The following is a 71,005-nucleotide window of genomic DNA, read 5'->3' as shown; positions in this document are numbered from 1 at the left end:
ACACCGCTATTGATAAAGGCTCAATACCCTTTTTACGGTCAAATCAAAGGGTCAAATTCCATGATTGAAGAAATTCTATTTTCATCATGAGCGAATGAAAATTTTTCTTTTTCTGATAGCTAGCTGAAGAAAACTTGATCCTACTTTTTCTTCTATAACCCAAAAAGAGGGGAAAAGAATTCCGAATCATCATTGCAAACATTACCTATAATATTTAACAGGCCATGTGTTCCTTATCTCGTAGAGGGCATGGTGAGACTAGCAACCAATATCTATTAAGTAGAGTTATCCAGTAAAGCAATAGATGATGTAGCAACGAAAAATGAAATGTAAAGGATATTCCATTGGTTTGGGATGCTTGTACTTCTACTTATGTGGATGTTATGGAAAATAATTTATTTAATTTTCCCACCACCCATCCAGATAATTATCAGATAAATTTTTCTATGAATTTTCTCGTCAGTGGATAAAGGTTGCTAACTGGCATGCAATAACGACCTGAAACAGGAGAGCAACGACTTTGTTCTTAAAATGGTACTACTCTAAACTTAGTGGTAACAGGTTGGAACTTCCTCAAAAAGGACTTTGGCCTTCTCTCCAAGGCAGCTGCCAGCAACTATATATTTGTGAAGGACAAATATATCATCTGAAGAACATGGCTGCTACCTCCCTGACGACCCTTCGGTTACTGCAACTACCGCTGCTAGCTGCTATGGGCTTGGTGGTGGTCGTGGTAGTCGTGGTGGATGCCCGTCCTCCTCCTCTAGTGGCTAACTTCGAAAAGGAAATGGTGGAGGAACACAATAAAGTCCGTAGCTCAATGGGGATAAGCCCATTGACATGGAATGCGACCGTGGCAGCATACGCAGTGGGATATGTGAAGCAGAGATCAAGAGATTGCGAACTCGTACACTCCAAAGGACCATACGGGGAGAACATCTACTGGGCCCAAGGCACTGAGCTAGAGAACGCCGCAGCTGCCGTGAAAATGTGGGTAGATGAAAAGAGAGACTACGACCACGCCACCAACTCCTGCATCAATGGGAAGCAATGCCTCCATTACACCCAGGTTGTTTCAAAGAGGTCTCAACAACTGGGCTGCGCCAACGTCAAATGCACCAATAACAATGCTTACTATGTCGTCTGTAGCTATGACCCTCCTGGCAACATAATTGGACAACTCCCTTACTAATTAATTAAAGAGATATTCCATATATGCTAATTATGTACATTCATGAATCAGAATACATGCCCATTGGTTATTTAGGTATGGTGATATCTTCTTTAATTACTCTTGAAAATACAAAACAATGCACATCTTTTCTCTTTTTAAGGTTATTTTGAGATGAGAAAGAAACCCAACAAGCAAATACAAATTGGGCTCCCAAGTAACTTCTATTAAAACTTAAGTCAAAGATTTTGGCAGTCAAAAAAAAAAAAAACCATATGTTTATTATCGATACCCAATCTGATACCATAAAAGATTTCAAGGTGATTGATACGCAATCCGATACCATGCACTAGATTCTTAGGAAGCTCTCATAATCCTTGGAGAGCTAAGTCTTCACAAAAAATTGCTGAAGTTGGATAAAGTGGGTCCATCACAACAAGAACCATATGTTTATGATCATCAAGGATAAGGCATTTCCCAGTCCCTTGCCTTCGGCTTAAACACATCATCTGAGCCTGTAGGGAAGTCATGGCGTGAGGGTTTTTATTTTTTTTTTGGCTTAATGTATAGTTTGAAATTGGTTCAACCCAACTCAAACCAGACTAAATCGATTGATTGTCATCCCTAGCTGTAGAGTTCGTAATCTCTGTACACTTATGCACATACATACATAAGCTAGGATTCTTGGCACTTGATAAGATAGACTGGCCATTCCATTATGCTTCACGCCTCTATGGTTCACAAGAAGTTAACTGGATTAAGGCAGTAGTGATTTTAAGATAGAAAAAGAAAATAATAGAAGAGAAATAAATTTTAGGTGATTCTGTCATGGAAAATGTCTAGGGGATCCTAAGGTCACCGATCCAAAGGAAGCATTCTGTCCCAGAGAGGCATTCGATGTTTGGACACTGATTGGGTCCTTCCAACCATCAAATGCTTCTCCGGATGACTCAATCACTGAAGAGGATCCAGATCCCTGAAAGGAAATCGCATTTGATTGGATTTTTTTAGAATTAAAATCTCTGAAAAGAAATATTTAGAGAATCCAACCCAAATGTTTAATGTTGAGAAAGCCATGATCGAAATAAGTAGATACCAAGTTATGTAGTACTGCATTCCAAGCATTGGTCATCTTCTATTAAGAGATCGCACTCACGCTAAAATAGCCACGCCTCTAATTTAGCTTTGGTCTATGTTGTTCATCATTATTTGCCAACCTCATTCTCATAATCACATATATAATCCTTATAATCTTTCCACTTGTTCACAAAATATATCCCATCCATTTTTCTATAAGTGTGTATTCTACCTCCTCATAATCATTATCTTCAATGCTAAGGCTGTATGGTTAAAATGGGAATGACAATAAATTTTTTTGTTTCAGCACATCATATTTAAAAAGGTTGAGAATATGAATGGGATGGTAAAAATACATCCAAATATTTCGAAAAAACGAAGAAGAAGAAGAAAAGAAAATGGATGATATAGGCTTTAAAATACGGAATCAAAGAAACTGGTGATATACATAATTAAATTTTGAGACATAAGCATAAATAATAATATTTTTATTTTAAAATGAATTAATTAAATATTAATATTTGACGTGGCAAATAAACATAAATAATTTTTTTCAAAATCAAGATTTAATTTTTTTTCTCTAATATATTTTTCACTGGAAAATAAAAACATAAACTCATGTTTAAATTTTAAAATGCTTGCTTTTATGTCTGTGTATTTTGTCGAATCATTAGATTCAAATCTGAAAAAAAAAAAGTTGTTTAAAATTAAACATGTGGCGCGCTATTTATATGGATCATTGGATTGGATAAAAAAAAAAAAATATTCCTTCACTTGAGAGTTGAAAGAATTCCTTCACCACAAGTGATGTGATCCTGTAACTAAATTCTTGTGTCATCGTTTAACTTCCAGCCCGCTTTTGGTACAAACTTGAAAATATCTATTAATCAATGGTGAGGAGATTCCAGTGGCGAACATAAATTGGGTTCATATAAATTTGGTTCCTTAACGAGGCAAAGTGCTAACTGGTTAATTTTTGTAAGACCCATCCACAAGGGATTAGAGATCATCTTCATTAGGGGTATCAATTTTAGGCCCGTATGCACCAACAGACCTAATCAGGGAAAACCAAAATCGGTGTGACTTGTTTATTGAATTTGTTTGGCTCAAGCCTAAAAGAAGAGAACATGTAATTAGAATTCATCTTTTGTAACTCTGTCAGAGTAAGATAGGCTTCTTCCAACTTACCCTTGATCACAAGAACCGTAGGATGGGCAGGTCAATCTGGCAAAGTGAGATTCTTTTGTCCAGCGGGACCCGACTAATATTAGCCAATACAAGCGTGCTACCCAATGGGCACCTGACTGATTAATAATAGCCTGGCTCACCCCAATATGTTTAAAGTCCGTTTACAGCCAACTTAAAGCTCTGTACTGACACATTTAAAGCCTGTTTATCATCCGTTTAGAAATAAATGTCTAATTAACATATTTATGGACCATTTAAGTCTCATTTATCCCGATTAAAGATTGGTACTTAACCAATTGTTCATAAATGGGACCATCCCTAGTCCATGACGATTGATTACTTAAACATGCCATGATCACCGTGTAGGATTCTAAAAGGAAAACCCCAATTATGCCCGACCCGACCGATTGACATTCCTCTCCATCGAGAAAATTGATGTATTGTCCCATAATGAAAGATAGAACATGATTACAGATTAGACCACCTACAACACTTCTTGGCCAGACTGCGCAAAGTTGCCAGGTTTATGATTGAATTTTGATTCGTAGTTCTGCAATTTGCAGACCCAAGATTCGTTTTAAAGTCTAGTCAATTCGTCTGATTATTGACATTAAATTCGATAGTTTAATTTGGAGATCATCCAGATTCACCAGGCTTTTGTTACATGTGTTTGTAAATCCTTACTTGTAACTAGGGTGTCAATGGGTCAATGGTTCAGTACTCCAGTTTTGAGCGGGTTGAACCAGTCTTGGTCACAATTGGGTCAAATCGAAGCCAACCCAATAAGGTGAGAATCGGTTTTGGAATCAGTCCAATTCAATTTCAGATTTGTATTGGGTTGAGCTAATGGCTCTTACCGGTTCATTATCAGGTCGATTCGTTTTTTCATATACTTATAAACACTATTTTTTTTTAGTATATTATTTTTCAATTTTTATGGAATTTGATTCTATTTTCTATTGGTTTAGATTTCAGTTATTCCAGTCAATTTTGTTTCTAACAGTTTCATAAACACCCAGACCAAAACCGGCCCACAAAGGATTCAGGTTCAGTTCTGTAAGGGCTGAATCGGTCGACTCCGGTCAAACCAACTGGTTTAGGATAAATTTACTTGGATGTAATTAACTTGTTTAACTGAACTAAGTGCATCCTATGAACATATTGCATGTACTTGATTCTTTTCTCTAGAGAGAGAGAGAGAGAGAGAGAGAGAGAGAGAGAGAGACCAAGTAAACCTAATGTAGAAGATGCTTCACCCATATATGTTTAAAGGAGAAAGATTTGAGGGCTTCATATTTACTATTGAGGTCGTGAATGAGCAGTACTTTGTGCAGTGCAGCTTGAGTCTTGAGCACGTTCTCTTACCATTGGGCATAGGCTTGGCTTGGATTCCTTTTAAAACGCTTATCTTTCAAGTTAAGCTAGCTTGACAAGATTTGCCAAGGCCTCCATCGGCTGGGTTCATCACCACAAAATGAACCTGTGGTGGCCCTGATTCATATGGAGCAATCGAGGTTGGGCCCCTAGTGCCCTAACTTTGTGCCACAGGTTAGCCGGCAACCCTTCCATATATTGCTCTATAGAGAGAGAGAGAGAGAGTCAAATATAGTCACCATAGTGGGGTGACATGGGCTCCCCCTCCCTTCACTACTTTCAAACTTGAGGATGATGCCTCCATATTAAAGCCCATCTCACAATTAGTCTGGAAAGAGTCTCAAGTGGGGTAACCCTAAGGGTTTAACTTTTAGAAAGTCGGTGCAATTGATGATGCTCTCTTATGAAATCAAAGAGGAGGATTAATTGTTATATTATTCTGACTACAGTCTAGACAAAGACTTTTCTTCTTCATGTCCAATGCCCTAAAATGATTCTTTTCCTCAACAATACCCAACAGAAAACCTTCCTCTTGCATTATTATTATACACTTTTGTTAATTAGTATCAAGATCATCATATCATTCCTCTCTATTACCTTTCTTGTGATAATAACTTCTCTTCCATAAACACAAATCTAGTAATAATGAAGATAGCGTAGACTAAAATGAAATGAACACAGAACCTTACTATGTAGACAAAAGTCTCTCTTGGTTTCCTTGATTTGGACGGTTGGTATGGAGAGGGACGAAGAAATTTATAAAAAGGGTTGGAAAAGAAAAGACTAAGGAAGGGTTGTGGGGGCTGATCATAAACAAAGTTGAGAGAAGTGAAGAGATCTGACTAGAGAAAGAGGAGCAACAACATCTTCAAAGATGGTCGGTTGGCTGTAAAGTCCTGAGCACATATCATTTAACCTTATCTCCAACTTCCACCTTCATCATTTGCCAACTTCTACGCTCCATAATCATCCCCCACGGAATCAAATACCCATCATACCAAATCATTGGTGGGTCCACGTGCCTAACCCTTGCCCCCTCCGTCTCTTCCCTATTTCACCCCTTTTTACATAGTCAGTATTTCCTTCTTGCTCGACACGTGGCTACCCTACACGTGTCGAGAATATATAAAGGTGATAGTGTTAGTGTGTGTGTGGGTGTCCGGAGAAGGGGGATTTGCTTTATCCATCCAATAATATATATATCCAAATGAGAGATCGGGGATGGCCATAGTGAGAGAACCACCCACTCACTAGCTACTAGCTACCATTGTTTTTAGTGTTGTTTAATAAAGTATAGTTTTCCTTGGCTTCATTGGATGAGGTTGCTAGAGATTAATTAATTAAATGATTAGTTTAAAGTGCACTATTATTAAATTGATCTTGCAATTATTCCCAATCATCCCCAAAAGAGAGTGAGTTGGGGTGAGAATCACCATTAGATAATTGCTGATTTCTTCAATCTACAAAAGTCAATGTCTATCTATTTCCTTTGCTTTCATACTTGTCGACAAAGATTAGGATCGATAATTCTTAAAAGTGCAATAAACAACTCTTTATGGCTATAGATCCTAAATTTCATCCAGAAAATAATATAATTTCACCAATAATTTTATTCTTCTTATCTCCCACATCAAACTTATGCATGCACCTATGTAAGTTACACATTGGTGGGTACTATTGTATTATTCTTCTACATACCATCCAAAAACATGCATGGATTGAATGCGTAAATCATGCTACATATCCCCTCTAATGGCTTATCTATGCTAGTCTCCCTAATTCATGGACTGCTACCTAATTAAAGGGGCATACACTAGAATAAAAAAAAATTATATACAAATATATATATATATATATATCCCCTGCCGCTTCATGTGCCAACACCTGTCTCATTTATTGTCATTTTAAGGATGAACAGGGGTATTTATAGAAATAAAAGAGATATTGTAGGCATATGAACTATACATTCAGGTGAATGTATATACAAAGGATTTAAATTCGAAACGAAAATTAAAAAAATCACACGATGCGAAGATTTGCGTGGTTTGACAAGATTACTTATTTCCACAATGAGATGAGATATGATTTACTATCAACAGAAGAATAGGTCTCACATCTCTCTCAATTATAGAGAATGAATTAACTATAAAATCATAACAACATTATATAGGTACAATTTATCGAAATACCCATATAAAGACCGGTAGCAAGACAACATGGAAGGTGGGAGGCTCTTCAAACCCTATAATCTCTTAACGGTCCTTCATAATCAACCCACAAATCCATGTGTTAAAATAAAATTAATACATCGTACCCAGCAGTTTGCAAGTGCATTTTTTTAAAGGAATATGGTATGCATGAGTCATGCATATATGGAATGGTGGTGATGGGACCAGATGGTCGGTAGATCAGATGTGTCATATGGACTGGCTGCAACTACCATTAATGCATCATCTGTTTTCTTCTAGAGGAAAGAATTGATGAAGAAGGATATCTATGTGTGTTCATTAAGTGTTATTACTTACTTATATGCATATAATAATGGTGAATTCTATTGTTAATTATAGGTGAGCTAGAAAACTGCCCATTAGCGTAGGGGACAAAACATTATTGAATGATGGATGCTTAGTAGATGGATTGAGCAATTTGTCCAAAACACTAGACATCAGCTTTCTACTTAAGCAAAGATCCGGATTCTCATTTATTTTGAATTATAATGCAGAACCATAATTACCCTTTGAAACTTGTATGGTGCCTTCTACCTACTTCCCTTTTTCACCATTTCTCTACAAACAACAACAACAAGAAGAACAAAGACACCATGGAAGCATTAATTCTTTAATCCTCTCAAGTGCACATCCCTTTCTAACCCTCCTCCCCTATAACAAAAAAGTAGGTATTGATCACACTAAGTAACTATGAACTTGTATCATCACTAGAGATTAGCTAGCAAGTAGAGAGAGAGAGAGAGAGAGAGAGAGAGAGAGGGTGTGCTTGATGAGGTGGGAAACATTTCGTGTGGTCTGGGACAAGGTGGACACAGATCAAATGGGGGGATCCAATCATGCTCTTTAGCAAGGTTGTTCCCTCTTGAATTGGCTGACATGAAATAATTTGAGAAAAATAACTAACCCATTAATCAACACCACACACATAGCACATTTCCTTTTGATCAAATGAATGACAAATACCATGAATACTGCATGATGTAAACGACATTATTGAGAAAGCAAATAGTGAAATATTTATGGACACAAAGTGGTTACAACGTAAGCCTAAACAAAGCTAATTAAAAGAGAGTTGCCTCATAATATATATGATAAAAATAACACATAAAGAGAGGTTATTGTTTAATAATGAAGATATAGTAACAAGTGAGGACGAGTCATTCTCTTGATGTGTTGTGTGTATACGCACTTCCATGTGAATCCACGCATTCATCTATCCATCCATTACTATTACACATAAGAGAGAGAGAAGAGAGAGAGAGATCTTTCTCCATGGTTGCTTGTCTAGGGCAATAGTCATAACAGTAGTGGGGTTCTCATGGTCAACCTATGTAGAGAAAGAGAGAACCCATATATAAATGGGTATTTGCTTAATTCATCCACCCTTCCAAGTCTTCCACCTCTCCTCCTCCTTCTTATTCACCATTCCCTGCAATCAGACTTGTTCCAATACCTCCAACATATCTCCTTCATCTCCAAGAGTAGGTGATAGGATTTAAGAAGAAATGGGTTTTGATGATCTGTGTAATACAGGCCTTGGCCTCGGGCTTTTGAGCTTTGAGGGGAATAATAATCTTCCCAAATCAGATCTTCAACAACGCCACAAACGGTCCCTAAACTTGTTCCCTCCTTCCCTTACTTTGGCCCTCTCGGACGACAACAATTATCAAGCGGTAGAAGCCCAGATTGACGTGAACAAAGCGTGTGAAGAGCCTACCGATCCATGCCAACACGCTTCTCCTCACAGTGGAGTCTCATCCTTCTCCAACGCAAGCATCAAGAGGGAGAGAGACCCAGGAAGCGAAGAGGTGGAGATTGAAAGGGTCTCTTCCAGAGCCAGCGATGAAGACGATGAGGGTAGTGCAAGAAAGAAACTAAGGCTCACCAAGGAACAATCTGCCCTCTTAGAGGACAGTTTCAGAGAGCACAGTACTCTCAATCCGGTATATACTTTACTTAGATGATCGTTTTCCTTTTTTCTCTTCTCTTGGACGAGTCTTTTCTAAAATGGGTTTTCTTGGATTCTTCTCAGAAGCAAAAACAAGCTTTGGCAAAGCAATTGAATCTGAGGCCCAGACAAGTAGAAGTGTGGTTTCAAAATAGGAGAGCAAGGACAAAGCTGAAGCAAACAGAAGTGGATTGTGAGTTCTTGAAGAAGTGTTGTGAGACACTAACGGATGAGAATAGAAGGTTACAGAAGGAGCTTCAAGAGCTTAAAGCATTGAAACTAGCTCATCATCCACCACTGTACATGCAACTCCCGGCGGCCACCCTTACTATGTGTCCTTCTTGTGAGAGGATCGGCGGTGGCATCGCAGGAGGAGATGGGTCATCTTCTAAGACAAACCCTTTTGGAATAGCACCAAAGACTCACTTCTATAACCCCTTCAGCCATCCTCCATCCGCTGCTTGCTAGATAGCTGAAACAACAAATTCACAATACGCTCTCTTTTTTGGTTCAGGGCTTTGTATTATCTTGTAGAAATTGGAAGTAATTACCTTAATTTTTCTGGTATCTGTAAATGAAATGTAATGGAATATTAATTAAATTAAAGAATATAGATATGTGAATTGAATGAAGTAATTTAATTTTTAGATTTGGAGATTTGATATATCTAGTTACTCTAATTTTATTTCAACATTAAATTTGGGTTTGGGTCCATTTCATGTTGAGAGGAGTAGAAATGAGTAAAGGAGGAGAGGGGTGAAAGAGTGGGAAAGGCCTCACTTGTGTGACCAAGTATATGGATACAATACAAGGAAGAGTTGGTTGTTTGTTGGTTGGGGTGGATTAGGGAGGTGATGAGTGAGATAGTGGGAAACATGATGAGGAGGAATTCAAGAAAAGAAAAAGATAATTTAAGGGGTTGAACCATGAAGATTAATATTGGAGTCGTGTGGGGCAAGGAAGGAATTGAGAGATTTGAGGGAGATGGCGTGATAGTGTCATAACCCACCCTATCTTTACTTGATTTTTACTGGGACCAGTGGGTCATGCCCCCACGTGAGATGTTTCTCTCTCTCTCTGGCTTCTAAACTACACTGTTCTCTCTCCTAGCTCACTCTTCAACGCTGTCGCACTCACAAGTTCAAACCACTAGTTTAGGGTAATGGGCTTATGGCTTCACCTCTTTCCAACTGGGATATATATACTGAACAGTTGGTAACCCTGTTGAGAGCTACAATACCTGGGGTTTGGGTGAAAAATTGAATTAAAAAAATGGGAAAATGAACACTACTTGGTCATGTTTCTATGTTCAGATACAAGGCAGTATGAAAAGATTGCCTTATCTCCTAATCTTGATATTTTTACACACTTTTTCATTGATCTATGCACTGATATAGTAGCCATGAGACCAGATGACGATCCCTCCCCTTAAAAACATAAAATACAAAAGAGATCTAAATGGGGTTAGGCCCACAACCCATAACCAAAGGTAATAGAGGTTGGACTTTGGAGAATGACCAACCACTGAAATTCATTCACTAAACTGAGTTTTTCTTTTCTTTTTCTTGGTAGAAGAAATTAAAGTGATCATTTGGATTTGGAATTTTCTTACCCACATGGAGAAAGGACCGGATTGGGTTGAGAGAGAGAGAGAGAGAGAGAGAGAGAGAGAGAGTATAGAGAGATGGGTGTCGGCTCTCCAAATTTATTTAACCCTGAATCAATGGTGATTGGTGATTGGTGACTGGTGAATGGTGGTGATGACCTCATTCAAGCCGCTAGAAAAAGGATCGAGAGGAAAAAAAGAACCATAAGTGAACCTTCCTGGAAATTACGTGGAATCTATCATCATCATCATCATGCACACAAATCTTTTGTGAAGAGACAGTAAATTGTAGTGAGGATCTAAAGATTGGGATGTATGTTAGGACCATTTCAGTCATTGAATCTTTACTATCACTCACAGCTCCCCACAGAGGATTTAAACCCCATCATCATCATCGTTGTCACCATCATCATCATCAACAACAAACAATATCTGTTCTTCCACTCCTTTCTAAGCCTTTTTAGTTTGGGGGAAAGCCCCCAATTGCTTTTACACCAAATGCCAAGGGCCAAAGCCCAAAGTCTGCAAATCTGTATCCCTTACCTGAGAGTTGGCAGATCTTTCTTTTAAGTAAAATGAGAAACGAAAGGTGATCTGATTCCTGCGTACTCGTGCAATCTCACGTAACTACCTAACTATTCTCATTTAGTTTCTATTATTTTCAAGACACTACAGAGACACAGTGTTTGACACTACTCACAGTGTCGGCTAGTCTGTCCCCTGATGAAGACAAAACTAATACACTAAATATATAAAAAAAGGAAAAAAATAACCCAATCTTTGGATCATTAACTAGATTAATTAATACTTTGTAGATGGATTAACAGTATTTAAATTTTGCTTAGAGCTTTAGATTTCTGAGGATTAATCACACACTACATAAAATATAGGCTCAACGTGACTGTAAATTAAAGATCTCAAAAATAATATAGATGACCTATTAGGTTTTGGGCGTGAACGGCGAGCGATACTTTTTATGTTAGAAGCTGTAGTTTTTGGAATTAAATTATAAGATCAATATGATGATTCATTGAACATGTGAACGCAATCTAGAATTCTAGATATTCAATAAGAAATTCATATTTGGATCCATATCGTTTGAAGGAGACGATCCTCAAATATTCTGATCTTCTATGTTAGTCTCACGGTTTAGAATTGGTCTCAGGATTAGCTTCATCGGATTCCGATCTATATTGGTTTAAAAGATAAAAATATCCCTCATTGTCATTAAAAAATGAACGGATTTTTTTTTTTTTACCCTTCATCTATATCGATCTAGTGATATGATATCGACATTAGGATCATACAAGGATGACATCGATCTGATTTGATTCCTCAAACCATGATTGATCTTGTCTACGTTTTTTTTCTATTCAATAGTTAGAGTTAGAAAATTGGACATTGCCACTGATTTATAAGCTGAGAGCATAGACCAACCCTATAATATAAAACAACTATCACTACTCCCAGAATATACACAGTTGCTAATAGGCCCATATGTTCCTTTACACATAAAGACAATTAATAGAAAAGCCCATTACCCTTTAATAAAATCATCTCATATTGGACTCCATCTAACCAAGCCCATTAATCAATATCATTATACAAATCTATCCCCATACAATGATTATTCTAGAGCCCGTTTGATTTTGTTTTCAAAAATGTGCTTTTTTCTATGCTTAGAAACGGAAAAACACCCTAAAAACTGTTTTATTTTTAAGTTTCATTTCACTTGTTTTTCGAAATAGAAATAGAAATTGATGTCTATTTCTATACCTAGAAACAAGAATGGAGAAACAAATCAGACTTATTTTTCTGTTTCTAGAAACAAGTGGGAGAAACAAAAATTGTGAAAAACCCCTATACTTCACTCGACCTACACCAATTTAACCCATTGTTGAAACTTCTCGTTATCTAGAAACAGTGACTCCAACCTGGTTGTGCAAAGCTCATAGTTTCAGACTGCCTTCATTCTTCTAAAACTCATCTGCACGAAGCATACTTGCAACTCCAACGTCGTGCCTTCACTCATGTTTTGAACCCGATTATACTGTTGAAAATGTTTTTGGAAATAGAAAAATCAAACACCTTTTTGCAATTCTAAAATTCGTTTCTTAGTACAGAAAGGGAAAAACCATTTCTATTGTTGACATAGAAACAACAGAAACAAAATTAGACGGACCCACCTATGTATGTTTACTATTCTAAGAACATCTCAATCATCCATGGATTTTTGTGGCCCATCGAGATCCCAGAAAGTTTTCTTATGTAGGTCATCGAATTGTGCAACGTGGAACAATGATTGTAGCTTCAATCACCAGTAAATAATGAATGGTTTAGATTGAACTAAATTCAATCATATTCCTCCTTCAATGTATTTGCATTTTCCTCTATGGTTTTTCTTTAATTAAGAAGCGGGCATTCTATATTGGTCAAATTTTGAATTTTGTGCCCAAAATCAATCAGATTGTCAATTGTGTATTGAATATTTTTCAGTTTTATGGCATGTCAAAATCTTTTAACCACATTACATTAATAATTTTTGTTCACTGAGGATGAGTTTCTAGCTCAATAACAGGAGCTAAACAATTGTGCTTTAGCTAAAGTCCAGGAAAGATTGCACCCTGATCGTTGAGATATTAAATTGTAATTTTCCACTAATGAGTGTATGGGAAATCAAATCGTCCAGGAAGAACTTTAATGAAGAGAGAGAGTGTGGGATCTAAGGATATATGAGAGGGAGTGTGCAAGTAAGATCTCTTGTATCATACATATTCACTATATCGAACCCAATCCAACATAGCATGTGACAGATATTAGAGCCGTACAAGAAAACAATTCACGGTGCACTATCACTCCAATCCCAGTGAGTTTGATATATTCATTTACATGTACATGTCAGAAGCCAACATTTATATCAATTCCTGTCATTTACATAATGAATAGGAGAGTGGATTAGGTTTACGTATGGAAAACGTACGATAACAACCTTGATCAATGGATTTAGAATTAATTTTTTCTCTCTTCATTTAATTGAATCTAAATGCACAGACCAGGGACGTACGAAAACATTCTCATACATGAACCTGATCCTTTCACAATGAATAGGAGGTATTCTATGGACATCAAATGGATCTTTGCTTTTTGTTTTTGTCTCAATCGTGGCCGTCTCTATCTGCTCCTAGAATACAAAGCCTTGAGCAGAACCAGCCCAATAATGCAGTGGGTGCCGCTTATAACATTCATCCCCTCGCAAGATTCAATAGAAGACAAGATGCATCAACTGAGTTCAACAAATTCTCTTACTTCTGGGCAAAATCAGATTTGAAATCAACTTGGAATCAAGATTAAGATCGGATTCAGTTGATTTCGATCTGATTCTATTTTGAATCAGTCAGAACCTATTGAAAATTGACCAAAATTGATTAGATTCTGCCAAAACCCTAGAAATGGAGTGTAAATCAGCTGTTCTAGAACAGAGGAAACATCATTAGCAAAAGTTAATTCAACCGATCTGATTCCATTCTTTGAAACGATGCCATACTCGTGGATAGCTGAGTGTGGGTCCATGTAATAGATAACCAAACGTCAATATCTTTTATTCTGAAACAAGCATAGGAATTGTATTTCTTTGAGCATAGTTTCCGCACAATGGTAAAGTTACTTCATTGTGAGTTAATAGTTAGAGGTTTGAGTTAGGAAACCAATTCTTCATGAAGTAATGGTAAAATTATGTATGTTCTGACCGTCTTTAGACCCGTAGTGGCGAGAGTTTCATGCTTATGCATTGGATATGGACAATTGCATCTATTTCGGTTTTCTGCAAGTTTTTTACAATTCTAGTGGAATACAGAATCGGTCTACAATTCCTACCAATCCCAATTCAAAATGTCTAAGAATCGGTCCCAATTGGCCGCATTCAGTCAGACCCAATCAGAACTCTGTTTTAAAGAATTGAGATTAATCAGAATCGGGTCAGTCAAATCGCTTGATTCTTCTGTTAATTTAAATCAACTTAAATTTTTTTTTTTTTCCTATAGAACTGCCTAAGGGTACTTTACTCACACACGAGAGAGAGGGGGAGGGGGGAATGAGTGTGACAGGAGTTGATCCCTAGATCACAAACCTAGTGCCTGCTCTACGAGGCTGCAACCAGTGCGCTATGTTAACTTCAAACTCAATTTTAAGGCTTTTTTCCCTTGTTTCAAGTTGAATCTTCACCATGAGATGGGCGTCAAACAGAATCCCTTCCCTTCTCCTTTCTTCTTTTCAAATTCATTCAAAATTACAGATCCAACTCCTCTCCTGAGCGTTGATCGCCCAGGTCGGCTCATAGCCACTTGAGCAATTGACATGTGTTCAAGCGTTGATCCAACTGTTTTGGGCGTATCGCCCCTGTTTTGATCGGTAGAAACACAACCGTTGAATCATCACTCTGACAAATATCAATCGCCTAAATAACTATGGGCAAAATTTGAAGGACAAGCGCTCAAGAGAGGATCACAATCCCAAAATTACCCATTTGGTGGCGGTAATTAAAATAGGTCCACCACCGGCTTCAACAAAAACAAAAAAAAACCGGCTTCAACAAACAAAAAAAAAAAAGCCACCGGCAAAACTCAACCATAATTGGATTTAAATCTTCTTAGCACAAATGATAGCATATATACTCAATAATCAATATTCTCCTTCTTTTCTTTTTGGTGAAATATTCTCCTTCCTTAATGCGATGGTATTGGATTTCCTATCGGCAAAATTTATATTGTAAGGGCATTGTACTAAATAGAAATAATAATTTCAAGAATAATTGTCCAACGCTCAAAACTTAGGTTAGTATATTTGTATATACTGATATAAAAATATATAAATTAACCTATGATTAGATAATGATACGAATATGTCGATTGAAGTTAAACTCTTGCATGTCCCATGCTGAAGTTTATAATAGAAGAAAAAAAAAGGCAAACCTAATACACGAGGCTCCCACTATTGTATGCAGGGTCTAGGGAGGGCACATTGGTATTAGGCTGCTTTCCATAGAGCCTAGGGACTAGAGAGTGATCCCATGGTTGGGAGGACCAGGGCATGCGTCCCAAGGTCACCTCAGCCATGGAATCACTCTCTGTTCCCTAGGCCCTACGGAGAGGAATCCTATCCTATATATGCAACCTTACTGTTACTTTTGTGTATAGACTGTTTCCTTGTTCTAACCCAAGACTAATTGCAACCTTACCAATGGGTTATCCCTCAAAATGCTTAATATCTTTCCTCTCCTTAACCATGCACATGTGCGGGTATTGGTTATGTGGCAGGAAATTGTTGGTTCCTAACCACAAGGGGGTTGCTTAGTTGGCAAAGACTGACACCTCATAATTAAGAGGTCATATGAGTTCAAATCTTCTTGGGCCTAAAAAAAAAAATCCTAGACTCATGACGGCAAGCCCTTGGTTATGCGATGGTTTTGTTTTGAAGTCACAGTTGATTCTGAGCTCCCAGATGAGTTTAGTTTTCTTTGACCTATTAATCGTGATCGAATACAAGACATCGTACCCCTAACAGAGAATGCAAAAAAAAAAAAGGGAAACACTTGTCACCTATGAGACCGTGAGTCATAATTAGTTCCATAGTTAGCAAATTCGGATTCGGGAATTATTCGGACGGAGAATTATTCGGAATAATTCGGACAATTAATTTAAGGATTCGGTCAAAAAAGCGGTCAAAAAATCTTATTGGGGTTTTTTTTTTTAAAAAAAATTGTTTTTTTATTTTTTTATTTTTTTTTTTTGGTTTTTTTTTTNCCCTTCCCTATGCTTTAAAAAAATGCATGCACACGTGCAGGTTAAATGTTAGTGGGGTACAAGATTGAAACACTACCCCACGTGCAATAGTAACCTAATATGGTTGTCTCAAATGTAAAGCTTTGTCAGGAGAATATATGAGACTTAACCTTGGATTCCATCCTTCTAATTATAATTTATACCTTATGGGTTCCATGGAAAATGTGATCTGCTTTGCTGTTCTGATGACTGAATGAAGAAATACTTAAACCTCTTATGAGAAGCAGAAAAAGAGGGTCTCCACTACTCTTTAAAAAATTGGAATCGGATTGATTAAATCGGCCGATTTGGATCAAAATCAGTCGTATTTGAATATTTTGATTTAATCAATTTTAGGATTTTTTTTCTCATCATATCGTTGGATTTTTAGATCTGAGGGGTCGATTCTAGGGTTTTTGAGACTGATTCAAACAGATATCTCTCCACTCTCTTCTGCTTTGTTCTAATTCTAATAAAAAAGAAAAGAACTAAACCTTGGAAATTCAGAGTTGCAAGTGGGCTTGTGGTATAGTGTTTTGTTTGTCTTGTGGTTTGTGTTTAATAAGATTAAGCCCTGTGGTAATGATGCTTCCACTTTTTTCTATTGATTAGTTCCACATGATATGTTAGGTTAAGCTTTGAAATAAGAGAAATGAAAGGTGATTAAAATAATTGTTTTAATTATTTGGAAATGAAGACATAATATATTTAAATAAAACCATAATTATAGCAATTGGGTTGCAAAGTATGGGATTCAGAGGAGTAAGCTGGTGTTAGGCAGGCCCTGTAACCAGATTCATTAAAAGTATTGCATGTGTGCATCTTCATTTACAATAAGTCTAGTACCTTCTCTGTAACTATGCCTAGTCTTTTCAGTTTTCACACTATTATTTGAAAGACTCTGAAGACCTTTACAACCAACAATTGGGTTCTTCTAAGTTTAGTAATTAGTACTTTGAAGTGATAATTTTACTATTATTAATAGAACATCTCCTCGATCATTAAAAAATGGGTAAATTACACCTGGGGTACTTAATGTTTCTCATATTATGTTTGGGATACTTAATTATTCAAAGCTTTTCAAAATTTCAACTCCGCCCATAGATTATTTAAGTTACAACAGTACTTAACTAAGGTACCTGACGTTTCATATATAATGTTTGGGTTACCTCCTTCCCTGTCGATGGCAATATGAAGTAATTCCAAACCCTAATGTGAAAGCTAACAAACAATTGACAAATATGAATCACTATTGAGTTGCTCTATACTGTTAATTACTCGAACATTCAGCTGAAAAAACAAGAAGGGTGCTTGAGGATGGGAAAGTTGAATAATTTCAATGGGAAAAACTTGGAAGTCTGAAAATTTATTATTCAATTAATGGGGATCCTTGTTTGGCACACCAAAAACAAAATGTGAAACATTAGGTATTTTAGCCGGAGTTTCTCAAAAAATTAGGTACCGCAACTATAATTTATCTAGGAAAAAAAGGGAGGGAAGGTAGCTGATTAGCCTACTCTACAACCATGTTTAATAGCATCTCTAATGGTTGAAACCCTTTCGAATCTTTACAATCGAATATTTTTTTTAATACTGTCTCTTTAAAGAAAGAATGAAAGCCTACATACGAATCACAACGTCACTACATACGCTCTTTTTGGTTGCAAGAGAAATAAAGGAAGGGGAAGTGAAATCAAATCAATAAATCTGCTCATTCTTTTTCTTTATTAGCACGACCTTTTCTAACCAATTGGATACTTCTCAGTTCGGATAAAGTTGATAGTCAATAATTGTTTAACTTATGCCTCAAGTGATAGGTTGTGCGGGTCTGAACTTCCCGGCGGCTTGTTTCACAGGAGTCAAGTTCGGTCCCCTATGGAGTGAGGGGTGTGGGTTGTGTCAATACATCAGAGAGAAAGAATACAGATGAGATCACCAACCCAAAATCCTCCCCGAGCTAATGACTGACATTAGAGTGCCTAGAAAGTAGGGGTAGAGGGAAAGGACTGCCCCCAAAAAATTCATCAACTTCCCTTGTTCGAGGGCTACCGGTTCAAGTCGAAAACACAAGGAGGACCAGAACCTAAAAACGTCAAATAAGGCACAAAAGAGGGCCCTTTACGTCTATGGGGGGATCTGGACCATAGTTAGCAAATTCGGATTCGGGAATTATTCGGACGGAGAATTATTCGGAATAATTCGGACGATTAATTTAAGGATTCGGTCAAAAAAGCGGTCAAAAAATCTTATTGGGGTTTTTTTTTTAAAAAAATTGATTTTTTTTTATTTTTTTATTTTTTATTTTTGGTTTTTTTTTTAAATAATGTTTAAATGGACCGAATAATTCGGTTTAATTCGGATTCGGTCCGAATTATTCGCGATTTATATTCATTTTCGAAAAAGTCGCGAATTTTAAAGAATTTTATTTTTAATTCGGATTCGGTCCGAATTTTTGATAAAATTCGGTTCGGCCGAATTGATAACTATGACTACAAATAAGCCGAGCCACTGGAAACCCTTTGGAAAAACTAGAACATCTCAAAATTCCTATGTCGCTTTGTCCCATCTCAATCTTTCAATAATTAGAATCATATTGGGAAATTTTGGAACTTAGTCCTTGAAAATCTGTCTCTGTTCCTATCATTCCAAATATATCCTGATACCATAGAGGATCTATATCCACAAAGCACATGTATTTGGGAAAAAATTCAACTTGGGCCGGTTTCAAAAAATCATTTTTTAACTCTAGGGAGGAATACATTTTATGTCAAACATGCCCACAAAGTACCTCCACATAAATCCAATAAATTCAGGGTGATTGGTGGTTTGTAATCTCGAAGTGATGCTACTTCTCTTCATTCAGTATTGCAGCTGGACTGTGGCATCATTTCGTTGGCTGTCCCTTTCTTCAGAAGTGAAAAGTTTGGTTCTTCTATCAAGTTCTGTTTCTAGGATATTTTTGAGGCTTGTAAGGGAAGACCTATACAAGTTCCTGTCCTTCTCATGTTATTAGTCATAGATTTAGCCCTTTCAGAGTAATTCACTCAGGCATCCTACCAAAGATTAAGTTCAAAGAGTTATTCTCAGATCAGATGCTCTCGGATGTTTGTCCAGAATGACAAGGCTATTTTAAGTCAATCCAAAGTTTAGAAATGTGAACAAAGAACATGAATTGACTCTAAATGTCAATATAGAAATTGAAGAAGCTGATGCTCATTTAAATGTAGAAAAGTCAAGATATAATTTCGTCAAGATCAATGAATGGAAATGAAACATAGATATGAGCAATGAATTATTAGGTAAGTAGTTATGTTTTCTTTTTTTAACAAGAAAAATGATATCTATCCCAAAAAAATTATTATTTTTTATAAAAAAAATCATGGACCTTATTAAAGAATTTTAAATTTAAAAGTTGTGTGACAAACTTAAGAGACTTACATACTCTATTTTAAATAATCTCTTTTTGTCTCTATAAATTTAACTGGTTACATTCTCTCTCTTTATCTCCATAAATTTATGTGGTTACAATCTCTCTCTCTCTCTCTCTATTCTTGATTTCCAAAAAAACCCATTAAAGTGTTAAAACTGAACTGGGCTATCCGTATTCATTTGTTGAAGCATCAATCGGTTCTATAATACCAACCCACCTATTCACTTTCTTCCTTCTTCTATCTCGATTAAATGACCAAATACACATCTGAAAAGACCCAAATCCAGAGAGAAACCAATTCTAATAATCTCAATCAGTTACTGTATTTTTTGAAAAAAAACAACCAAAATAGATGGAAATTGGAGAAGATGAGCTCTGATAAAAACTGAACATCATTATCTTAAGCTTTCTATACTTTAATTTATATAATTATCAATATTTTAAGATGGCAACCCACCAATCTTTGGAAGATTCATTGTAGACGAGCCAAATCCTAATAGAATCATCATCTTTGTTCATTGCTTGACCATAGTTTTCATACAAAGACTCATCATCATCTTCGTTAAATCATTACTTAAATCTTAATTTCGAATCATTATCCTACTTTTCCTAATTAAAAGGAAAGAAGTTGAAACGATTATGTCTAAGTGAGGTTGTCTCTCACACCCATGATGTAACCATCAGAGCAAGTTATAGATAAGAATGATCGGATTTCTCCACCCTAAAAATTGGGAATCAGTTACAATATAGTAAAAATAATTAATGATTTATATTAATTTTTAATAAATGAATGATTTATATTAAAGGAAAGTGAAAACAGGTTGCAATACATACGTACTGCAACCATTCGCCCATTATTAAATGAGTCATATCCAGTTCCTGAAACGAAAGAGTGTACGAAGATCAGAAGACCACGAAGACGATGTGCACGTTAGAGAAGCGCGGTAACATCTTCGTCCTAACCCTCATCGGCGAAGATGAGCACCGCTTAAACCCCAAACTCATCGAGCAGATCCTTTCGGCTCTCCGCCAAGTCCGCGTGGAATCAACCCGCGGCACCGCACTGGTCACCAAAAGCGAGGGCAAGTTCTTCTCCAACGGCTTCGATCTGGCATGGGCTGCAGCCGCCGGCAACGAATCCGCCTCCCGCATGGTCGATCTCTTCCAACAACTCGTTGCGGAACTGATTTCTTTTCCATTGCCGACCATAGCCGCCGTGATCGGCCACGCTGCCGCCGCCGGGTTCATACTGGCTCTGAGCCACGACTACGTGCTGATGAGGAGAGACAGGGGAGTGATCTACATGAGCGAGCTCGATATTGGACTCACCTTCGCTGATTACTTCATGGCGTTGATGAGGTCGAAGATCAATTCGCCGATCGCCCGACGAAAAGTGGCTTTGGCAGCTGCGAAGGTGAAGGCGGACGAGGCGGTGAAGATGGGGATGATCGATTCGGCGCACGATAGCGCGGAGGAGACGGTGGAGGCTGCGGTGCGCCTGGCGGAGCAGTTGATCGGGAGGAATTGGGATGGGGAGGTGTACGCCGATATAAGGAAGTCTTCGTTTCCGGAGTTGTGTGAGGTTTTAGGATTGATCGATAAAGCCAAAGCTTCCTCGAAGCTCTGAAATTTACTCTCATGAGGTAGAGAATCTAATAATTTCGCATTCCGTTTATCAATTATCACTTCGTAATGTCTTTACTCTGATCTATTAGAAAGGTTACTGTTTCTAATTTTCCTTTGAGATTTATCTCGGCGATGGCGAGTGGAGAGGGTTGAAATCGGCTGCAATTCCGATCTCGTGCAATTCCATGCAACACCACCTTCAGGTGGTGACACGTGTATTGATACCAATACAATGGTCCAAATCTGGTACAACTAATAAAACATTAAATCAGTGAAGAGGCATTTAAATCAGATCTGGACCATTGTATTGGTATCAATACACGTGTCACTGCCTGAAGGTGGTATTTCACGTAATTGTACGAGATCAGAATTACAGACGATTTTTTTCCGAGTGGAGATGGTGGGACTTGTGATTACAGTTTACAGATTATTGTTTTCTCTCTGTGTGTCAGTTACTCGGAGCAGAGGTGATCGGATCAAGGCAAGCGGTGCCGTCATCGTAACAGTTTTCTTTGGAAATTTGTGATAAAACCGTGATAAGGACAGTCACTTTGGCTCGATTCCTCTTCCAGTTCTTTAATAATGGTAAATTGGTAATGGATCTGTTAGGGGTGTTTGGTTCGGTAAATCAAATGGTGTATGTATCAGATATTAATGTTTATCTTTTGATAGATATTCTTCTGAATTATGTTTCTTTTTGAAAAATCGTTTAGTTGCCTCACGGCTAGTACATGTTTCTCGCAGGTTGAGATATTGGTTTTCTTAGAGAACGTCTTTCTTCCTTCTCCTTTTATACTAGGTGGTAAAAATGTTACTCAAATCTAAGTTTAAATGTTGAGGTAAACTCAGATTTGGAACACATCCTTTATAATGTGGTCATTCATGGGAAGTAGGATGCTCACTTATGAGGGTCATCCTAGTGGAACCAAACAACTCAAAAAAATAGGAATTATCATTTTAAAGAATGTCATCTCAAAGATTTACTGAACCAAACACCCCCTTATGTATTGGGCAAAAGATGCCACGTAGGCATGCCCCTATTATTAGTCCTAAGTAACTGTAGGTTTTAATTATCATGCCGTGTTTTAGTGAAGGTAGAAAATTATTTTAATTAATACAGTAACAATAGTGTTGTTTCCACAAATATATATATATATATATATATTTCATCATCTTTATTATTTTTTTAAATTTATTTTCTCCTTCCCTTTCACGCAAGTAACAAATGGCATCAAAGTTAGGAATGAGAGAAAGGGTGGAAAACTTGGAAAGCATTGTATGTTTACTTCAATTGAGGCAACAGGAAATCATGAGGAAACTTATCAATATCATGGAAAAGCTTACCATGATGGCTGAGAAAACCAAAGGCAAGGGAGAAGAATAAGAGTAAGAAGAAGAAGATGAAGAAAAAGATGATAAAGAAAAAGAAAAAGAAAAAGAAAAAGATGGAGAAAAAGATCATGAAAAAGAAAAAAGAAAAAAGAGAAGAAGGTGAAGGTATCATACACCACTTCCTTCAAGGAAATGCTCGTCTCTACAACTGGATTCTCTTGTCCTGACATGTCAATTTAAATTTTTTCTATCAAAATATAGGATCCAGGAGGACAATTATTGTTCTTATTTCCTTCAATTTATTTGTCCTCGAGGACAATGACATTTTTAAGGGGGATAGAATGTTATGTACTGAGCAAAAGATGCCACATAGGCATGCGGCAATCTCTCTGGGGTAGTTATCTTATTATTAGTTCTAAGTAATTGTAGGTTTTAATTATCATGTAGTGTTTAGTGGAGGTATGAAGTTATTTTAATTAATACAATAATAATTGGTCATCATGGGAAGGGAAGTTTTGTAATCATGGATGAGAATGGAAGTTATGTAACTGTGGATGTATGTTATAAATTAGTAGAAGTTTAATAGAAAAAAGACTTTTGAACCAAACCAAACTCTATGAGTTAAGGTAGGCTTCCTTATCAAAGCCAGATGTCAAGCTTCATTTGTAAAGCCATCACTTTTTCCTTAATTTCTCTCTTCATCCTTATTTTCTCTCCAATTTCATCATCTTTATTATTATTATTTTTTTCTCCCTCCCTTCCAGCACGATCCTTCAAATGCAAGTATGAAACTACTACCTCGAGTGTTCCAAGAGAATTGTTGGATTATGCAAATTGAAACCTTGTATTCGACCTCTCCAAAACATAATTACATCGTAAAATTTGGATTTTTAAGATCTGATAGGGTTGAAATTACAATTGTAAAACCAAACTGTTTCCATCTTTTCTAAATGTTTTCTTTTATTTTTCCTCATAGAAGGTTAATTTTGTTGGAAAAATTAATTCGAAGGATTGTTCCTCACGGTGATTAGAAATTTAGAACATGCACAAAAGCATTGAGAGTATGTGAACATTGTACCAGATGTGGAGCTCTGTCAGAAATGATAGATCATGTGATTCCTCATTGCCCCATTGCTGGTCCTGTTGGTTCAGCCTCCCACAGACTCTGACTTCTCAATTCTAGACTAGATGGGATAATGAGTAGTTAGGGAAAATTCAAGCTTCTGCGCTTTCATGGCCCGGTCAATATCGTTGGTGAGAAGCGATTTCATATTTGTGAGGAGGGACTGATCTCCTGTAGATGTGATTGCCTCATCAAGAGTTTTTTTAGGCCCAAGCACATGGACATCATCACCTCATCCACCCATTCTAATCAACAAGCCTTGGATGCGTCAGGGTAAAGAAGGATAGGATGTGTAGAATAGGTCTGATTAACCGAGATAGTTATGAGACCCCATTCTCGCTAAGTACATGAAGAGTGCTTGTGCCATTAATCAAGCGGGAGAGGCCATTGTAGTGAATCCAGTGTGCTAGTTGCAGCCTATGCTTGTAGAGTAGGTGTCAGGTTTGTGGTCTAGAGATCAATTTCTATCACATGTATTCCCCCCTTCCCCCCCACACCCCACACCCCACACCCCACAACACCTTTTTCCTATCATCCCCCCTCCCCTCTTGTGTGTATGAGTAAATCTCCTAGGGTAGTTTCTATAGGATGTAAATAACAAAAAAGAAAAAAGAGGGAGGCCATTGTAATTTGAGATGGGATGTTATTTGACATCTAGCATCGTAGTTTCTTACATGTAATTTTTCTTTTATTCTTCGAAAATTTAACTTTATAGCTGACTTCTTAGCTAGGAAGACCTTATCATTACTGCAGATGACGATCTAGCATCGTAGTTTCTTACATGTAATTTTTCTTGTATTCTTAGAAAATTTAACTTTATAGCTGACTTCTTAGCTAGGAAAACCTTATCATTACTGCAGATGACGATCTAGTCCAATTTCACTCTATGGCTGAAGGAACCATCTGGCCCTTGACATATGCATACTTCTGGCTTTCTCAATAGATCTCCATTTACTAAAAAAAAAAAAAAAAAAAGATACTAAAAGGTATGAACCATATTCCTTCGGATCGAGCTCCTCTACAGGGAGAAATCTGGCAGAGAACTCTACAGAGAACACGTGTCACGATCCCAAAGTTTGTCTCTTCATTTTTGTACAATCTCCTGCTTAGAATAATAACACCCATCATAGCGGCAGCGATGGACAAAGACCAAACAGGGGTAACCTTGAAAACACAGAATTTCAGAAGCTCAAAAGGATCCTTCCACCATACAATCTTCTTCTTCCCTTCTTCTCCTCCTTTCACCGCATCGCGAGATACTGCACCTATCCCTTCGGTAACTTCACCTCTCTCTACTACGACCTCCCTCATAACACCTGAATCCGAGTCATTTGATCCTTCTGGTTTAATTTCTTGCTCGTAATCACAACAGACCAAGCCAGAGTCACCCTCAGAGTTCTCAACCTTAACGGGGAAGATCCATCTCTGCCAGAATCACTTGCAATGATTTTTCAGAGAGAGCAACGCGGCTGGGATGCATGATTGATTATCTACTGCATTTGAATGAGCGAGAGGAAGAAGGAGACACCGCAATTTTGTCTTCGCGATTTGGAGAGAGGAGACGAGGGAGGGAGAAGAAGAAGAGGGGGAAAAAGAAGTTTAAAACCTAAACGATCGTTTTCATCCGAAATTTTGTTTTGTGCTTTATCTCTCATCTGATCGGGACACGTGTTCCGATCCACGTGTCATGATCTGAAGTGGTCTCTGCCAATTCTTCACCAGATTCCTCTCCGTAGAGGAGCTCGATCCCTTACTCCTTCTTAGTGCAAGGAATGGCTTACATTCCAATCCAAACTACACTAGGCTTGCCTTGGCTTTGGCTTCCACTCCGGAAAGCATGAATTGTGACAGCCAACAATAATGTCATACATGTTTACTACAAATTTAATATTGTTTCATTTTTTTTTTTTTTTTTCTAAAAGAGTGTGAGCAAAAATATGAACATATATTTACTATGCAAAAGCATGTATACAACATTCAATAGGCATTCACCCAAAACAAAATTTTTTAATTGGCACACCAAAAGAAAAAAAAAAAAATTCAATAAGTATGTATACAACACTTAATAAACATAATAATAGAATGAATAATATAGGTTTAACGAAAGGAAACCTCCCAACTACAATAAACATAAATCTATTAGCAACAAACTCAACTAATACATTGTGGCCACGTCAAAAGAATTCAAGTTCGTTCTGCCACTGTTATAGAGTTAGGGATCTTCTAGGGGAAGATAAAGTTATTTAAGTTGTAGGCCTCATACCTTTTTATTTTTTGCCCGTTTAATCTTTACACTGCTAAAGGTCAACAAAAGATTATATTAATTAATAAGTTAGAGAGATATATAGAATTTATGTCCAGGCATTCCCTGCAGATGGGAATAATTGAATAAATATGATACAAATTTGATTTGTAACTCCACCTTCAACATTGCATCCACTCTCAAAACAAAATCGTTGTCTTTCTTGAGAATTCCAAGCAACCATTCAAAATTCTGAAAAATCCCAGCTACATGGCATGGCCAAGATTTATTGAGGAACAACCATCTATATTGAGTTTAATCCAGCCCACTTTAGGTTTGAACTATATAACTTCTATAATTTTGCCAAGAGGATGATTAAGAAACATTGCACCCAAAATGCCCCGAGAGAATAAGGTCAACCAATGCCCGGATTTTACAATGCACTAATAAAGTTATGAAGTTGCATTCCTGATATGGAGAAGAATTACAAATAATCATAAGATATCTACAATTTTCCATATTTTGAATAATTTTGGAAAAGATATAATTATCTTTTGGGAACATGTTCTCTATCAGGGAGCACACCCTTACACTAGACATCAGTACAAAATAACCACAACGCCTCTCTTGTTCAATGCCTTACCCTACACTTGCCCTCAGTGGTGGGAGCACAGGCACAAGGACCACACTCTCAAATAGAAACCATTTTTCCTTTTTATTTTTAAATGAATGGTACAAGGTACGACATGCTTTTAAGCAGTGCAACTCGCATGGTAGGGAACCATTTTTTTTAAAGGGTAATTTACAGCGTCTCCCCTGGAGAATGCCATAATTATAAGAACAGCCCCTCTATTTCACCAAATTAGACTTATACCCCTTCCTGTCAGTCACTGTTAAGGAATATACCTTATTTGTTGATGTCAGCAACTATATATTATTTTAAATACCAAAATACCCTTGTAAAATATGAAGTACCAAAAATACCCTCGTAATAAATTAATATTTCTTTCACCCAAATCGTAATGGTTGAACCACCGACGATCGTTCAGCGGTAACGGCATCTCATTGAAATTGGGAACTGTAAGTTGCAGATTCGATGAGTCACTTCCATCAACAGTGACTTTTCTGTCATCGTGAGAAAGAGGAAAGGAAAGAGGAAGACGAAGTAACTGCTTCTATGTTGGATCCAAATCAGCGAAAGTCACCAAAGCTTGAACGACGCGACGCACTCAAGAACATCAACTACGATCCCTTCGGTTCGTCTTCTTACTCATTTGCTTCATCATCCTCTGATTCTTTGAATTTTTGGCCCTAAAGATTTGGGTATGGCGGTAGCCAGCGGCATCTCATTGAAATTGGGAACTGTGAGTTGCAGATCCGCTGAGTCACTTTCATCTTCGGTGACTTTTACATCACCGTGAGAAAGGGGAAAGGAAAGAGACGAAGCAACTGCTTCTATGTTGGATCCAAAGCAACGGAAGTCACTGAAGCTTGAATGACGCGATGCACTCAAGAACATCAATTTCGATCCCTTCGATTCGTCTTCTTACTCATCTGCTTCATCATCCTCTGATTCTCTGAATTTTTGGCCCTGAAGATTTGGGTATTTTTCTACCAAAAAAAAAAAGAAGATTTGGGTATTCTGACAAATGCTTGGGAGGTGGATAAATCTCGGCATTCCTCTGTTATAATCTCTACGTCTAAATTACGCAAAATTGATAGTCCAACTAACCTAAAGGAGAATAGGTGGATCACAAAGATGACGATCAGTAAGACAACGCCATAAGACAGGGAAGAAGGGTAAAATCCTCATTTTAAAATATCATTTAACAGTGACTAACGGTAAGGGGTCTGAGTCTAATTTGATGAAATAGAGAGTGATCTTATAATTGTGACATTCTTCAAGGTGTGACATTATAAATTATCCAAAAAATTAATTCGTGGAATCGGAATCATATTTTACACACACCCAAAAAAAAAAATCAGAATCATATCAAGTGCAATCGGATCAGAATTGATTGGAAGTTGGAACCAACCAATTCCGGCCGACTCAATTGGAAGCCGCCTTATTTGAAGTTTGAACCTCGAGACGACGATTCCCTGCGTCACACCTGCTTCATTCCATTCTTCAAAAGCTGATTGGCCAATTAGCCAATCCTTGGTGGCCATGTTATAGAGCATGATCTCACCCTAAGCTACTTGGAGTCTCGAGATGATAAAGCACAAAAAGTAGAATAGAATAGAATAAAATTCCTTACCAAAACAAAAAAGTGTAATAAAATATGAAAAAGGTTCCACTCGAAGAAGCAAAAGCAAAGTAAAATGATCCAATTAAATGATCCAATGTGACAAATCTATGTTAATTTTACTTAATTCGATTACACTTGGATGAGAATAATTTTCTATGGGCCCACCACAAATCCTTCTAACATTTCATGAGGAACAGTGTCTCTTGTAAACCAATAGCATAGGATCACCTCTTCAAAAGCTGAACTGCCGATTCCTTTGAATTTTGATGCCATCGGCCTTTATGAACACGGTTGCTATTTCGAGGTCGTTATAACCATTGAGACACTCCCTCGTCTTGTTCTATATTTAGGGCTCGCTTCGTTTGGTTCGTTTTCTCGCTTAGTCTATTTGGGCGCTTGGTTTCTTCTTCGTAAACTCTGCTGACGGAGCTTAAACGAAGCTATCATGGCGTCGAGGACCGCAATTTGCAGGGGAATTGTCAAAGGGAATTCCGGTTTTGGACTTCGATCTATGTCCTCATGGTGGGAACACGTTGAGCCGGCTATGAAAGATCCAATTCTCGGTGTTACCGAAGCTTTTCTTGCTGATCCAAGTCCTGATAAAGTCAATGTTGGAGTTGTAAGTTTTTCAGCGATGAATCATCATGTTTCTTTTCGGATGATTTTTTTTTTATTTTCTTTTGAAATTTGATCTGTTTGTGATGTTTTTAAGTGATTTTTTTTTTAATGGTTTTAGGGAGCTTATCGTGACGATAATGGAAAACCTGTTGTTCTTCAATGCGTTAGAGAAGCAGAGCGGAGGATTTCTGGAAATCAGAATATGTAAGTCGCTGTACATCTTTTTTAGTTGATTTACCGTCTTTTAATTATTGATTTAGAGAAGATTTACTGTTCCATCACTATTTTTTTCTAATTCTAACAACTTGTTATGTGTGTGGAATTATTTTGATGCATGCATGGATGGATGGATGGATGTTTTTGATACTCCTTTTTCTGTTATTGTTATTGCCACATCAATTGCTTCCTTCCCCCCACCACTTTGTCCAGTTTGAGACGCTTTAGGCATCTTGGTTTTGTTTGATGGTGAAACTTCTCTTGTACGGTGGGGGAGTCTATCAGGATAAGCCTTTAGATATCTTGGTTTTGTTTGATAGTGAAACTTCTCTTTTACGGTGGGGGAGTCTATCAGGATAAGCCTTTTTCCATTTTTCTTTTCCCGTTTGGCTGGTACTTATGTTTTTTCTCTTTTTTTTTTGGTAAAAGCTGCTCCTTATGTTTCTGGAGAGCCTTTATTTATTTTTCCTTTTGGCATAACTGTCCAAGTTTATATCATCATATGGATTTTCCAGTATCTTGAAGTGTTAATTCTTATTTTATTGTTTCAAATGGCATCTCATATGAGTCTTGGTGAGAATAAAAGTGATGTATAGCCCACTTGTCATTATCCGTGACGGATGATGTTTGGTCTTTAGTTAATATTTTTTGTAGATGGGTTTTTTGTTTTTCATATCAAGGTTAAATTATGTAGGAACTCGATCTGGCTAAATTTTGATGGCTCAATCTTGCTTTAATCAATAAATGCCCCACTTTTGCTGCACACCATTTCCCGGGGGGAACTGGTATAAATATTTCTGAAAAATTGAAAAGTGACTCCAAATGAAAAAGAGCTTATTAATTTTATGAAAACGAAACTATAATTTGGACGAGTCTTTCTTTCTGTTTACCTCAGCCATTTTTGGTGGGTAATTATGTTTTGGATGGAACCAGGGTTTCAGGTGCCGAGTCTGATTGCAGGGCAATATTTTCAACTGCATAACTGATACACTTGGTCTATTGTCTTAAACTGATATGCTTGGTCTGAGATTTTTTAAATGTTTGGCTGTTCGTCTAGGGAGTATCTTCCAATGGGAGGAAGTGTGAACATGGTGGAGGAAACACTGAAGCTAGCCTATGGAGAAAATTCTGATCTACTCAAAGAGAAAAGGATTGCTGCAGTACAAGCTCTCTCTGGAACTGGAGCTTGCCGAGTTTTTGCAGACTTTCAAAAACGTTTTAAGCCCGATTCCCAAATTTATATACCTGTGCCAACATGGGCGAAGTGAGTGTGTTACCATATGGATCTTTATTTCAGAACTAGAACATTGCATCTTAGAATTTTCTGTAGGCATAAATAAATAAACTGTGTTTGTCAGCCTAGTAAGTAGACAAAATCGTACCCATACAGTTTAGACTGAATATTTGACTGTTGTAGTATCTTAACTCTACCAGTCCTTCCACCCTACCAAAAAAAAGTCCAAATGCTGTAGCTATTTAAATTTCAGTGTTTCTTTTTCATTTGTTCAGATTCTAATGCTCTAGAGTTCTGCTGCAGCCATCACAACATCTGGAGAGATGCCCAAGTCCCTCAGAGAACTTTCCACTATTACCTTCCTGAAACAAGGGGCTTAGACTTTGCCTCTCTTATGGATGATATAAAGGTTTAAGAGATTTGTCTGTATTGCCAAACTTGGCTTTTTTTTTTCTTTTTCTCTTGTTTTATCAATCAGTTCTCCAATGCTAAAAGTTATTAAAAATTCTTTGTAGAATGCTCCAAATGGTTCATTCTTTTTGCTTCATGCATGTGCTCATAATCCTACTGGAGTGGATCCAACGGAGGAGCAATGGAGAGAGATCTCATATCAGTTCAAGGTGGGTCATTTCATTGGATTTACCTTTTCCTTTATCCTTGTCTAATATTACAACTGAATTTCTAACTGATATGAATATGCTGAAATATGCTTCCAATTCCAGGTAAAGGGTCATTTCCCCTTCTTTGATATGGCATATCAAGGTTTTGCAAGTGGTGATCCTGAGAGGGATGCGAAGGCCATCAGGATTTTCCTTGAGGACGGTCATTCTATCGGATGTGCCCAGTCATATGCTAAAAACATGGGGCTCTATGGCCAGAGAGTTGGATGCCTTAGGTAATTAATGAATAGTTGCTTACTCATATACCATAAGTTTTGTTCTATACTTAACCCTCAGGAGGTCAACAAATTTGTTTGTTTTTTGGTTATGCTGATTTCTTTAGAGTGTTTTTCTGTTCTTTTTTTTTTTTTTTTGTTTTTTGGCACATAATGAAATTGAAATGATCTTCAGAGTGTTTTGTTACTCATCTTTGGTATTATGTTTTTGGTTTTTGTACCAACCAGTTATCCTACACATAAATTTCTTGCTGAGGGAGGAAAAAAAGGGGGAGGGCAAAGGCATAAAAGAAAGATCCTTATGCTTTGAGGCATGTTTTGATCAATTATATGTGACTACTCATGTGTTAAAGTATCTACTGTATTCAAACCATTGCATAACTGGATGAAGTGACTGGAACACTGGGACTTGCATTGGGTTTTAGGCTTACTAATACATATAGTTAGCATCAGGGTGACTTTATTTTGTTATGAGGATCTATAACATTTTCCTGGTGACATATTAGTGGGAGAATTTAGTTTAATTTTTTAATGATAAACCTCCCACCTATTTCCTCATATGCTTTCTGTTAGCCTTTCTTCTTTTTCTTTGATTCTTGTTGTCATCCAGGGATTCTTGTTCAATAAATGGCCTTTCCCATACTCTTTTACTTATTATTTCCTTCCTCACTAACAGCGTGGTCTGTGAAGATGAAAAGCAAGCAGTGGCTGTGAAGAGCCAGTTGCAACTAATCGCCAGACCCATGTACAGTAACCCACCCGTCCATGGGGCTCTCATAGTTTCAACCATATTAGGTGACCCAGACCTAAAGAACTTGTGGCTGAAAGAAGTGAAGGTAACTAATCGTCTACAGTCTTCCCAATTCAATCAAAATTGTTGTAAACCACTGAACTTTTTATACTGACCACCCTCACCCCCTACCCAGGGCATGGCTGATCGCATCATTGGAATGCGAACTACACTAAGGGAAAACCTTGAGAAGCTGGGTTCACCTCTACCTTGGGAGCATATAACTAAGCAGGTACATATATGTTATCCATGGTTAATTTGTTTTATTTCCTACACTGCCCAGTCTTAATGCCTTGCTTTTTTTTTTTCATCAAATGATAGTTTGATTTTCAGTGTCTTGATACTGTATTTTTATTGCCCTCATACAGATTGGGATGTTTTGCTACAGTGGCCTAACGCCAGAACAGGTGGATCGCTTGACGAATGAGTTCCACATTTACATGACTCGTAATGGTCGTATCAGGTAAATTAGATATCATGACGCTGCTGACTATCCTATTGGTCTTCCATGATGCTGTCTTACTGACATGTTTTCAATTTTGTACAGTATGGCGGGTGTTACTACAGGCAATGTAGGATACTTGGCAAGTGCCATCCATGAGGTCACGAAATCAGGCTCGAAGTAAAACCAATATGGTGAACTTATCAATTAAAGTGCTGTTATTTCTGAAAAAAAAAAAAAGGAAAGTGTTATCTAGAGGTAGGACCATAGGATATCTTGCTGAGGAGTATAAGAGTTTTTTTTTTTTCTCCCCAATGGAGATGGGAAATAACATGGGGTTTTAGTTCCTGGGCACTCCTGATTTTTGGAGAAGAGGCTTAATAAATCTTGGTTATATAGGTATTCAACATCTGGCACATGAATTGTAGAAGGGCTGACATCTATTTAATTCATCAGTTGGGTGGGATGATTCCCCATTACCCCGGGTTTTTTTTTTTTTTTTTTTTTTTTTTTTTTTTTTTTTTTTTGTCTCGTTTCTCCATCCAAATAAGTGAAAAAGTGGCGAAGGATTTTGTATCAAAGCAACTGAAAGATAACTAATTATATTCAAATAACAGGTGTGGAATAATTTTGGTTGCAGTTATCCCCTTGTGCTTTGCCATTGTTTATATTCAATTCATTGTTATCCGGATATTTAGAGAGAGAAATCCTACGTATACTGATTGTTCTTCACAAGGATTTTCAAAGATGTGATGAGCTGAGAGAATGAGGCCATCGTTTCAAAAATTGAAAATCGGATTGAATTCGGATCAGAATTAGCCGTGACTGATCCTGCTGATTCCTGTTGATTTGCTCTGATTCTCTGGCCAATTCATATCGGAGATGAAACCTGTAATGAGGCTGATAGAACAACATACAGGCATCATGGGAATTGGGGACCATGTTGAACATTCGAAAGTGGGGTGAGGCTTTTGGGTAGGGCTGGGAAGGACTGAAGGAGCAATAAAGGAGTTCAACATCAGTTTTTATTGAAGCTGAGAGTTTCTCAACCTTCGCTTTCATGCCTATTTATGGGTAACAGAAACCTCTTCCCGAGACCTCTTAAACAAGACTAATAGAATCAAAACATTTCAGAAGTTCATACATAACATACAATAAGTTGAATATTTCCCAACGCTAAACTATTACATTAATGAATTTACCTCCTCTTGACAGTCCGTTCAAATTATAGCATGCACCCAACTTAGTTCCCTTTTTTTTTTTTTTTTTTGGTGGAAAGAAAATTTACTGATGGAAATAACCATGTGTACAGCCAATAGCCTCATCTACACAAAGGTCCTGAAGCCATGGAGTGGTAATCGGCCAGTTTGTCCTACACATGATGGACAAGGCCTTCCTTGGCAGGGCGTCTGCAATAGAGTTTATAGCCCGTGGAATAAAGTGAAAAAATATAGAAGCAAAAGAAGAACATAACTTGTGCACATCCTCAATAACTACTGCAACCTCGCCTGGAGGAAAACTGCGTGGATCTTGAATATAGTCGATGATCTCCTTGCAATCTAATTCAATTAGAAGATGGGTGTAGCCATAACCGAGAGCCTGCGAAAGCGTCGTTCTAATAGCTAGAGCTTCTCCTTGAATCGCAGAAGCAAAGGGTTGAGGGATGGAGAGTGCTTTATGGAGATGCCCATCATGTTTCCTATAGATAATACCCAGTCCACCAGAAATCCCTCCCTGTGGATGGGCAGCATCATAGTTTGCCTTCACAAAACCCCTAGGTGGGGCCTCCCACTTTCCATATTCCGAAGTATTAATGGTAGATGAAGTAACGGGCGAAGAATTTGGGACAATAGCGGCCGAATGAAACTCTAGGAATGCCATAGTAAGTGGGAATCATTCAGCTTAAGTTTAAACATAAAATTATGTTGATTATTATATACAGACAACGACAAACTGATAGGGCTTAAGGGTCATGGGGTGGGGTTATAAAAGATCTGAATTAGAGACTCCACAGCCCATCCACAGTTTTTAGCTTTCATCACCTTGCACTGGTTTCAATGTGGTTTCTTGTCATCATATGGTTGCCCATAAAATAAACAACATTAGTGTTGGAAAAAATGCCATAGGCCCATCCATACATATTACCACTTCCAGTTTTATGTATGGAACAGGCTAAGATATAGTTAATGTGTGGAGGATTTATGGTGCAAAGTATAGTCTGGGTCAGAGTGATAGGGGCCCTTGGGAGAACCATACTCTCACATGGGAACCAGTTATTCATGTTATGTATAATTTCTAGAGGATTTGGTTGTTCCTTTTGCATAATTACTTTGTTCCTATGGGACCATATAAAAAAAAAAATACCCTATTATGAAGGAAATAAAAAAGGGTCTTAGACGAAAAGGGTTAAGAATCCCTGAGTTAAATAAATACAAAACTAAGATGTTCAAGGAGGGGGATGGAGGTTGCAACCGCTCAATCCTAAGACCCAAATGGCTGGCTACCCAAATTCTTTTAGTAAAGTTTCATGACACAAAGATATGCAATACATTCTCAGTGTGATGATGGCAGAGTTCACATATTGGGTCTAAGGGCTTCCATTTCTGCAAGTGATCTTTAGTTGGGAGACCTCCCTGAGCCACCCGCCAAAAAAAGAGTTTGAATTCCGGATGAAGATTCAATTTCCAAAAGAAATGCCACCAATGTGAGCAGAAAGAGGAGCATGTACACCTGTTGGAAAGCCCCATGTTGGTTAGCGCAAAGATTATTTGTGAGAAATTTAATTGCCAATTGAACAGAAAACTTTCTTGATTGTGATAACGGACACCACCATGTGTTAGTTGATGGAAAGGGAGGGAGTGAGATGGACGTTATCCTTGAGCTAATATTGGACGGGAAGTGCTCAATGAGTTTGGGGAGATTCCAACCATTCTCATCAATGATCTCACAGACCTTGTCTATGGAGAAAGAGTGGTGCAAAGGGTCCAACAAGAGATTGAAGGGGAGCCAAGGGTCAAACCAAAAGGATGTAGATTGATCATCCCCTATTTTGCGAACAATCATTTGTTTAAGTATAGGGAGGATACTTACCAGGCTGTTGCACGTAGGGGAGCCTCTCTTGTTTAGAGTTTTTGGGTGGAAGATTGACCTATTAGGAAAGTACTTACTTTCAAGAATTTGCGACCATAGAGCATTGTCTTCATTGAGCAATCTCCACCCGAGTTTAAGCAGGAGTGCTTTATTCTGAGTTGCTGAGTTATGAAATCCAAGACTTCCAGCAAGTTTAGGTAAACAAATCTTATTCCAGCCTATCAAGTGTGCCTTCTTATTTTGGTTGCCGTCTCCATTCTAGAAATGGAGTTGGATTGAATCCAATTGTTGGCAAGTTTGCTTGGGAAAGGCGAAACATGACATAAGGTGATTTGGCCCACCCTAGATCTTTTGCTCTTTGTAGCCCTTGATATACTCCTGGTAGCTTTGATTCTTGTGAATTCCATACGAAACAGTATTTATATAGACTGCAAAAAATGAGATTGAAACCATAATATTGAAACCTAATCTGCATTTCATTCGAAAACTCATAACCGTCGTCACAAATAAAAAGACATGATACCCCTTCTGATAACCTATGCTAAGTATCAAGCTCCCCCACTGGTCCTAAGAAATGGATTCAAAAGGATGCAAGAGAAAAAGTTTTAAGTCGTAGATTCATAAAGTAATAGTTCCAACTAATAGAGTTGGGTTTAGATTTCGTTGGGTTTAGATTTCGCTGGTGCAACATAACAGTAATATGCCACATCATATCAAATAGAAAAAGCTAGCAAGCACAGATTGCAAACATTGTTTATTAGATTGCTCAAATGCCAGTGCAATTCCAAAGCTTTCTATTAGAAGTCCTCAGACTATAATTACACTAGTTTCAAAGTAATTTTTGTACTAAAGGATCCTAGTTTTACCAAAGGGGAAAAACAAAAATCCTGAAAGAGGTTGGACATAAGGGAATATTTACCATATCATTAACCACATCATTAGGAAACATAGAATAAACTAAAGGGCAGAAGATCTTTATATGGCCGTTGCATAAGAGCCAATGAGAACGCATGTAGGGGCATCATAATCAGTGGGATTTTTTATTTTTAGGGTATGGGATGATCATCTCCTGCACTTACGTGTCTGGGTAGGTTGCGTGCAGCCTATTAGGGATCTTTTTCCCCAAACTAAATTAACCTTCCCTTCTCTATTATGAATCAGCTTATTGACATATATATATATATATATATATGTAAAACGCGGATTAACCGAGAATGTAGAAGAAACTCTACAATTGTTAATATATGAGATCCATAGATCATGCCAAATGGATACATTATTACCTTTTCCTACTTGTTAATATATGAGCATGGCCTTCTTCTCTGTGGCAACAAGTAATTGTTATGATTTTTATGTGGATTTAATTGATACTGATTGATCCATTGGGCCCAAGCAATTATAGACCCACTCTGATCAAGAAACTCCTAGCCCAATTCATTGTGGGAATGAATTAGGATTTTAGGGATTCTATTATAAATAGAAGCTAAAGGTCCCTGCAACCGTCACTATAACACCTTCATGGTTTTGGAAACATAGACTCCTCCACAAGAATAGTGCATGTGAGAGTATTTCAAGGGTGAAATGCTACAAAAGATCTTAGCGGCTGAGACTCCATTGTGTAGTTCTTTGCTACAATCTTCATGGGATTAATCTTCAAGCACATAGGAAAGAGTTACGTGATCAATACTTATGGGACTTTTAAACTTACACACAGGAATTCTACTCCAATTGATTATCATGTATGAGGTAAATCTATATGTTTGTGTGTTCTTGATTTAGGGACTACACCCATGGTTAATCTTCTATGATTGGTTTATGATTCTTGTATTCTAACATCAATGAGGTTATTCATATGATTCTATGGTAAAGAATCCCCAATAGTAATAACCTTATTTGTTATCACAAGTCCAGGTGCGGCAGTAAATAACACCTTCAATAGAGATGAATAACCTCGTTTAAGTTACAGATTGAGGACTCTCCATTATTGTAAAGGTTAGTGGTGATCCTTGAAATTTGAAAACCACTAGTTTTGAGTGTGAGCCAAAACACTTTTGAGTTACTGTTGAACCTGAAAAATACAATTGTGAAGTTCCATCCTCCCATAGCTCAAATTTTCCGAATCATATCAGCTCAGCTCCTTCATCTGCTCATTCAAGCTCTCCAAAATTTTGAATAGATTCTCCCGTTCAGGATGTGCTTCTCCCTTGGCAACAAAGGAGTGCACACCCTTATTCACTTCTATCCAGCTGCAAGCAGCAACTTTCCTCACACCCTGCTCTTTCATCATCTTCCTCATTGTCTCCACTTCTTCCCACTTCCTGAAATCCGCTAATATATTTGATAACAGTACATAGTGTCCTGGATTCTCACAACCCAATTCAATTATCCGAGATCCCGTATAAATTCCAATCTCCAAATTTGAGTAAATTTTGCATGCACCAAGCAATGCACCCCAAATATCCTGATTAGCTTCAACAGGAAGTGTTCTTATTAAGTTCAAAGCTTCATCCAACCGCCCTGATCGCCCCAATATGTCCACCATACATGCATAATGGCCTTCTCTAGGTATTATTCCAAAGTCCTTCATGCTATTAAAAATCCTGATGCCTTCATCAACAAGTCCTCCATGGTTGCAAGCTGATAAAATTGCTAAAAAACCAATGTGATCAGGCTCTTCCATCTTCTGGAAAATTTCAAGAGCCTTCTGCCCAAGTCCATGTACAGCATACCCACCGATCATCGAGTTCCAAGTGACCAAGTTCTTCTCCTTAATTAGATCAAAAACTCTTTGGGAGTCTTCAATTCTTCCACATTTGGCATACATGTCAATAAGAGCACTGCCCACAAATGTCTGATCCTCAAATCCATTCTTCAATGCCCAAATGTGGACCTCTTTACCTTGTCTAATACCAGAGATACTTGCACAAGCTGAAAGAATACTTGTAATGGTAATTGGGTTTGGTTCTACTTGATCTCCTATCATCTCTCTGAATATGTCCAGAGCTTCACTAAAATAACCATTCTGTGCATAGCCTACAACCATTGAGCTCCAAGAGATCACATCCTTTTCCCTGACATTTACAAAGACCTGGAAAGCATTCGAGATAAAACCACATTTAGAATAAACATATATCAGGGCATTTCTAACTCTTCTGTCAGATTCTAATTGATTTCTGTAACTGTAACTGTGAATCTCTTTACAGTAATCAAAGTGCTTCAAGTCAGAAATCGCAGGGAGGATACTTGCTATGGTTACAACATCTGGTTTCAATCCCACATCCAACATTTCTATAAAAATTTGCATGGCTTCATTGGGCTGGCCATTCTGAGAAAGAGAAGAAATCATCCCACTGTAAGTGATTATATCTGCATCAAATCCTGAAAGGTTCATATCTCGCAGAAGTCTGATACTTTCCTCAATACAACCATTCTGTGCATAGCTAGAAATCACAGCATTCCAAGCAACTCTATCTGGTTTATGCATTCTATCGAAAACCAGACGAGATTCTTCAGTTTTGCCACACTTTCCATACATGGAAATTATGCAATTACAGATTGTGGCAGTTGATTCATGTCCATTTCTCAAAACATAACCATGTATTTCTCTAACAGTGGAATCTGTATCACACATTGATAAAGTATTTACTATGGTCACTGCATCTGGTCGTAACCCACTTTGAATCAACTCCCGGACTTTCATCATGGCTTCCCAATAAAATCCGTTCTGTATATAAGCTGAAATTATCGAATTCCACGAAACTATATCCCTCTGAGGCATTCTCTCGAACAATTGAATCCCATGAAATAGATCTCCGCATTTCCCAAATAAGCCGATGAGGGAATTGCAGACAAAGATATCAGATTCAAACCCGTATTCTATAACCAACGTTTGGATGTGTTTTCCTTGCTGAAGATCCGATAATGAAGCACAAACCTTCAAAATACAGGAAAATGTGTAAGAATCTGGTTCAAAACACTCCTTCACCTTATTGTAAAAGAGATCCAAGGCCTCCTGATACAGTCCATTATTAGAATAGCCCCTGATCATGGCATTAACTAGGAAGACGCTGTGATTTGAAACTCGTCGAAAGACAAACTCAGAAACTCGGATATCTCTACATACAGAGTAGAGGTTGATGAGCTTGGTTGCAAAAAATGAGTCTCCCTCGAGTCCATTGGTTATAATCTTTGAGTGAATCAGTCTACCCAATATCAGATTCTTGTCAAGAACACAAGTGTCCAGCAACTTCTCCAAACTTTTCTGGTCCAGTTTGCAGGGGATTGAGGTTCCACTGCTGAGAGTTGAAGAGGACTTACTAGAGACAGCAATGGATGAATGAGTGAAAGAAGTCAATTTGAAAGATAGAATCAGGGTTTTGTAAATAAAACAGAGAGATGAAAAGGTTCTCATATCATCTGCTTCCAACAAAACGAATAGTGTCCGCACATTACCAAAAGATCTGCCATGGCCGGAATCAACAGCAGCCCATTTGGACTCCCTCACCTCCTAGAGTCATCAAGATAAACTCCGATAGGTAAATGACAGCTCCAGAGACAGGAAAGCTGATTTGGGTTTACATTGCTAGATCAGCAAGAGAGCGAGACATCCAAACTCTGTTGCTCAACTCTCTGGCGCGCGGAGTTTCAAAAGGCACATCCAAGGTTCAAGGAGACCAAATTATAAAGTGTTGAATGATGATAGACTTTGGCTATAAGAAAAGAAAAAAATTCAACAACTTTATTTATTTATTTATTTAAATATTTTTCTTAATAAGGAAAAACTTTTAATTTGTGAGAGAGAAAGACACATAAAAAAAAAATCATTGAATAACTAAAATTTTTGTCTTATTGTATAGTAGTTGTCATGGTCAAAATCTCATAGAGCACACGCTTGCATAACGTACTGCATGAATAGAAAAGTCTGGGCACATTGCCTGCATACCATAGGCTTTTGCCAATAGCGTCTCTCTCTAGTCTCTACCTCTTTGAAATGGCCCTTTACCCCTGCTATGTGATGCTTTGTCTCATGGCCCCAGTTATGTAATCCTCTAGATCTTTATGTGGGCGATGAAATATGATTTATTTTATTATTCTTCCTTAAAATTCTAATGCTCAGGATCCCACGGGATATGTCAGAATAGGTCCAAGAGCTAACTAAAGTTTATTTTTTATTTTTATTTTTTTAAATAAAATAGAAACTCCATTAATTACTGAATATAAGGTAGAACATCAATGTCATGATTAATGTTGTCAATGTAAAACATACCTATTGTTTATAGCCCTAGTGGCTAAACTATGTATAAGGAGAATCGTATTAGAGGCCTGAGCCAAAAAATTATTTTAATAAACATTTAACAAAAGGGGTATAACGCCACGATTTGGTGCTTCCCTCAAAAATAATTCTTCTATCTCCTTAATCATTCTAAAACCCTTGAGGAGTTGAGTGAAGGAAGAAGCGATATATATTAGGTTGGATGCTCCATGTTGGATGTTTCCAATAATGAGCCACATTTTAAAATCACAGGGATCACACATCAAATAATGTTGCTGATCCAAGCTTATAGTTACAGGATTCACCCATTACACAGATTCATAATTAGAAGTAAAATACATGTCGAAAACAGATGGTACTACATGAAGAGGCACAGCTGCACTCCATTGTTAATTGCAGCTCACATTGGGCTAGCATTTCACATAAACTTGTTTTCACACCAGGGGCTATGTCAGTCAAGTATCATGTTGGGCCTGAAGCCACATCACCACTAGATGGACAAGAATGTAAGAAATGTTACTGAAGAACAAAGAATCAAAACCTTTAAACATGGCCAGAAGTAAAACAAAGAATGTTAAATGTTTCATCATGAAAATTTTGTCATTCAAAATAAACAAATGGGATGTAAGTTCGATATATAGCAGGGACAACTATTTCATAACTGAAAAATGTATGAGATGATTTCTATAATGAAAAGTTCTATGTTCTTTATTTCACTCAGACATTTTATGTTGGAAGAAACAGAGCTAATGTAGTTGCAAAAGAGATACTTGGCTGCAAAAAATAAGGACATTGATGATGCATTGACTTGAGTTTCACATTAGTGGATTTAATTTAATGGCCAAAACAATTATATAGTCTCTGCACTCATTCAACATGAAGCCCCATATAAAAAGAATCTTGTTTCTTGAAATAGTCAAGCGTATGAAAACTATATTAAGTCTAAAAAAACCCTTCTATTCTATCCATGGCATTGGATGTTGTAAAGAACTGACATGCTACTGGTTTTTATGATTTTTAACTTAAAGAAAAGATTACTGATGTAGGTATAGGTAATAGATTTCACCCATTAAAAAAAAAGTAAATAAATAAATAAATATTTGAATGCTTGCAGCTTGTTAGAAGTCTATCCAGAGGAATGAGGACCCCTCCCTTTGGTTTTCCTAGTCCTATTAAGGATTGTAGGTTTGGGTTTTCCTAGTCCTATTAGGACTATGGAGTTTTCCTTTTTCCTAATTCTATTAAGATTGAATATAATTAGAAGTTAGCAATTAGTATTAGTTTCCTATTTTTTTTTTCTATTCCTAGCAAGACTTGTATCTTTCCTATTCTTAGTATGACTTATAATAGCTAGTTTGTTCTTTCTTATTCCTATTTCATGATTGAAGGAGGGCAGCTCTAGTCTAATCGATTGGGACTCCTTTTGCTCCACAATCGTAGATCTCTCTTTCTCTCGCTTTTTCTTTTCTTCTTTTTACATGATATCAGAGCTTAACAAGTTGTTGGTTTGAAAGTCATTCAAAGTTATCATGCTACTAGTGAAACTCTAGTTCTTAGAAAAAGAAGAATTAGCATTTCAAATGAGGTTTGATGCAAATCAAACCCGATTTTATTCGTGTCTTCTACTTCTGAATTTGTCATGAATCGATTGTTGCTGGAGAATCAATTTGTTACTATTCTCTGGTATCGTCTGACCTGGTTTGTGACTAGGTAGTCGAAATGACTGATGCCGCCATTGGTTTATAGTGTTGGGATTTTCTTGCTGAAACCATCCTTGCTATGAAAACATATTAGATTTTGAATTTGATTTCTGCTCTTCCATTGTTGGTTTCGTCTCTAGGATGGAGGCGATGGTTTCATCCTTAAGAGCTGCTGGTTTTTTCAAGAAAGAAGTTTCTGGTTGTTACCCCTTCATTTTGATAGCTACTGGTTTTGCGGAGATGATTGCTTCACTTTCCATAGTTGATGTTTTTTTATTCACAGATTTGCTATCATCAGGGAGAGATTAAAAATTATTTTATTGTGGTGCTCTTAGTTATGGGATTCTCTATGATGTTGGTTGTTGAAAATTATTTGGCCTTGTGTACTACTACATGTGAAGGGGAGATTCAAATTACTATCTACTCGATTTGATAAATTGTCTGCTCAAGATTATGTTTGCTCAAAACTATTTCATTTGAAGACGTATCTGTTCTTATCTATTCTTAGTAACTATTTTATCTTTTGAAGATAGTATATTCAACAACCTGATGATGTTTGGTATATTCAACAATCTGATGTTTTTTGGTCTTTAGCGACCTAATGTTGTCTATTATTCTATGGAATTTTCTGTGAGACGTCTGTGTGAGGATATCTTTGTTTGAAGCAGGTGAGTACTTTTGTTGCAGCTAGTGGGAGCTACAGTTTCTACTGAACTGCCTTCTTTGGGAAGTTCATTTGATGTAACTGTTAAATGCTACACTTTCGTTAGAGTACATTTTTTACGAAGGGCTTTTGGTGTTGCTATTGTTCATTATTATTGGACTGCCTTCTTTGGGAAGGGCTTTTGTTGGTATTGAAGTTGTTGATGGCTTTATGATGGTTAATTGAAGTTCTCTCTATGCTCGTTGAAGTTCTTGTTGGTCCAAACTGAAGCTTTCTGTTGCTATGAATATACTCCACTTGAGGGGGAGTGTTACAAGTCTATCAACAAAAAGGTGGGGTCTAGCGCAAGTCGCAAACTCTTACCTTAGGTTTTCCTAATCTTATTAGGACTATGGGTTTTCCTAGTCCTATTAAGATTTTCCTAGTCCTATTAGACATGAATATAATTAGAAGTTAGCAATTTGTATTAGTTTCATATTTTGTTCTATTTTTTTTATTTCTTATTCGACTTTTAATAGTTATTTTGTTCTTTCTTATTCCTAATAGAATTTATAATAGCTATTTTATTTAATGAATGAAGGAGGTCAGCCCCAATGTCATTGATTGAGACTCCCTTTGCTCCACAATCACAGATCTCTCTTTCTCTCCTTTTCTTCTCTTCTTTTTATAATCTTAATAGGATTAGGAAAACTCATAGTCTTAATAGGACTTGGAAAAACCCAAACCCACAATCCTATTAGGACTAGAAAAACCCAAAAGAGAAGTCTACGACTTACGGTAAACTCATCCTTTTTCTCGATAGACTTCTAAAACAGCTCATACAAACAGTCCCTCAATGCCAAATACCAAAATGACCCCCCCGGGAAAAAAAATTCCAAGTTCCGTAATCGCATGGCATGTATGGATAGACAAGTAGCCTCTCACTTGACGCCATGTAGAAGCCATACAATCGTAGAAGGTTCCAGTGTAGAGCCAAGCCAATCATCCCATCAGTTTGAAACTTTGCAAAAGATAAGGCATGGAAGCAAAGGTGTTTTTCAACACTCACCCACACCTATAAAATGTGTAATAGAATTAAAAAAAAAAAAAAAAAAAATGAAGCAAAAGAGAGAATGTAGGTGAATCTTGAAAAAACTGATCAGTGTATTCAAAGTTGGATTATCTTTTCATTTTATATGCAAATTCAAGAGAAATGCACCACTGGAGTGTCTCAGCCAATCCATTGTTTTGAAAACCAAGACACATTTTGAATTGGGGGTGGTTGGGCTTTAGGAATTCAGATCAGGTTCACATGTGAGATTGTTCTCGTACATCCTTGATCCGTGGATTTGAAATCTATTAAATGAAGAGAAAGTGGATTCCAAATTCATGAACTAGGGACATACGAGATTGTACAAGATTGTTCTCATACGTGAACCTGATCTCGAACTTTAGGGCTCATAAGGCTCACAGAACCTGTGGGGTGAGCATTTCCAGTTTGGGAGTTTAAACACCTATGAGGTTTAAGAATATTTCAGTTGAGGCTTACAATGAACTGTCAAAAACAGATCTTATCCAAATTCACAATAGAAATCCTGGGGCCAGATTTAGATTTTAGAAGTCTGACTTGGAAGTAGTGTGGGAAGACAATGGAGTAAGTACATGAGATCAGAGGATCAGACACCAAATCCTCCACTGCAAGTCTTACTTGACTATAAAATTTTTTGGCATACAAGTAAACATAGAACACATCTATTTTCACTTAGAATTCCAATACTTGGTCCATAAGGGCCAAGAAACATTTCGGACAAAAACAAAAAAGAAAGAATGCATTGGACTACCTTGAAAGACAGATTATTATTATTTACATAAATTTTTTGGGAGGAGATTAGGTGAGTCACCAGTTCACTTGTGGTTAACGGTTCAACCAATGAGTAGAGGAGACCTTTCCAAGTAGAGGAGGAATTAAAGAGATACACACAAGGGTGGATGTACCGCTAGCACATCCACCCTTTTCCCAAATTTTATTTAGAGAATTCAGTCAAAATAACAATGATAATATGACATCATGGGCACTCGTTACATAAACTATGAGTACTACAAAATAATGAAATATGATGACAACCCTCTCATCTATGCTTTACATTGATGATATTTTTCTTGCTAGCAATAATGTGGCTCTTCTACATGAGACAAAGTGATTGTTATCTAGTCATTTTTTATATGAAAGATCATGGTGAAGCCACTTTCGTTCTGAGCATTGAGAATTTGAGATACATTGTAACATATCTTATGGCATTTTGGGTTTATCTCAAAATGCCAATATTGATAGATTTCTACAAAAATTTAATATGCAAGCTTGGAACACTATCAAACCACTGATTATAAAAGAGAAACTCGCAAAAACTCAATGTCCTCAAAATGAGTTAGAGCAAGGTTAGATGAAAGACATCCATTACGCATCTACTGTTGGTAACCTAATGTACGTTCAAGTATGCACATGACCTGTGAATCCAGTGCATAGCGCATTGATTGCAACTTCTGCTGGTAGAGAGGGCGCCAAGTTTGTGGTTTAGGGATCAACTCCTGTCACACGCATTCCACACCCCCCACCCCCCTTTCCTTATCATCCCTCCCCACTCGCCCCTCCCCCCTCCCCTCTTGTGTGTGTGAGTAAAGTCTCCTTGGGCAGTTCTATAGGATGTAAACAACAACAAAGTATACACATGACCTGACCTTATTTTATTACTGCACTTGGTAGATACTTAGCAATTTTGGTTTAACTTATTTGGTGGTGGCAAAGAAAGTTAAGAGACACTTAAGGGACTAAAGGGTTTGTGCTTACTGAATTCCCTATTGTTTTGATTGGTCATAAAGATTCAGGTTATGCAAATTGTTAATTACATCAGGTGTTGCCATATCTTGAAAGAGTGTCAAACTAACACTTATTGCTGCTTCAACTATTGAGGGGTGAAAGTTTCAAAATGTTATTATTATTATTATTTTTTTTTTTTTAATTAAGCCTGGAGCATTTTGGAAATTGACATATTGATCATTGTTACATGTAATTTCCATCACTTATTCAAACTTTCATACGTAACCATCAGGTCGTTTTGAGATCACAAGCTTTTTTAAGTGTATGATCTCATATCATTTTATATGTGATGATCTGCATTTTTCGGTGTTTCTAGTCTCATTTTGACCAAGATAATTGCTCAAAGGTCCATTCTCCATTCAACACTTCTTGATTGTAGCCATATCCTGTTCTGTCTAGTTAGGAATCATTTAAAAAAAAAAAAAAAAACTTTTTTTTTTCTAAAAACAATGACATATACTAACCGAGCTGGAGAATATAAACTTTTCTATTGGTAACATAGTGATTAACTTTGTTAGTAAAAATCGGATCAGTGGAGTGTTGTATCATGTTGGATATTAGGCTGATTTGATACACCTTAAATAGTATGACATAATGTGTATGGATCTAAATATAATATTCCTGAAACTATCCTGCTATTAAAATAAAAAAATAAAATAACAAAAAAAATGGTTTTAACAACTTAAACCAGAAAAGGCAAATAGCTATGATTAAACCATGGAAACTAATGCTCAGCCTAACATGTTTTGTGAACTTGGAAGATTGTGAACACAAGACATAACACAACTTCCCCATCAAATTAGGAGCCAAAAAATAAAAAGGGAAACAACACTATTTCAAAAACTTTACTATGATAGGAAGAAAATGTAAACATAACAAAAAGGGGTAATAGAACACTTGCCTTCTGAATTGCGAGTCCGCGACCACAAGCCGCCATAAACATAAGTAGGAACAACAACACGTAATTAAACTTATCCCAACAACCGACCAACCAACCCCAACTACCTTTGCTTGCTCCTGCCATCCTATTTGTGCCCCTCTGCCTAAAGGAAGCGCCTCACATCATCTTTCTTCTACTCACAGCTACTTTGATCAGTCCAACTTGGATTCTTTATCATGAGATAATATACAGAAGCATGAAACATTTAGGCCAAAAGCGAATAACAAAAACTGTAGTAGATAAATGCACCAAATTTCAGAAGGCCCAGCCATCCATGTCAGAGCATTGCCAAGCTAGAAATTCCCCTTCTTGGGCCTGTATGTATATATGCTGATTTAACCACAAAGCCTTTAACTTTTGCTTTGCATCATGAAGTTCCAAAACTCTGGCTCCAGGTTCATTTTCTTACGTGCCTGCTGGGTGCAAGAGATTTAGGCCAAATTGTCTCCTCGTGTGCTCTGGTATCAACCTGTTTATAAGCTCTGGTGGAGCTCCAGATAACTGTAAGCAGGGAGAGAGAAAAAGAGTCAATGCAAGTTTAACTGTAGTTGAGGAGTCAAGAATAAGGTAAAAGAAAACTTCATAATCCCAATTTTTTTCAATTGATGTGATCGCTACACATGATTTCATACGTATATTAAACAAATACATCCACAAATGCATTTTACTTCAAAAGCTGATTATGGATTGGGATTTTGCTATCTGAAGCCTGCTATGTAAAACCCAAATGTTAAGTGCAACTGAGATGGACCTGATCAAAATGTGGATTCAATTAACTAGATACCATATTGAATTCAGGTATGTTTATGGTTTTGAAATACGTATCCAAATAAATATTTTAACACTCCTTACCCTAAAAAAGGAAAAAAGACAAATTATTATATTATCACGAATGTCTGTTATCTTTTCAAATGTTACAAAGCATTTATTCTACCACATGGACAAATGATGTCCATTCGGACATAGAGAAGAAGACATGGTCTACATTAGCCATGTGTCATCTCAAAGTTTAATTCAATCAAATACCCCCTTTTGTATTGGCACATATATGTTCATGCATGTGCATCTAGAAATTACTGTGCACTCTCCAATCTTTGAGTGGGAACAGACGGTTTAGATAAAAAAAAAATGTAAAAATGGATGGTTCAGACATTTCTTGTATTTGCAAACATCACCTTCCATTGTTACATGGATAACTACACCCCCCTCAAAAAAAAATATTAAATATATATGGCAAATGTTAGGTATGCCACTGACTTTCCTGGGGCTAGCAGCTCAACCAATAGGAGTGCTTGGATGGGAGGGGCATATGGGACTTTTCGAAGTTGACGAGGAGAGAGGTAGACACAAATCTGGGTATGTAAATGAAATCAGGACTCAAATTCAGTCTAAAGAAAATTTCATTTGTTCTTTATCATCCGAGATTCAGCAAAAGAGCATTCAACAAAAAATCGATGATCCTCTCTTCCAAGCACAAGTCAAGAATTTTCAATCCAGACTAGAAAAGGAAGTTTGTGTTCCTAATGCCTTTTGGATTATCTTTTTCTCTTTTCGATTGTTTATAATCTTTTAACATATCAATGATGTGGAATCCTAACATGCCAAATGCGTCGATATCAGTTCTCTGGCACATTTTTCTTTAAACCAAAAAAAAAAAGTTGACACATTTCACATTCGTTACATACAGTTCTTTCACTTCATATCAAAAAACACAGTATCTTAATTTCTGTTAACAACTTCTCTAGCACATAACATACTTCCAGAGATATGTTAGGGGGACAGACTTTCAAGAGTTCAGAGGCATACTTCCTGTTTGAAGTTGAATAAAGGGGGTAAAGGCCGACCATTAGGGAGGCGGGCATTGGGTTCCCTGAGCTCGTCAAAAAAAGGATGAGCACATGCTTCTAGCTGCAGACACACACACCAAAAAAAAAAAAAAGGATGTCAGTAAAGAAATCCATCTCAGTGAAGAAAATGAATATTCTCACTTGTTGGATTTTCCTTTCCAAAAAAGTTGGTTTTTAGATCCTTTTCATGTGGTTCATAGTTGTAAAGGTGTTGCTTAGTCGCCTTGTTGTTGTCACCTTGCAACCAGGCCCCCCTCCAACGCCTTGGGCTGCCTAGTTGCCATGACAACTATGATGTGGTTTACATGTCAGTTGTTAGATATATTTACTTGGACGAATAAGTGGTTTATTCATTAAGGTGGGGAAAAATTCACTACTAGGGTAGGACAGGCATAGACTGGATCATGTATGAAGAAGAGTCCATACGGTAAGAGAACAGCATCTCAGGATCTCTAGAGAAAACCTCTCAATCACCATAGAAATTTGAAGATCTAAATGGGAAAAAAATAATAACTACCAGCATGCTAAAATTAGATGTGAAAGCAAGATACAGATCTCCAATAGTTCAATGGACCATTTTCACTATTTAAAGTCAATGAAAAGTGACCTAAATACCACTTATTAGCTCCAAATACAGAAATTGGGGAGCATCCCAGCCTCTTTTGAAAGCGGGCAAAGCAGTGGACCACAGAGTTCTGTTCCATCTGATCAACTTATAATGTATTAAATCAAGTCAAAATAGAGTCCAAAACAAGAAAGCATCCTGGGTACAACGTATATGGTTATATAGTTACCCTCCCAGAGGTTCAGATAGGAAGAAAGATCATGTTAAGTAATGTCATTTGCCCCCACAATCTCCAAATCCTACACCTTAGTGGATGGAAGTAGAAAACTCAAAAATACAACTGAGAAGCTCCAACAAAGACCATCATCCTAATAGACTTCTCTTAGACCATGAAACTTATTGTCTTCCCCTTCCCTCAACACCAATAACTTCAACAAAGTAGCAGTGTAGAACATCTACAAGCCACCGAGGGACACAACCTTCAAATCATCAGAAACGATTACTTCGGAACCGAGCAGCCAGTAAGAATGTAATATGCAGTAGTTGACTGAAATATAGAGCCGTGAGGACCATAAAATACGTTCTGGAACTTCCCATCAAAAAAAAATAGAAAGACAGGGAAAATCATACTCACAGCGGTGCAGCGAAGACTAGGCGAATATTGTAGAAGCCTTGATGCAAGATCAATTGCTTCTGGAGGCATCCTCTTGTGGAATACCTGAACAAAGGAATTTGAAGGTAAATAAGATGGATAAATAAAATACTACACCATTTGCCCTCTAGCATGCACATTGGAAGTTAATTATCCAAATAAGCTATTTCTGATAATAACAATTGACTATTAAACATGGGATTTAGGAACCTATCTTACAAAGAAGCATCTAATATTAGATTGCAACACTAAGGGCATCCATGGTGTGAGGCAGGGGACACCAAAAACCCAAGAATGGACCAAAGGAACAAACAAAAGGTTCGACCACATTCCATACAATGACAAAATTCAAAATAGTTGGATCCGATGTGGTCAAATAATTCATGTTGTTATAAAAGTGTTAAGCATTTCCTCCATAAGCATTTAGCAAAAATAATTATCTTCATTAACATTGGCATACGCAGACTCAACCCCTAAATCACTAGACCTCCAAGAAGAAACAGTTTCATGCATAATAAAGGTGTTCAAGAGCACATTTATATTCAATTAACGCCAATCATAAGTTCTCTAGTTCACCTATATATTATTAAAAAATCAATAATAATTTTTCTTTCACAAAACGGGAGCACAGATGAAATGCATACCTTGTGCCAAGGGTGAGCCTTTATCTGTGGAAACCTAAACTCAGTATAGTTAGGATTCATACATCGAATCTCTTCCCGAGTTGGAGTTCCAAGAACCTGCAAAAAGGCACTTCAGAAGTGAACAATCCACCAGTAAAGTTGCACAACCCGCATTAACTTGAAATAGATTATGGAGCTGAACCTTGATGATCTCTACAAGTTGATCGACCGCACTGTCTCCCGGAAACAGCGGCTGGGACATCACAAAATCGATACAAGTTAATAAGAAATGATCATAGAAACATGACAGACAAATTGTTCAGAAAGATCAGGGCTTTAAATGTTTAAAGTTGCAAACCTGTCCTAGAAGAAGCTCAGCAAGAACACAACCAACTGACCAGATATCAATTGACGTCGTATATTCTGTAGCACCAAATATGAGTTCTGGAGCTCTGTAGTATCGAGAGCAAATGTATGATACGTTTGCTTCACCCCTGATCTGAAGGCAGTTTATTTTTAGGGAAACACTCAGTCTACTTCAAGAATTCAACAAAGTAGTATAATCGTTTACTGGGTTATGGGATACACACACAACTATCATTTCAAATAAACACATAGATACTAGTAATGTATTCGTCAGTCATCCAAGATATTTCAGTTTCTTGAATGAAAGAAGACCACATGGTAGTGAAACAACTGGATGCACATACCAGAACTTTTGCACTTCCAAAATCGCAAAGCTTGACTTGATGTGTAAGGGGATCAACCTGTTAAATAACTCACTGGATTCAGCATACCATGCCATAACCACCACTGAAAGATAGCACAGTTACAAGGAACAAACCAGAAGATTTTGAGGCTTCACATCTCTATGGCAAACTCCAGGAACAGTGTGAATATAAGCCAGCCCCCTAAAAATCTGAATTCCATCCACCAGTTAGCAGAACATAAAATTATGCAAAACCCACAAAAGAGAAGCTTGATACGTACTTGGTAGGTGTATAATTTCACATAGATAAGTGGCATCCTCTGGTTTGCATTGCTGTAGTGTTTCAAAACACGATACACAGTCTCGGGGACATATTCCATGACCAGATTGAGAAAAAGCTCATTTTTACTGGTTGTAGAAAAAAAGCAATGCTTCAGAGAAATAACATTCGGGTGATCCATAGAGCGCATGAGCTGCAGTTCACGATTTTTGTACCGCCTGTCCTGCAAGACCTTCTTTATAGCAACCGTCTCACCAGTCTCCAAGCATTTTGCCTGGAAGTAAAAGTACAGCATAAAATCAGAAGTAAAATGGAAAGACAACCACAGCTGAAGCAGAACCACCATGCCATACCTGAAAGACTATTCCAAATGACCCAGTCCCCACAACACGTTCTGCCATGTAACTGATGGTCTGTAAGTTATAAGAAGAAATGCATCAGCATTAAAAATGTAGACAGTGTCATGAAATGAACTCCTTATAATTTGACCTTTCAAAAGCTAAAGTTCTTGCTGTCTTGCATCTCAGAGAACGCAAAGGCAATGCCATGCTGGCTAACTATATAAATTTTCTAGAAAGGGAGGGTTCTAATCATATTTAAAATCCTCTAAAAGAGATGTGAAATATCCGAGGAAAGATATAGCCACAAGCACAGCTGCTAGAAAGTTGCAATACTAACCCGCTTGGCTTCACCATTTTTCCCTCCAATGGTGGTTGAAATGATATGACCAGTTACCGGATCATTCCCCTCACCAACTGCAGCTGGCATTTCCTGTTACACATATGAAGTGAAACGATCACTAAAGCCATCCAGAAATCAAGCATAAGTTTCAGAGGGAAATCATCAACAGAGTTATAGTCCACCATTCCACCAGAAAGGAAAATATCACATACGCAGCCAGGCAGCATAATTGAAGTGAACAGATATCTCGCACCAGAGGACGGGGAGTGAGAAATAATAGAGGAATATAAGGAATTCCGAAAACAAAGGACTCAGAAAGATACGTTAAAGAGAAGCAGATTGGAAGGGTTATCCCTTTCAAGAAAGTATCAAATGCCTTGAAGCTTGCAGATCAAACAGAGAACAGTTGAAAAAACAATCAGAGGAAGAATCAAACGCCACTAGCCGTATGAAGTAAACCAGAAAAGATTGCAGAAGAATCCAAAGGAAAAAAAAGGTAAGAGAAATGTCATCAGAAATCAAACTGGAAATAGGAAAGAGTTAAACCTTGTCACAAGATACCAAGTACAGTACTAGGGAACCCAAATCATACTAAAACCTTTAGAAAAATTGAAGATCTAATCAAATTTCCGAATAATACCGAAAAAAAAGTTAAAGTGGAATCTCATTCCAACGCAAGATCTCAAGACAGAATTGACAGCAGGTACAAAGAAAGCAGATCGCGTAAGGAGAGAGAAAAGCAAAAGCACGATAACCCTAGAAGAAGTCGAGCACTTTAGAAATAACAAGGAAACTCAACAACAAAGCTCAACCTCAACATCACAACAAAATTCCTCTCAAACAAGAAACAATACGCAAATAAAATCTTAAAATAAAAAAAAGGGGGCGGGGGTAGAAGAGAACTGATGAAAACGCCAAGAAAGAGGGGACGGACGCCTGGGAAAAGGTTAATGCAGACAAGGGGAACGAAAAATAAACGGCAATTTTGAAAAATTTCCTTTAGCTTTCTACGAGCAACCATAAAATTATTCAACGGCAAAGGAAGAAAAAGGAACGGCTTCGTATACCTCAAACATGAAGAAATCCTAAGATCGAAGGTCGAAAAAAACCGAAAATTTACTCATAAATAATCGAGAATGCTCACCCCCTGCTAAAATCTCTCTGGGAAACTTTACACAGAGATCGTTTCCGAAAAACCTCTGTTTGATCTCCAAGTAAGAACTTGAGCAGAGATAATAAAAAGGCAACACAACAACAAATGCTAGAGAGAACAAAGAACAGAAAGCAGCAGAGGAAGAAATCGTCACAGAAGTGCAAAACCGAACACCAGCGGACCGATTCTGCCAACATGGACGGAAAACATGAAATCTGGCCTGAAAGATACCTTTTCGTCTCCCATCTCCGACCGTCGAGGCGCAATCTTCACACCTTCACTCTCTGGTGGATGATGAGGCCCCAGCGGCAACGAGGCCATGTGGAATACAGCTCCCTCTCTCTACTCTCTATTTTCTTCCTCGGTTCCTCTCTCTCTCTCTCTCTTCCCTTTCGGCATGCAGTAATAAATTAGACAAAAGAGATAATAATTCATCCCTAAAAATGTCCCCGACAGGGAACGAAATTATCAGAATGACCTTAAGGTGGAAATGGCATTGCTCATCTAGATTCAGGGGAGTACTTCAATGAATATGGCCCTCTTATAGAATACCTTCTCAACATCATGGTTTTATTATTGTATCAGATCGGGTATCGGCCATTCAAAAACTGATACCATCAATTGGATGACCCATATTGGATGGAAATACTGTTGATTTTGTATTTTTACCCCTTGTAATACAGTTCAATTGATGCAGTATCGATTAGGTTTTGAAATTGGGAACATATAACACTGGTACGGATCGTCCAATGCGATACTTAGAACCATACCGAAAATAGCTACCAAAAAAGGCAATTAGGCATAGGCGAATGGCAATATTGTGATTGAGTTCTGATTTGAAGGGTATTTTGGGAAATTAATCTGCCCATCAATGATTTTGGTTTGGTGAGGTGGCTCAGACTTTCGTGGAATTCTTTCACCAACTCGCAACAGGCGGGAAATTTTGCAGACCAGGTAATTCCAACTGACGAAAATACCTTCAATGTGTGTGGTCATAGCCAATAATTAATTAGAGAAAAATCTATACTTAGTAAAATTTTGGAAAATTTAACAAAAGTAAATTATAATTTTGATTCATAAAAATTGGGTAAAGTCATGTTCTTTATTATAAATAAAAGGATTATTATACTTAATCGACGGATCCCAAGTCAAAAGGAAGTCTTAACGGGAGACATGTGGGGCCATACTAGAGCTTGTTCCCAACTTTACGTAGGCCCCACCATATAGGCTACAATATATTTAAATTTTTTAAGAGAGAGAGGATTTTATACAATGGTGACAGGTTTTGGTACATGCAGTGTTTGATGGGATTCAAACTTTACCAACATATTATGAAAAAAAAAAAAAACATTACTGTTTTTTAGGGTAGAATTTTAATGTTGTATACTCATAATATTGTTTTGGTAGGGGAGACAACACTTAATATTAACACTAAGTTGAAATTATGGAGATTAATTTTAGAATCTATAGATTTAAAGATAAGTAAAATGAAGAGAGTATACGATGTGTAATTTTAATCACACCACGGCAGATAATCAAAACAATTATGATTGAGGAAAAAGAGGTATTGTAAAATGATATAGAGGAGAATGTTTCACAAAGGATTAAAATGGGATAAATGAAGTGGAGAGGTGCATCTAATCTGGGGTATTGTGTGACCAATGTATTCCTTTAAAATTTGTAGTGAAGTTTCATAGGACAATTGTTAGATTGACTATGATGTACAAGATGGAATCTTCGACAGAAATATGAATGACAAAATTAAGAATGGCCATATTAAAGCCGATATGGGTATTGCCTTGATTTATGATAAGTCTTGAGAAAGCCATTTGAGATGGTATGATCATGTGCAATAGAGGCTTGGGGGTACGTCACCAAGGAAGAGTGAGCTTATTCGAATTGAAGGAGCTAAAAATTTAAGAGTAGGCCTAAAATGACCATATGAGAAATAATGATGAAAGGTTTGCATAGTTTAGCTCTTGCCTCAAATTTGAACTCAAAAATATTTTTCTACCCAAAAAAAAAAAAGAACTTGAATATATTTGATTGGAGGGTAAGAATCCATATAGCCGACCCCAATTAGGTGAAATTTTTCTAATTTATTATGCTTGTGTCTATACTTTTCCTTTTCTTTTGTTATATTTGATTAGATCCATGTAATTAACATCATTAAGTGAAGACAAGACTGAATTATTGTTTTATTATAATATTTTAAATATTGTTTAAAATTTTCATTTTTTTAACTAGCAAGAACATAGGATGCATAATGAGCCATATAATTAAGAGGGACCACCAACCACCACATTTGACCCCATCTAGTAAGGACAACAATTTACTTGGCCCTACCCAATCATCGGGCCTCACTATTTGGGGCCCAAGCATGCCCTAGGGCTGGGCCGAGCCAAGCTGGGCTTTGGGCCTATCAGGCATTCTAAACTTAATACATAGCATATGACGTTTCCAAAAGAATTACTCATGTAGAACAGGTTCCGCTTAATTGGTTAGTCTATTATCTTTCCATGTAGTAAGTTTCCTTAGCTCCGAGTCAAGGAAACCATTTTACCCATCCATGGGTTGCTGAGATGGTTAGGGAGAATTGGAGATTGTGTGGATAGACGCACGATCATAGGTTCAATTCTCTATCTGTGCATCTCCGATTTAAATGGAGACTGTGGTGGTTGGTTGTTGTGCTAGTCACTCTAAAGATTAGTCGAGGTGCACGTAAACTGACGTGGACACCTTGGTTTAAAAAAAAAAAAAAAAGTCTAATACTTGAGGTAAGTAAGGTCCACAAAATTTTAAATATAAGAGAAGTGTATCTGAATCTATGTTGCTTCCTATGTCTAGTCATATATTTTTATTATTATTTTTTTCTAATAAATAAATAAATAACTCCATTATGGGAGGGTAGGAAACACTCATCCGTCGCTGCCTGCTTGGAGAGATTAGCTGCCTAACCAAAGAGAAGTTCAAGGATTACTGCAGTAGATCAGAATTGAACAAGAAGTGCTAGAATACTCTCTTCCCACCAGGCCAATCGGTATGGTTTGACACTCCTACGATGCCCTCTACAATCAATGCTTGCTTCTTCTCTTCCTCCAAAAGGGAAAAGAGCCAATCAATAAGAAGAGGATAGGAGAAACATAGTCTTTAATGCCAGCCATCCCCTAGAGGAATGATTCTGTCTGGATTGGCTAGGAGGATTACCACATCTCCTCTAACAATGAATTGAACTACAGTCTCAAAATAGATAGCAATTAATGACTAATCAATATGTCCCGGCCTGCTAATTGGTCCATCTACTCCACCTCACAATATTAGGCACTAAGTGATTTCAGAACTATTTGTTCGTAATAAGCCATTCAATTTATCTAGAACAAGCATTGATTCTCAAAAGTCATGTTCAATTTCAGAGATTCAACCATTGAGGTAGGATGGTCTTTTCGTGTGACCCTATATCTGGGCGTAGGGGTGCATGATCAGGCACCATTCTTTATCAAAGAAGAACACGTTATTTTCACACATTGGTTTTTCGAGGTAGGAATCTCAATGTGGTGAGGACTATTTAATCATGTCAACCTCACTATTAGGATTAGAACAAGGAGTGCATATCAGTCTTTAACTCTCATCAATATACTCGTTACAACAGCCACCAAAAGTAGTAGCACTTCTTTTGGTGTAATCTTCAACACAATTGGGAAGACTTCATGCACTTGGTGCAAAAATTTCCACATAAAGAGCAAATAGGAGCTTGAATTTTTCATATTCCATTACATGTTCATCAATCTTGGCTTTATTTTGCATTGATGTTAAGGTCACACAAGACAAAGAGTAGGAAATATTCTCTCGTAATCTTACATGAATCCAAGTCCATTTGTATAAATATTAATTAGTTATTGATGGTGGACAATACTGCGTGGACCACATCTTTGGCAAGCTTATTGTGTAGAGCTCAATTACAACTTTCAATTTAATTGAATAGGTTGTCAACAGAGACAAGAAGGAATAGATCTAATCAATGGTTTTGTGGAAAAATTGTTGATATTGGAGTGGAAAGTCAAGAGTTCTATAATTTGATTTCTTGTCGATTGATGGTATTCATCTTTTTTGGTAAGAAAAAAAGATACTCCATGGTAGTGATCATAGCCCTCAAATCGATGCCGTCATATGACAAGTAACACTTTTGTAGGACCAACGAACAATAGTGGGGCATGCCGATTCAAACCCACAACCAGCAGATATGAACATAGATGTGGCAAGGGCTTCCTTCCACTAAGCTACCAACCCCATTCGATGGTATTCATCTTATCCCCTCAATTAATATGGATGTGAAATCGGAGAAGTGTTCACATCGAAAGATAGGATATCATTTTTACACACACACACAGAGAGAGAGAGAGAGAGAGAGAGAGAGAGAGAGAGAGAGAGAGAGAGAGAGGTCAATGACTCTGCTTCATAGTGAATTTAGTGGCTACATTAGTCTATTGCCATTTTGGAGATTAGGTTCATGTGCAAAGGCTCATTTGAATTAATTTCTTATGTCCTAAGGTTTAAGCTGTGAGATAATTTTAGGGTATGGAATGAGTTTTTAGTTTGAGTACTTACCTCAAAAAAAGAAGAGTTTTAAGTTGTGTTGTTATCTCCATAAGAAGTCCCAAGGTTCACTATGTCTGTTGTGAAATTTTCCTAAGATATGATTCATGGAACTATGCTTGCTCTAATGGTCTTGATTGCTTAATTGTGAAAAGCTCAGAATTAATACAGAGGAAACTCAATATATTCTGGTAGATATCATGAAGATTGATCAAAATTTTTTTACTTTCATTGCTCTGGACATTTCTTGCCTGATTGTGTCATTTTGAAAATGAATCTCCGTGGCATATATTTTTTTTCTTGCTCTATTTTAAATGTATTTAGGCTGCTGCACCTCTTGGATTAAGCACATAATTCCTCTAGACTTTTTACTTGATTTATTAATTCGAGTCTTTAATCTGGTCATCTGCCATTTCTTCTCTTCTATTGATGTATATAGTATTTTATTAGTTTTGGCTATTACAATGTATGTTATTACTGGTGTACGATGTTTTGTATTCCGTCACAGTTTAATCCAAGAAATACTGGTGTAGGCCTTCCGACAAATTTGTAGTCCTGGGTACGTAAGCAATCTTTCCGAACCTTGTAAACTTGTATGTATTATTTATTCTTGTTTTTTCATTATCTTTTGCATCGTTTTTAGGGTTACATTTAGGGTTGTGTTTCTATAGTTATATAACTCTTTTTTCGGAATAAACGTGTTTTCTAAAACCAACCATTTTCACCCTCCCATGTTATATGAATGATTCTCCCTTTCTACCTTCCCTTGAGAATGTATCATTGATGTCCCTCAAAAATTATTTATCGTTGCCATTTGGAGACCATTGATCCGATCATTACTTGTGATGGTTGGTCAGGTATCGGGCATCTTGAAAATTGATACAGTTTTGGAATGAATGGATACTGGATTGCTCATATCGGATAGAAATTAAAAATTGATACACTATCAATCAGACATCAAAATCGGAAACATGCAAAACCGATACAGACGATTCGATACCTCAAACCATTGTTGCATCACCAGGTGGATCCATCACAGTTACCCCTCGGCCCTCATCATAGGTCTTCCAGGAGCTTTGGCAATTAGGCACTCTCGTAGGGTACTAAAAGACGACTGAAAAAAGTGTAAGAAGCTATGGTAGAGCAGAGCCACTCGCTCGCTCTGTCGCTGCTCATATATCTCTACAGGTAGAGTGGGTAACTGCAACTGCACTTCGCCATTACCAAACCACACCCAACATAATAACTCCGGTCTCCTCCTCCTCCTCCTCCTCCTACTCCTACTAGTCCAGTCAAAACTTGGACCAACAACCTTTTTGTGTTTTTGCTATTCATCTCTTGTGTTTTCTTCTTTGTTGCATTTATTTGGTCCTAATGAACTCACTTCTCGAGGGTTGGACCTCTGATCTATCCTGCAGGAGGGGATTGAGGACCATTTATTACCTACTATTTGAACACAGCCTTGGACCGACGACTGTACTTTAGCTACTATATATTAAGCTATTATTATATATATATATATATATATATATACGTTGCTCAATGGCAAGGCCCACGTCAACCGTCCACCAGCCCCAGTGTACCATTCGACACAAAAAATAAAGATATCTCCACTAATGGCCTCTCCCGCCCTCTCTCTCACCTCGTGTCTCCTGTCTTACTCATCCTCTGCTTTGACCGCCCAGAGGGACTGTGTCTGTGATTTCTGTGCGACTCTTGTGGAGAAGGGATAGGGTCGTTGTCGTCTCGGTGATTAGTGATTACTCCCCGGCGCTTGTGAGTTGTGTGTGGTGGAGTGACGCGTGAATAAAGAGTCATGGTGGACACGTATCGTCACGAGTGAGTGAAACAGTTATCTTCGGAATAGTTAGTTATAGATAAGGGTGTCAATCGGTCGGTCTAGTCGGGTTTGATCACTTGAAAACTTTGTATTGTATATACGGGTCAGTTTTGGGGGACAATTGTAGATTTATAATCGGATCGATCGGTGTTAGGCTTTCATCGAACTTCCTTAAATGGGACTTAACCAGGGTATAGACCTATTTAAGTCTAAACGGGCTTTAAACGTGCCTACTAGAAAATTATTTTCTTAAATGGGTTGAAGGCCCAGAAATATGTGACGCAACTTTAATAAAGAAGAGAAGTGATATGAGATTGTCGTTCTTCTTTCTTAAAAAAAGAAGAAATTATGACCATTACAACTTACAAAACAAAAGTTATTTTAATCAAATCCTATTACAAAGCAAAAAGTAAGAAAATTTAATTAGTTTCTTACTAGTAATGGCAAAATAGAAATTTTATGTAGTATTAAAGGGGTCGGGCTGGGTCAGGCTACAATGAGTCGGTTCAAGTTGGGCTTATAAACGTGGCGGTTTAGTCGGGTGCCCGAAGAGCTAGCTATCTGCACCGTGAACGCTCGTTTAATCGGGCTGGTCCAGGTCAGGTAGTAAATGTGTCGGCCTCGATTGGACCCACCGGTGCAAGCTCAGAATTGACACCCCTAGTTATAGGGGTGAGATAGCATGGGTTTCTTAAACCCTAGCTCAATTCTAACTTTTTTTTTTTTTTTTGTGCAAATAAACTTATATTCAGCAAAGACGGGCAAACATGCCAAAACAATATCGCAGAGCTCTCCAGCGAGAGGAGGGATCTCCAAAATCATCAGGGAAAGAAAGAGCCCATTTAGCAACAACATGAGCAAAACCATTACAAGACCTGCTGCTATAAGAAAAGGAGCAAAGAGAAAAAAAAGAGCTTTGAGAGACATTATATCATACACAATGCTCCCAATGGACATTTGGGGAGAAGAGGGGGATGAGAGGTTATTTATGAGAGTAAGGCAATCGGAGAACACCATTACCCTCGAGTAACCCTCATGTCTGGCCGAATAAAGAGCTAGACGGATAGCCAGAGCTTAATCCTAACTTTTCAAAACTTAACCCAAGCCGAATTCAATTTTTCTGGGTTTACGTTTAGGTCCAATCCTACCACATTAATGTCAACTTAATCCAATTCTAATTGATCTTGATTGGATTGAATTTCTTAACACTCCAACCCAATTATAGGTCCCCAAAACTCAATCCAGACCTAATCCAACCTTATCGGGCCCATACTAACGCAACCCGGCCCTAATTGACCTTGGATGGGCATGTTTGCGCCAAGTTGGCCCTAATTGGCATTGCTTTTTGTCAGCGTCGGGCTAACCATAATTGATTTTGTTTTTACAATCAAGGTGGGGTTGCGTTAAACACAATTTGTATTTGATGAATTAAAATTTTCTGTATATATTGGATCTAAGAATCAATGACCCATATTTCATTATTCTGAATAAAATGATAGGATGATAGCCTTAAGTTATATTCTATAAATCAAGGTTAAACTTAGTGCCGAGTTGGGCTAAGTTGGGCCTAGGACTCAACCTAGGCCTGACCTAACCCGGACATAGGTTCAGTGTTTTTCAACCCTAACTCGTTTTCAGGGTCAGAAATCTTAGCCCAAGTCTTGTTTGGGCTCAAGGCGAGTTCGGACCATCAGGATCAAACTTACATTGCTAGTTACTTGTTATCTTGGATCTCGATCCTCTCCAACTCCCTCCCAACCTCTCACATGCATGCAACTCAACATTTGGGTACATTAATACATTCAATCGCATATGATTGGAACGCAACCCCATACATACATGTGAGAGGTTGGGAAGGAGTTGAAAGGAATCGTAGTAAAAAGTGTTCTTGTTTGCTTCTACATGCACTCTTCCCCCATTGCCCTGGTTTTAGCAATTTGTCACCGCAAATGTTTCTTTTTCATTCTGGATCTGGGACCATTCCTTTCGATTCACCATTTCAATCTCTTACCAAAATAGACGGAGTAACATATCATACTGTCATACTATTATATAAAAGCATGTACTCATGCTTTGTGGCTAATCTTTCCATTGACTATTTTACCCTTCATATTTATTTAAATTTTTTATTTCTTTTTTCTTATCATTTTGTCATTATTTTTTAATTCTCCCAAATTGTTGGTATCCTTTCTATTTTTTATCTAAATTTTTCTTATTTCTATTTAATTTTTAAAATTTAACAAATCTTTACCCACCAATAATAGAATCAAAGAGAAAGTTGGGAAGAGAGAATTTAGGAGCTTGAGTTGGTAGATAATTTATTCCCTTTCCTTCTCTATCCCAAACTCTCCCCTTGCCTACGATCTCCCCTCTTCTCTATATTCTCCTCTTTCTTCCCTTAATATGATAATAGAATTTATTGGCTTTTAAAAAGTAACAAATCTTTGCCTCTCTCTTTGTAAAATATCATTTATATAATAATATGATTCTATATATATTTACACCAAAAAATCATAAAATCTTATAACTAAATATTAGTTTTCTCTTATCTTTGTCTTTCTCCCAATTTCCTTTTCCTTCTCTCACATTCCACTCTTTTGTAAAATATTTTTTATTTAATAAAATCATTCTATATTTAATATTTTTTAAGTTTGTCCTGTTGGGGATCCTTTACCATATTAAACATATGAATAATCCTATAGTATTTAGAATACACGAATCATAAAAGATATTTAACCATGGGTATAGTCCCTAAACCAAGATCAATAAAGTACTCCCTTCATAGATCTTAAAATACATAACCATATAGATTTACCATATTTATAATAATCAATGGGACATACATGACATGAACCATAAATGGGAATAGAGAAGTACCTGTGTAACTTTAGAAACCCCATAAGCATAGATCATGAACCTCTATCCCATGTGATTAAACATTACTCCCATGAAGATGACAATGACGAACTACGCAAGTGGAGTCCTTCTACTGAGATCTTCTGCAGCCTCTTACTTTAGGGCTTCCTCTCTTTCTATGCGCTTGTTTTTGTGAGAAAGTCGTGCTCCCAAAACCAATAAGGCATTAAGTGATGACTACAGGGATCATCAGTATTCTATTTATAATAGAATCTCTAAAGCCCTATTCCACTCTCACAATGGAAAGAGCTAGGAGTTTCCTAATTAGAGTGGGTCTATTATTGCTTGGGCCCAATGGATCAATCGGTATCAATTAAGCCCACATAAAAAGCCTAACATGTCCTACCATATATGCATCTCTTTCTCTCGGGAATTTCCTTACACTTTCTCATGTCCCTCTTCTCTTCTCTCTCTTTCTCTCTCGTCCCTCTAACGATAACCCTCTCTAACTTCTTCCCAGCTGCTCTGGTGTGAATCCGATCGCAGAATAAGGTCGACTCTACTTGCGGGTGAGTGTTCGAGACGGCTTCTAGTGTGAGATGCTCGCAACGAACCCCAACTCCTGTGAATAGCTACCTCACTCTCTCTCCAGTGATGGATTTTTATTTGTTTTTCCCTGCAATTTTCCTCCAAGAGGGAAATCATTCCACTGCAACTCTCAGAGGGAAATCAAGTCGATGTTATTGAAGCTCGATTGGAACTCACCATTGTTGGGGTAAAACCTCTCTCTCTCCCTGGTTATTTCTTTGTTACATCTTTTTACCTTTACTTGTTACTATCTCCGACGTAGAAATCTCCACTGATTTGTAGGTATGCTTTTGCAGGTTTGCCATAGTTGGGAAACATCCACCTATGATTAATAAGTTGTTTATGGTGTATAAACATGTATAGAGCGAGATTTAGATTCAGTTCAGTGTGAGTCGTTTAGTCTAACATTCCAATATTCAATCATAATAGATTTCGGTAAGAACTCATATTTTGTTTGAGAAGAAATCGTATTAATGTGAACCTCATATCTCATATCAACACCATAGGTCTAGAAATATGATCCCTCTTTATCATCTAACCATATTCTTCAATCTATTAAGCCCATTTAAAGTTATTGACACCTTATGGTTCTCCATTCTCCTTATCTTGCATCATCTTTATATGGTCGACACTTTAGATGAACTGCTCATTGTAACCAAACTGTCATTATCTTTTGCTAATCTATCTTTCCCAATTAAATTTAAATTCAAATCTCAAATGCATGGAGCTTATGAATAAGAATCTGTATATTTTGAGGGAATAAAGTTAGCCTATCATAAGGTTTTTAAAACCCTTTTATCATATGGGTCATCACTGGTGGCATTGTGCAGTTTGGGTCATATGTGACGTGAAGAGGTCCCTGGTCCCACCTCAGAATTTATTAATGACCAATCAAATATGAACTTTGATTATGCTATGGTGCATGTATTGGCAGAAAGAAGATGAAATAACCTAGAGGGGGGATGAATACTAAGTTATGTTAGTGAAATTTAAATCTTTTTGAATTCCCCAAGTGTGATTATAAAAAGAAATGCAGAATAAAAACAAACAATCATATTACACCAAGATTTATAGTTGTTTGACTCAACTTGAGTCTAGTCCACTCCCTACAAGTTCCACTTGTAAAGTATTCCACTAGTTCTTCCTTTCAGTACAGTAGGTAAGGAAGAAAACCTTTACAAAATCTTATTTAGGACAAGAGTATCTTTGCAATCTCCTTCAAGGTAGAAATACACCTTTTACAATCCTGTTTAACGGTGGAGAGACACCTAACTCTTTTAAGGATAAAAGGATCCTTACACAATCCTAATTGCAGTCTAGAAAAATGTAAAAGCAACAATTTAAATAAGTGGAATAGAATTGTTCAAGTTTACCTCATGCGGTGCGAGCAAAATGAACATGTAAAGTGAATGATTGAATGCACCTTTTGTAGTCTCCCTTAAGTATAGAGAGGTGAAAGAGACTTTACTTCAATCTTGAGTTCTTGAAGAACGTGTTTGACTTCAGTCCGTGAACTCAATAAAATAACGGTTGATCCTCATAAATGACTTTGATATGATTGCTAAGAGCTTTCTTAATTGTTAATTATTAAAGTCATAAGTGGGGTATTTATATAGGTAGAGACGAGGTTTAATTAGGGTAACAAAATCACCCAACTTGGAAGGAGAATAATCTCTAACGGATAGAAATTTTCTCAACCAACAGTTGTCGCTTCCAACCAACATTGGCTCTTCCAAGTCCAGTTGTATAAAAGTAGCCGTTAGACTCAAAATATAGTCGTTATATAGCCGTTGGAGGTGTTTAGAGGTGAACCAACAGTTGCCGTTTCCATCTGGTAGTTGCTGGATGCCCTCTGTAGGCTAAATCAAAGAGGACCATTTGATCTGGAATTGATCAGGCAAACCAGTTCAATTTTTAATTAAATCCGGCAGTTGCCGATTCCATCCGGTAATTGCCAAATGGTCTCTGTTACCATTCTCTGATAAAAAACTAATCACAGAGACCAAGCGGTAGTTGCGCTTCGATCTAGTAGTTGCCGGTTGGTCTCTGTTTTGTGTTTTGATTGCCTAGCAATCACACAAAGAGTGTCCAATGCCTTAGGTTGTTTCTTATGTCTTTTCTAACACTAAAATGCATGAGTGTAGTGCGTGTTAGCGTGTGTAAATTACAACCTAATATAGAGGTCTTCAAGTTTTGAACTCTTCAAGTCTTCTAATCTTCAACTGTTCAAATCTTCTAGCCATCAATTCTTCAAGTTTTCAACTTTTCAATCATACAACTAGAGTCTTCCTTTCAATCACTTTATGCCATATCACGTCTTGAACTTCAATGGGTGTACGCTTATATCTTAAAAATCAAGTGTCTTGGCTATGATCCTTTACATGACACTAGAAAGATAGCTATTAGAGCATTACTTGTTTGTTATCATCAAAACCATTATGGAGAGGGATATTCCCAACAAAAGAAGGGGAGGGTGGTGTGTAGGTTTCACTTTCACCAAGCTTGTTGTATAGGGAAGAGTGAATGCAAGACAACCAAACAAATGAGAATGACTGAATAAGCAGATTGAAAGGTAGAGATAAGAAGAGAAATGGAGGTCAAAGTGGTGAAGTCAGGTTCAGGTGGGTCGGTGTCTTCTGTGGGAGTAGTATTGGAGAGAGGAACTGCTATCGAGATGCTGCCCTCGAATTAGGCCAAGAGCTTGCGAGTACTTTTTCAATCCCCTTCTTTTTTTCCTCTCAAATGGGTGATTTCTCACTTCTCAATTTTTGTTTCTCTTGTTTATCCCCCCCCCCCTTTTTTTCTTCTCCATCTTGAGTCTTATCTGACCCCTTTATTATATGTTGGGATTCTGCGAAGGTTTCGAGGAGGCTGAATCTTATTTATGGTGGTGGGAGTGTTGGGTTGATTGGTTTGCTCTCTCAAGCTGTTCATCGTGGTGGCTGCCATGTTATTGGGTAAAGTTAACAGTGAATGGATCAGGTTCACGTATAAGAATGTTCTCTCTTTACATTTAATAGGTTTCAAATCCACGGATCAAGGTCGTTCTCGAACATTCTCATACGTGAACGTGATCCGCTCTCAAGTTAACACCAGCACTCATTCTCATTAGATTAATGCCATTATTTCTTCAACTTCTCTTGTTCTTCTCTGCTTCTCCCCTGCTTTTTCACTTGTTTATTATTATTTTGCTTCAGGATCATCCCCAAGACTCTCATGTCCAAAGAGGTCTGTAACTTTATCTGGGTTTTCTTTTCTGGATATATTGCAGCTGTTGTGTTGTTATTTATTACTGCGGTAATGATGCAATGTTGCATGATGTTATTGAAATGTTGGGTTTTTGTTAATCAAATAATAGAAGAAAATGTGGGGGAAGTGAAACCTGTAGCCTACAAGCACTGAAGGAAAGTTGAGTGTAATGAGGACAGCAAGAAGTAGATACTTTGTTTTATTTAGATTGGATCCCATTTAGGTTCCTTTTCCCCTCTAAGGCATGTGAAGTTAATTAACGGTTTGTTCATTTGTATGTAACAATTAGTTGGAGAAATATTGGTAACTGATATTATTCTGTTTTTTGTCATGTGCAGGTTTACTCTCTCGAATATGGTCCTGTGCATATTGTTTTGGAGGGGAATAAAAGTGTCTATCAAGATTATTCAAACAATTACTAAGACAGTGATCACTGTGGATTGGTTAAAGTATGCGAGTCATGTTTCTTTAAGAATAATCTTATATGACTAGCTGTCAATCTATGAAGATATTTCTGAAAAAGTAATTGGGCCATCAACACTAGCAACTATAATTCATTCATTATTCTTGTTTGTTATGTGGAGAACTCTCAGAAAAGAGAATATTGTGGAAGCTTTGGCTTTACAATGTTATCGAATCCAGGTTTTTTGCTACCTTACATAGTTATATATTACATTGGAATTGATCTCAATCTTGGTGATCAGAGTGTAAAGTGAATTGGAAGTCTGCCATAACTTAAAAATTCAATCATGTTGTGAGTGTGTCTGTGTGTGTGTTTTACAGTCCATGATTATTTGGATATTTTTTGGAAAGGTAAAAAAAAATTGAATGTGTTTTTATTTTTTATTATTGTTTAAAGAATGAATAAGACATTATTTTTGCCGAGGAATTCATATTTAAACATAAGAGTATAATTTGTAATTAAAGCCAATCAATTTAAATACAATTAAGATCAATATTTCCTTTCTTGAAACTACGTATAATTGTAGAAGCCCCACAAAGTTTATGGTACCAAGATACAAATTGCAAAATCAACAAGCCACCTGTAGCTTTATCTTAGGAGTGGTTTGTTGATCAATAATTTCAATGCTTATCGTGCATACTTGTGAGTTCATTATAGTCTGATGATCCCAATGCTACCCTATAAGTTCTCTCTTGAAAAAAGAAAAATTAATGCAGGGAAAATATCTCAAAAATGAGCGTACCTATCTAATCTGTATCTAATTCAAGAAATTGTTTATGTAGCTACAATGGCATACTTGTGAACTCTCTTGAAGCCAGGGGTGTTTTCTTGTGATAATTATATTGTTTTACTACCTACTCTTATAGTTTACATCTGATAATTGTAGACAATATTATTGCCTTTATTTTGTTTCAATATCATCATCTTCATCATCATCATCATTATGGTTACTAATGATTTAAATCTCAAGATGCAGATCAGTTTTTAAACTCCACCAATCTCAAGTTGACTTGGCTGTCTCCGCCAATCATGGCTGAGTTTGGGAAAAATAGATGGTACCTGGTGAGCCAATATTTGTGGGGGTTCAAGTATCATAACTTGGGATTAGGCTCCACTTGCTCTCTCTCTCTCTCTCTCTCTCTCTCTCTCTCTCTCTCTCTCTCTCTCTCTCTCTCTCTCTCTCTCTCTCTCTATAGAATAGCATTTAACTATTGATTTCTAAAAAAAAAAATTTGTAACTATCTATCATTATTTGAAATTTAAAAATAATACATTAAATAGTCATTTTAAATTACTAATTGCTTCAATGGATATCATATATGATTGAAATATATTTAGTTTCATGTAGACATTTTGTTCTCTCTCTCTCTCTCTCTCTCAAACACACAAACACACGGCCACATGTGCATTTACACGTGTCAGTTATATATATTGGGTGAGTGGTAGTAACATTAAAGCGCTTCAAAGGTATGAACACCACATTAAATATCAACAATTGATCTACCTTTAGATAAATCTTATCCATCCATTGTTTCAATGCATCAATCAGTTACTCTTTTTTTTTTTTTTTCAATGCATCAACCGGTTACTCGCCAACACGGTGAAGGCTTACAAGCCCCCCTCTCCCTCCCCGCCTCTGCATCTCCTTCTCCCTCTCTTACTCCCACCCAAACCCTCTCCCCTCCACTGTGAACCCGTGGCATCCCCACCTCTCCATATCTGCCTCTTTCTCTCTCTCTCTTTCTCTCTCTCACACACACACACCATTCACAATCTGCCCCTACCGTCGCATACTGGTTGCCCCAATCAGTAAGCCAAACGTCCTGGGGGTTGAATTTTTTTTATGTTGTTAGTCATTATGGAACTATCTGATGTGGTATTTAATCTGCTAATGAGTCTTTTTTCCCGGTGCTGAAGCAATTTGTTTGGACGCGATAGAGCTTTATTTCATGGTCTTTTGTTACTCCTTTCCAAGACAGAAAATAAAAGTCCCCTTTCACCCCCTTTTGGTAGTACATGTCAAGACGCTGTGGACCAGTGAGGAAAGTTCATTGTTTTGAAATTTTAGTCTCAAGGGTTACAGGCTTATAGCCATCACTTCCAAAAATTGTTGAGCCGGTGCAGAAAAGGCATCGGGATCCATGGAGCCCCAAAACCGATTGTGTAGCAGAATGTTACCGGCTGTGAAGAAGATTATGCCTGGAAGAGCCATTAATAAGTTGAATGTTTTTTAACATAAGATTTTGACCTTTGATAGGCAGCCAACAGCATTGGTACTTACCTAATGTTAAATCACGGGGATTAAATTTTTTAGACATGGTAAGCCAATGAGGTTCAGGGTCCCTTTTAGTCAATTGTTGAGCTTTGGCATGGTGTAGGTGGCTACATCCACCCCGCTTCATTGTATATCCTTCTCTCATTCTCTGCTTTCTGCAAGGAGCTTCTCCTAAGCAGATTTTAATTCCATTGTGGCATGTTGTCCAAAAAAAAAAAAAAAACAGATTCGTCTAAAGTGAGAATCTTGCGGCTTTGAATGAGTTTTTAACACTGATCTTGTTTCCCCACATTACAAAATTGTAGAATTAGCAGGAGAGGGGAAAAGATGAATTACTGAATCTGTGTTTATGGCATTTATACTTTATGAAAAACTATGCAGCTACTGAGATTTTTCTCGTCTCCCCAGACCAATTTCAATTTATGACCCCATGAAATAGAAACAGAAACCATACCTAAGCATTCAATCTCCCACTCTCAATGTCTCATCTCACCAGTCTCAGCAGCAGAACTAGTTTGCCTGAAATCTCCAAAATTACATGGCATAGTTAAATAGATCAAACCCAATATCTAAAACTTGGGAGAGAACAACTTTGAATCTTAGATCAAAGATCTAATGAGTACAAAGCCCCCTATATATCAGCAGGATGACCGTGAATATTGCTAGCTTAGGTTATTCTCAAGCACTGGCTTTACCAAATTCACTGGTGGTCGGAGATTTAATCGCATGGAAACTAGAGCAGCTGCCAATTTTTGCAGTTGACTTATGATGCTTCACGAGAGGTACCAATGACTGCACCACATCTGCCATCAGAGGCCTGTAATCTGCTTCAGGCTGGACGCACATGGCAGCAATGGCAGCCACCTGAATGACCTCCTTCATGGAGTACTGACCTTCCATGGCTGGGTCCATAATCTGCTCAACCTTCTCTCTATCTGTAAGCCGGGGCAGAGCCTTCATACAAACAAGCAGAAAACAAATAATACAACGAGAATATGCATCAAAACAGGAAAGAGATAATCTTGTGCCTAATGTCCATTAACTCAGCAAGCCAAATGAGAAATGAGAGATGAGTGCTTACCCAAGAGACAAGAACACCTTCCCCAGGAGCCCTCTTCATGTCTACTGGCACTCTGCCTGTAAGCAATTCCAAGAGCACAACCCCATAACTGTAAACATCTGATTTTGTTGTCAAATGCCCAGTTAATGCATACCTATAGAGGAAACAAATACAAATTTTCAGATTAAACAGAAAATCAGGAAATAAAGTGTTTGGGCTTGATACTAGTAGGAAGTCATTTAACCGTAAAAAGAACCCAGTGGATGAGGCTCCCACTACTGCAGGGTCTGGGAGGAGCAAATGTGCACAGCCTTACCTCCTGCTTCACAGGAGAGGCTGTTTCCAAGGTTTGAACTTGTGAACAACATGTTGCAATAGTGCAACTTAACCATTGTACCACAGGCTCGCCCACTACTTAACCATTGCACCACATCCAACATATATTT

General features: G+C 37.4%; 8 protein-coding genes across 8 annotated transcripts; 4 read left to right on the top strand and 4 right to left on the bottom strand.

Annotated features, from left to right (window-relative positions):
- Positions 1-542: 542 nt before the first annotated feature.
- Positions 543-1,222, top strand: LOC122066992 (pathogenesis-related protein 1B-like). The gene has a single exon (XM_042630831.1). It carries the CDS (start codon positions 656-658, stop codon positions 1,190-1,192), a length of 537 nt encoding a protein of 178 aa, XP_042486765.1. The 5' UTR covers positions 543-655; the 3' UTR covers positions 1,193-1,222.
- Positions 1,223-8,274: 7,052 nt separating this feature from the next.
- Positions 8,275-9,633, top strand: LOC122066994 (homeobox-leucine zipper protein HAT22-like). Its single transcript, XM_042630835.1, has 2 exons — positions 8,275-8,981; positions 9,071-9,633. Exons 1-2 carry the CDS (start codon positions 8,544-8,546, stop codon positions 9,452-9,454), a joined length of 822 nt encoding a protein of 273 aa, XP_042486769.1. The 5' UTR covers positions 8,275-8,543; the 3' UTR covers positions 9,455-9,633.
- Positions 9,634-20,666: 11,033 nt separating this feature from the next.
- LOC122066996 (enoyl-CoA delta isomerase 2, peroxisomal-like) lies at positions 20,667-22,169 on the top strand. The gene is made up of 2 exons (XM_042630837.1): positions 20,667-21,481; positions 21,917-22,169. Exon 1 carries the CDS (start codon positions 20,761-20,763, stop codon positions 21,463-21,465), a length of 705 nt encoding a protein of 234 aa, XP_042486771.1. The 5' UTR covers positions 20,667-20,760; the 3' UTR covers positions 21,466-21,481; positions 21,917-22,169.
- A 6,503-nt stretch (positions 22,170-28,672) lies between these two features.
- Positions 28,673-32,845, top strand: LOC122066993 (aspartate aminotransferase, mitochondrial). The gene is made up of 10 exons (XM_042630834.1): positions 28,673-29,029; positions 29,147-29,232; positions 30,302-30,508; positions 30,782-30,887; positions 30,994-31,098; positions 31,201-31,373; positions 32,050-32,209; positions 32,300-32,395; positions 32,532-32,626; positions 32,711-32,845. Exons 1-10 carry the CDS (start codon positions 28,856-28,858, stop codon positions 32,787-32,789), a joined length of 1,281 nt encoding a protein of 426 aa, XP_042486768.1. The 5' UTR covers positions 28,673-28,855; the 3' UTR covers positions 32,790-32,845.
- A 1,044-nt stretch (positions 32,846-33,889) lies between these two features.
- Positions 33,890-34,486, bottom strand: LOC122066995. The gene has a single exon (XM_042630836.1). It carries the CDS (start codon positions 34,484-34,486, stop codon positions 33,890-33,892), a length of 597 nt encoding a protein of 198 aa, XP_042486770.1.
- A 3,334-nt stretch (positions 34,487-37,820) lies between these two features.
- On the bottom strand, positions 37,821-47,122 carry LOC122066999 (pentatricopeptide repeat-containing protein At5g16860-like). Its single transcript, XM_042630840.1, has 2 exons — positions 47,087-47,122; positions 37,821-40,202 (listed from the first exon to the last, which is right to left on the bottom strand). Exons 1-2 carry the CDS (start codon positions 47,120-47,122, stop codon positions 37,821-37,823), a joined length of 2,418 nt encoding a protein of 805 aa, XP_042486774.1.
- On the bottom strand, positions 47,000-54,032 carry LOC122066998 (shaggy-related protein kinase eta-like). The gene is made up of 12 exons (XM_042630839.1): positions 53,867-54,032; positions 52,480-52,572; positions 52,155-52,214; positions 51,803-52,075; positions 51,657-51,731; positions 51,523-51,579; positions 51,171-51,311; positions 51,015-51,065; positions 50,834-50,929; positions 50,172-50,255; positions 48,932-49,033; positions 47,000-47,626 (listed from the first exon to the last, which is right to left on the bottom strand). The coding sequence occupies exons 1-12, from the start codon at positions 53,954-53,956 to the stop codon at positions 47,531-47,533; spliced, it is 1,218 nt and encodes a 405-aa protein (XP_042486773.1). The 5' UTR covers positions 53,957-54,032; the 3' UTR covers positions 47,000-47,530.
- A 15,903-nt stretch (positions 54,033-69,935) lies between these two features.
- LOC122066997 (probable receptor-like protein kinase At1g80640) lies at positions 69,936-70,741 on the bottom strand. The gene is made up of 2 exons (XM_042630838.1): positions 70,581-70,741; positions 69,936-70,453 (listed from the first exon to the last, which is right to left on the bottom strand). Exons 1-2 carry the CDS (start codon positions 70,617-70,619, stop codon positions 70,178-70,180), a joined length of 315 nt encoding a protein of 104 aa, XP_042486772.1. The 5' UTR covers positions 70,620-70,741; the 3' UTR covers positions 69,936-70,177.
- Between the last annotated feature and the right edge of the window lie 264 nt (positions 70,742-71,005).

The sequence above is a fragment of the Macadamia integrifolia genome, unplaced genomic scaffold (genome assembly GCF_013358625.1).
Source record: "Macadamia integrifolia cultivar HAES 741 unplaced genomic scaffold, SCU_Mint_v3 scaffold2658, whole genome shotgun sequence".
Classification (NCBI taxonomy): domain Eukaryota; kingdom Viridiplantae; phylum Streptophyta; class Magnoliopsida; order Proteales; family Proteaceae; genus Macadamia; species Macadamia integrifolia.
This window is presented reverse-complemented; position numbering and strand designations above follow the sequence as displayed.

What these genes read in the sequence shown, in the direction of transcription:
- LOC122066998 (XM_042630839.1), bottom strand. Translation starts at nt 53,956, where the DNA reads ATGGCCTCGTTGCCGCTGGGGCCTCATCATCCACCAGAGAGTGAAGGT. An exon ending in CGGAGATGGGAGACGAAAAG is followed by an intron (nt 52,573 to 53,866) that starts GTATCTTTCAGG and finishes TATGTGTAACAG; the next exon opens with GAAATGCCAGCTGCAGTTGG. An exon ending in TTGGAAGTGCAAAAGTTCTG is followed by an intron (nt 51,312 to 51,522) that starts GTATGTGCATCC and finishes AACTGCCTTCAG; the next exon opens with ATCAGGGGTGAAGCAAACGT.
- LOC122066999 (XM_042630840.1), bottom strand. Translation starts at nt 47,122, where the DNA reads ATGGCGGCTTGTGGTCGCGGACTCGCAATTCAGAAG. An exon ending in GCGGACTCGCAATTCAGAAG is followed by an intron (nt 40,203 to 47,086) that starts GCAAGTGTTCTA and finishes TGATGACTCTAG; the next exon opens with GAGGTGAGGGAGTCCAAATG.
- LOC122066997 (XM_042630838.1), bottom strand. Translation starts at nt 70,619, where the DNA reads ATGAAGAGGGCTCCTGGGGAAGGTGTTCTTGTCTCTTGG. An exon ending in AAGGTGTTCTTGTCTCTTGG is followed by an intron (nt 70,454 to 70,580) that starts GTAAGCACTCAT and finishes GTTTGTATGAAG; the next exon opens with GCTCTGCCCCGGCTTACAGA.
- LOC122066993 (XM_042630834.1), top strand. Translation starts at nt 28,856, where the DNA reads ATGGCGTCGAGGACCGCAATTTGCAGGGGAATTGTCAAAGGGAATTCC. An exon ending in ATAAAGTCAATGTTGGAGTT is followed by an intron (nt 29,030 to 29,146) that starts GTAAGTTTTTCA and finishes TAATGGTTTTAG; the next exon opens with GGAGCTTATCGTGACGATAA. An exon ending in ATTTCTGGAAATCAGAATAT is followed by an intron (nt 29,233 to 30,301) that starts GTAAGTCGCTGT and finishes CTGTTCGTCTAG; the next exon opens with GGAGTATCTTCCAATGGGAG.
- LOC122066992 (XM_042630831.1), top strand. Translation starts at nt 656, where the DNA reads ATGGCTGCTACCTCCCTGACGACCCTTCGGTTACTGCAACTACCGCTG.
- LOC122066995 (XM_042630836.1), bottom strand. Translation starts at nt 34,486, where the DNA reads ATGGCATTCCTAGAGTTTCATTCGGCCGCTATTGTCCCAAATTCTTCG.
- LOC122066996 (XM_042630837.1), top strand. Translation starts at nt 20,761, where the DNA reads ATGTGCACGTTAGAGAAGCGCGGTAACATCTTCGTCCTAACCCTCATC.
- LOC122066994 (XM_042630835.1), top strand. Translation starts at nt 8,544, where the DNA reads ATGGGTTTTGATGATCTGTGTAATACAGGCCTTGGCCTCGGGCTTTTG. An exon ending in AGCACAGTACTCTCAATCCG is followed by an intron (nt 8,982 to 9,070) that starts GTATATACTTTA and finishes GATTCTTCTCAG; the next exon opens with AAGCAAAAACAAGCTTTGGC.